Source organism: Phyllobates terribilis, unplaced genomic scaffold (genome assembly GCF_046119375.1).
Source record: "Phyllobates terribilis strain yellow unplaced genomic scaffold, ASM4611937v1 Scaffold_253__1_contigs__length_2831437, whole genome shotgun sequence".
In the NCBI taxonomy this organism is placed as follows: Eukaryota; Metazoa; Chordata; class Amphibia; order Anura; family Dendrobatidae; genus Phyllobates; species Phyllobates terribilis.
Window position 1 is genome coordinate 1,274,918 of NW_027363013.1, and position 72,089 is coordinate 1,347,006.

A 72,089-nucleotide genomic window follows, 5' to 3' on the forward strand; every position below is an offset into this window, starting at 1 on the left:
TCACACATATTATTCCCTCATTTAGTGGATATTTTCACAAAAAAGTGAAATTTTCAAAAATCCAGTAAATTGGCTGAAAACGACTAAATACCAAGGACTCATTGGGCGAATCGCTCTGGAACTGAAATCGGAACGCTCACTGACATTTCCCCTATCTGAAAGTCTGATAAATGCCGGAAAAATGACTAAGTCAAAAAAAATTTTTTTTCAATTTTACCCCAGTGGGATATATATTCTACCCAAACACATTTGGAACTCTCCTGGGGTACCCTCACACATATTATTCCCTCATTTAGTGGATATTTTCACAAAAAAGTGAAATTTTCAAAAATCCAGAAAATTGGCTGAAAACGACTTAATATCAAGGACTCATTGGGCGACTCGCTCTGGAGCTGAAATCGGAACGCTCACTGACATTTCCCCTATCTGAAAGTCTGATAAACGCCGGAAAAATGACAAAGTCCAAAAAAAAATTTTTTAAACTTTTTTCAATTTTACCCCCGTGGGACATATAGTCTACCCACACACATTTGGAACTCTCCTCGGGTACCCTCACACATATTATTCCCTCATTTAGAGGATATTTTCACAAAAAAGTGAAATTTTCAAAAATCCAAAAAGTTGGCTGAAAACGACTAAATATCAAGGACTCATTGGGCAAATCGCTCTGGAACTGAAATCGGAACGCTCACTGACATTTCCCCTATCTGAAAGTCTGATAAACAACGGAAAAATGACTAAGTCCAAAAAAAAAGAATTTTTCAACTTTTTTCAATTTTACCCCCGTGGGATATATATTCTAACCACACACATTTGGAACTCTCCTGGGGTACCCTCACACATATTATTCCCTCATTTAGTGGATATTTTCACAAAAAAGTGAAATTTTCAAAAATACAGAAAATTGGCTGAAAACGACTAAATATCAAGGACTCATTGGACGACTCGCTCTGGAACTGAAATCGGAACGCTCACTGACATTTCCCCTATCTGAAAGTCTGATAAACGCCGGAAAAATGACTAAGTCCAAAAAAAAATTTTTTCAACTTTTTTCAATTTTACCCCCGTGGGATATATATTCTACCCACACAGATTTGGAACTCTCCTGGGGTACCGTCACACATATTATTTCCTCATTTAGAGGATATTTTCACAAAAAGTGAAATTTTCAAAAATCCAGAAAATTGGCTGAAAACGACTAAATATCAACGACTCATTGGGCAAATCGCTCTGGAACTGAAATCGGAACGCTCACGGACATTTCCCCTATCTGAAAGTCTGATAAACACCGGAAAAATGACTAAGTCCAAAAAAAAAGAATTTTTCAAATTTTTTCAATTTTACCCCCGTGGGATATATATTCTAACCACACACATTTGGAACTCTCCTGGGGTACCCTCACACATATTATTCCCTCATTTAGTGGATATTTTCACAAAAAAGTGAAATTTTCAAAAAATCCAGAAAATTGGCTGAAAACGACTAAATATCAAGGACTCATTGGGCGAATCGCTCTGAAACTGAAATCGGAACGCTCACTGACATTTCCCCTATCTGAAATTCTGATAAACACCGGAAAAATGACTAAGTCCAAAAAAAAAGAATTTTTCAACTTTTTTCAATTTTACCCCCGTCGGATATATATTCTAACCACACACATTTGGAACTCTCCTGGGGTACCCTCACACATATTATTCCCTCATTTAGTGGATATTTTCACAAAAAAGTGAAATTTTCAAAAGTCAAAAATGTTGGCTGAAAATGACTAAATATCAAGGACTCATTGGGCGAATCGCTCTGGAACTGAAATTGGAACGCTCACTGACATTTCCCCTATCTGAAAGTCTGATAAACGCCGAAAAAATGACTAAGTCCAAAAAAAAATTATTTTCAACTTTTTTCAATTTTACCCCCGTGGGATATATATTCTACCCACACACATTTGGAACTCTCCTGGGTTACCGTCACACATATTATTCCCTCATTTAGAGGATATTTTCACAAAAAAGTGAAATTTTCAAAAATCCAAAATGTTGGCTGAAAACGACTAAATATCAAGGACTCATTGGGCAAATCGCTCTGGAACTGAAATCGGAACGCTCACTGACATTTCCCCTATCTGAAATTCTGATAAATGCCGGAAAAATGACAAAGTCAAAAAAAATTTTTTTTCAATTTTACCCCCGTGGGATATATATTCTACCCACACACATTTGGAACTCTCCTGGGGTACCCTCACACATATTATTCCCTCATTTAGTGGATATTTTCACAAAAAAGTGAAATTTTCAAAAATCCAGAAAATTGGCTGAAAACGACTAAATATAAAGGACACATTGGGCGAATCGCTCTGGAACTGAAATCGGAACGCTCACTGACATTTCCCCTATCTGAAAGTCTGATAAACACCGGAAAAATGACTAAGACCAAAAAAAAAGAATTTTCCAACTTTTTTCAATTTTACCCCCGTGGGATATATATTCTAACCAAACACATTTGGAACTCTCCTGGGGTACCCTCACACATATTATTCCCTCATTTAGTGGATATTTTCACAAAACAGTGAACATTTCAAAAATCCAGAAAATTGGCTGAAAAGGACTAAATATCAAGGACACATTGGGCGAATCGCTCTGGAACTGAAATTGGAACGCTCACTGACATTACCCCTATCTGAAAGTCTGATAAACGCCGGAAAAATGACTAAGCCCAAAAAAAAAATTTTTTTCAACTTTTTTCAATTTTACCCCCGTGGGATATATATTCTACCCACACACATTTGGAACTCTCCTGGGATACCCTCACACATATTATTCCCTCATTTAGTGGATATTTTCACAAAAAAGTGAAATTTTCAAAAATCCAGTAAATTGGCTGAAAACGACTAAATACCAAGGACTCATTGGGCGAATCGCTCTGGAACTGAAATCGGAACGCTCACTGACATTTCCCCTATCTGAAAGTCTGATAAATGCCGGAAAAATGACTAAGTCAAAAAAAATTTTTTTTCAATTTTACCCCAGTGGGATATATATTCTACCCAAACACATTTGGAACTCTCCTGGGGTACCCTCACACATATTATTCCCTCATTTAGTGGATATTTTCACAAAAAAGTGAAATTTTCAAAAATCCAGAAAATTGGCTGAAAACGACTTAATATCAAGGACTCATTGGGCGACTCGCTCTGGAGCTGAAATCGGAACGCTCACTGACATTTCCCCTATCTGAAAGTCTGATAAACGCCGGAAAAATGACAAAGTCCAAAAAAAAATTTTTTAAACTTTTTTCAATTTTACCCCCGTGGGACATATAGTCTACCCACACACATTTGGAACTCTCCTCGGGTACCCTCACACATATTATTCCCTCATTTAGAGGATATTTTCACAAAAAAGTGAAATTTTCAAAAATCCAAAAAGTTGGCTGAAAACGACTAAATATCAAGGACTCATTGGGCAAATCGCTCTGGAACTGAAATCGGAACGCTCACTGACATTTCCCCTATCTGAAAGTCTGATAAACAACGGAAAAATGACTAAGTCCAAAAAAAAAGAATTTTTCAACTTTTTTCAATTTTACCCCCGTGGGATATATATTCTAACCACACACATTTGGAACTCTCCTGGGGTACCCTCACACATATTATTCCCTCATTTAGTGGATATTTTCACAAAAAAGTGAAATTTTCAAAAATACAGAAAATTGGCTGAAAACGACTAAATATCAAGGACTCATTGGGCGAATAGCTCTGGAACTGAAAGCGGAATGCTCACTGACATTTGCCCTAACTGAAAGTCTGATAAACGCCGGAAAAATGAGTAAGTACAAAAAAAATTTTTTTTCAACTTTTTTCAATTTTACCCCCGTGGGATATATATTCTACCCACACACATTTGGAACTCTCCTCGGGTACCCTCACACATACTATTCCCTCATTTAGTGGATATTTTCACAAAAAAGTGAAATTTTCAAAAATCCAGAAAATTGGATGAAAACGACTTAATATCAAGGACTCATTGGGCGAATCGCTCTGGAACTGAAACTGGAACACTTACTGACATTTCCCCTATCTGAAAGTCTGATAAACGCCGGAAAAATGACTAAGTCCAAAAAAAATTTTTTTTCAACTTTTTTCAATTTTACCCATGTGGGATATATATTCTACCCACACACATTTGGAACTCTCCTGGGTTACCGTCACACATATTATTCCCTCATTTAGAGGATATTTTCACAAAAAAGTGAAATTTTCAAAAATCCAAAATGTTGGCTGAAAACGACTAAATATCAAGGACTCATTGGGCAAATCGCTCTGGAACTGAAATCGGAACGCTCACTGACATTTCCCCTATCTGAAAGTCTAATAAACACCGGAAAAATGACTAAGTCCAAAAAAAACGAATTTTTCAACTTTTTTCAATTTTACCCCCGTGGGATATATATTCTAACCACACACATTTGGAACTCTCCTGGGGTACCCTCACACATATTATTCCCTCATTTAGTGGATATTTTCACAAAAAAGTGAAATTTTCAAAAATCCAGAAAATTTGCTGAAAACGACTTGATATCAAGGACTCATTGGGCGAATCGCTCTGGAACTGAAATTGGAACGCTCACTGACATTTCCCCTATCTGAAAGTTGATAAATGCCGGAAAAATGACTAAGTCAAAAAAATTTTTTTTAAAATTTTACCCCCGTGGGATATATATTCTACCCACACACATTTGGAACTCTCCAGGGGTACCCTCACACATATTATTCCCTCATTTAGTGGATATTTTCACAAAAAAGTGAAATTTTCAAAAATCCAGAAAATTGGCTGAAAACGACTTAATATCAAGGACTCATTGGGCGACTCGCTCTGGAACTGAAATCGGAACGCTCACTGACATTTCCCCTATCTGAAAGTCTGATAAACGCCGGAAAAATGACTAAGTCCCAAAAAAAATTTTTTCAACTTTTTTCAATTTTACCCCCGTGGGATATATATTCTACCCACACAGATTTGGAACTCTCCTGGGGTACCGTCACACATATTATTTCCTCATTTAGAGGATATTTTCACAAAAAGTGAAATTTTCAAAAATCCAGAAAATTGGCTGAAAACGACTAAATATCAACGACTCATTGGACAAATCGCTCTGGAACTGAAATCGGAACGCTCACGGACATTTCCCCTATCTGAAAGTCTGATAAACACCGGAAAAATGACTAAGTCCAAAAAAAAAGAATTTTTCAAATTTTTTCAATTTTACCCCCGTGGGATATATATTCTAACCACACACATTTGGAACTCTCCTGGGGTACCCTCACACATATTATTCCCTCATTTAGTGGATATTTTCACAAAAAAGTGAAATTTTCAAAAAATCCAGAAAATTGGCTGAAAACGACTAAATATCAAGGACTCATTGGGCGAATCGCTCTGAAACTGAAATCGGAACGCTCACTGACATTTCCCCTATCTGAAAGTCTGACAAACACCGGAAAAATGACTAAGTCCAAAAAAAAAGAATTTTTCAACTTTTTTTCAATTTTACCCCCGTGGGATATATATTCTAACCAAACACATTTGGAACTCTCCTGGGGTACCCTCACACATATTATTCCCTCATTTAGTGGATATTTTCACAAAAAAGTGAAATTTTCAAAAGTCAAAAATGTTGGCTGAAAATGACTAAATATCAAGGACTCATTGGGCGAATCGCTCTGGAACTGAAATTGGAAAGCTCACTGACATTTCCCCTATCTGAAAGTCTGATAAACGCCGAAAAAATGACTAAGTCCAAAAAAAAATTATTTTCAACTTTTTTCAATTTTACCCCCGTGGGATATATATTCTACCCACACGCATTTGGAACTCTCCTGGGTTACCGTCACACATATTATTCCCTCATTTAGAGGATATTTTCACAAAAAAGTGAAATTTTCAAAAATCCAAAATGTTGGCTGAAAACGACTAAATATCAAGGACTCATTGGGCGAATCGCTTTGGAACTGAAATCGGAACGCTCACTGACATTTCCCCTATCTGAAAGTCTGATAAACACCGGAAAAATGACTAAGACCAAAAAAAAAGAATTTTTCAACTTTTTTCAATTTTACCCCCGTGGGATATATATTCTACCCACACACATTTGGAACTGTCCTGGGGTACCCTCACACATATTATTCCCTCATTTAGTGGATATTTTCACAAAACAGTGAACATTTCAAAAATCCAGAAAATTGGCTGAAAAGGACTAAATATCAAGGACACATTGGGCGAATCGCTCTGGAACTGAAATTGGAACGCTCACTGACATTACCCCTATCTGAAAGTCTGATAAACGCCGGAAAAATGACTAAGCCCAAAAAAAAAATTTTTTCAACTTTTTTCAATTTTACCCCCGTGGGATATATATTCTACCCACACACATTTGGAACTGTCCTGGGGTACTGTCACACATATTATTCCCTCATTTAGAGGATATTTTCACAAAAAAGTGAAATTTTCAAAAATCCTGAAAATTGGCTGAAAACGACTTAATATAAAGGACTCATTGGGCAAATCGCTCTGGAACTGAAATTGGAACGCTCACTGACATTTCCCCTATCTGAAAGTCTGATAAACGCCGGAAAAATGACTAAGTCCAAAAAAAATTTTTTTTCAACTTTTTTCAATTTTACCTATGTGGGATATATATTCTACCCACACACATTTGGAACTCTCCTGGGTTACCGTCACACATATTATTCCCTCATTTAGAGGATATTTTCACAAAAAAGTGAAATTTTCAAAAATCCAAAATGTTGGCTGAAAACGACTAAATATCAACGACTCATTGGGCAAATCGCTCTGGAACTGAAATCGGAACGCTCACTGACATTTCCCCTATCTGAAATTCTGATAAACGCCGGAAAAATGACTAAGCCCAAAAAAAAAATTTTTTCAACTTTTTTCAATTTTACCCCCGTGGGATATATATTCTACCCACACACATTTGGAACTCTCCTCGGGTACCCTCACACATATTATTCCCTCATTTAGAGGATATTTTCACAAAAAAGTGAAATTTTCAAAAATCCAAAATGTTGGCTGAAAACAACTAAATATCAAGGACTCATTGGGCGAATCGCTCTGGAACTGAAATCGGAATGCTCACTGACATTTGCCCTATCTGAAAGTCTGATAAACGCCGAAAAAATGAATAAGTCCAAAAAAAAAATGTTTTCAACTTTTTTCAATTTTACCCCCGTGGTATATATATTCTACCCACACACATTTGGAACTCTCCTCGGGTACCCTCACACATATTATTCCCTCATTTAGTGGATATTTTCACAAAAAAGTGAAATTTTCAAAAATCCAGAAAATTGGCTGAAAACGTCTTAATATCAAGGACTCATTGGGCGAATTGCTCTGGAACTGAAATCGGAACGCTCACTGACATTTCCCCTATCTGAAAGTCTGATAAATGCCGGAAAAATGACTAAGTCAAAAAAATTTTTTTTTCAATTTTACCCCCGTGGGATATATATTCTACCCAGACACATTTGGAACTCTCCTCTGGTACCCTCACACATATTATTCCCTTATTTAGTGGATATTTTCACAAAAAAAGTGAAATTTTCAAAAATCCAGAAAATTGGCTGAAAACGACTAAATATCAAGGACTCATTGGGCGAATCGCTCTGGAACTGAAATCGGAATGCTCACTGATATTTCCCCCATCTGAAAGTCTGATAAACGCCGAAAAAATGAATAAGTCCAAAAAAAAAGTTTTCAACTTTTTTCAATTTTACCCCCGTGGGATATATATTCTACCCACACACATTTGGAACTCTCCTCGGGTACCCTCACACATATTATTCCCTCATTTAGTGGATATTTTCACAAAAAAGTGAAATTTTCAAAAATCCAGAAAATTGGCTGAAAACGACTAAATATCAAGGACTCATTGGGCGTATCGCTCTGGAACTGAAATCGGAACGCTCACTGACATTTCCCCTATCTGAAATTCTGATAAACACCGGAAAAATGACTAAGTCCAAAAAAAAAGAATTTTTCAACTTTCTTCAATTTTACCCCCGTCGGATATATATTCTAACCACACACATTTGGAACTCTCCTGGGGTACCCTCACACATATTATTCCCTCATTTAGTGGATATTTTCACAAAAAAGTGAAATTTTCAAAAGTCAAAAATGTTGGCTGAAAATGACTAAATATCAAGGACTCATTGGGCAAATCGCTCTGGAACTGAAATCGGAACGCTCACTGACATTTCCCCTATCTGAAATTCTGATAAATGCCGGAAAAATGACTAAGTCAAAAAAATTTTTTTTTCAATTTTACCCCCGTGGGATATATATTCTACCCACACACATTTGGAACTCTCCTGGGGTACCCTCACACATATTATTCCCTCATTTAGTGGATATTTTCACAAAAAAGTGAAATTTTCAAAAATCCAGAAAATTGGCTGAAAACGACTAAATATAAAGGACACATTGGGCGAATCGCTCTGGAACTGAAATCGGAACGCTCACTGACATTTCCCCTATCTGAAAGTCTGATAAACACCGGAAAAATGACTAAGACCAAAAAAAAAGAATTTTTCAACTTTTTTCAATTTTACCCCCGTGGGATATATATTCTAACCAAACACATTTGGAACTCTCCTGGGGTACCCTCACACATATTATTCCCTCATTTAGTGGATATTTTCACAAAACAGTGAACATTTCAAAAATCCAGAAAATTGGCTGAAAAGGACTAAATATCAAGGACACATTGGGCGAATCGCTCTGGAACTGAAATTGGAACGCTCACTGACATTACCCCTATCTGAAAGTCTGATAAACGCCGGAAAAATGACTAAGCCCAAAAAAAAATTTTTTTCAACTTTTTTCAATTTTACCCCCGTGGGATATATATTCTACCCAAACACATTTGGAACTCTCCTGGGGTACCCTCACACATATTATTCCCTCATTTAGTGGATATTTTCACAAAAAAGTGAAATTTTCAAAAATCCAGAAAATTGGCTGAAAACGACTTAATATCAAGGACTCATTGGGCGACTCGCTCTGGAACTGAAATCGGAACGCTCACTGACATTTCCCCTATCTGAAAGTCTGATAAACGCCGGAAAAATGACTAAGTCCAAAAAAAAAGAATTTTTCAACTTTTTTCAATTTTACCCCCGTGGGATATATATTCTAACCACACACAATTGGAACTCTCCTGGGGTACCCTCACACATATTATTCCCTCATTTAGTGGATATTTTCACAAAAAAGTGAAATTTTCAAAAATACAGAAAATTGGCTGAAAACGACTAAATATCAAGGACTCATTGGGCAAATAGCTCTGGAACTGAAATCGGAACGCTCACTGACATTTGCCCTAACTGAAAGTCTGATAAACGCCGGAAAAATGAGTAAGTACAAAAAAAATTTTTTTTCAACTTTTTTCAATTTTACCCCCGTGGGATATATATTCTACCCACACACATTTGGAACTCTCCTCGGGTACCCTCACACATACTATTCCCTCATTTAGTGGATATTTTCACAAAAAAGTGAAATTTTCAAAAATCCAGAAAATTGGCTGAAAACGACTTAATATCAAGGACTCATTGGGCGAATCGCTCTGGAACTGAAATTGGAACGCTCACTGACATTTCCCCTATCTGAAAGTCAGATAAATGCCGGAAAAATGACTAAGTCAAAAAAACTTTTTTTAAATTTTACCCCCGTGGGATATATATTCTACCCACACATATTTGGAACTCTCCTGGGGTACCGTCACACATATTATTCCCTCATTTAGAGGATATTTTCACAAAAAGTGAAATTTTCAAAAATCCAGAAAATTGGCTGAAAACGACTAAATATCAAGGACTCATTGGGCGAATCGCTCTGGAACTGAAATCGGAATGCTCACTGATATTTCCCCCATCTGAAAGTCTGATAAACGCCGAAAAAATGACAGTCCAAAAAAAAAATGTTTTCAACTTTTTTCAATTTTACCCCCGTGGGATATTTATTCTACCCACACACATTTGGAACTCTCCTCGGGTACCCTCACACATATTATTCCCTCATTTAGTGGATATTTTCACAAAAAAGTGAAATTTTCAAAAATCCAGAAAATTGCCTGAAAACGACTAAATATCAAGGACTCATTGGGCGTATCGCTCTGGAACTGAAATCGGAACGCTCACTGACATTTCCCTTATCTGAAATTCTGATAAACACCGGAAAAATGACTAAGTCCAAAAAAAAAGAATTTTTCAACTTTTTTCAATTTTACCCCCGTCGGATATATATTCTAACCACACACATTTGGAACTCTCCTGGGGTACCCTCACACATATTATTCCCTCATTTAGTGGATATTTTCACAAAAAAGTGAAATTTTCAAAAGTCAAAAATGTTGGCTGAAAATGACTAAATATCAAGGACTCATTGGGCGAATCGCTCTGGAACTGAAATTGGAACGCTCACTGACATTTCCCCTATCTGAAAGTCTGATAAACGCCGAAAAAATGACTAAGTCCAAAAAAAAATTATTTTCAACTTTTTTCAATTTTACCCCCGTGGGATATATATTCTACCCACACACATTTGGAACTCTCCTGGGTTACCGTCACGCATATTATTCCCTCATTTAGAGGATATTTTCACAAAAAAGTGAAATTTTCAAAAATCCAAAATGTTGGCTGAAAACGACTAAATATCAAGGACTCATTGGGCAAATCGCTCTGGAACTGAAATCGGAACGCTCACTGACATTTCCCCTATCTGAAATTCTGATAAATGCCGGAAAAATGACTAAGTCAAAAAAAATTTTTTTTCAATTTTACCCCCGTGGGATATATATTCTACCCACACACATTTGGAACTCTCCTGGGGTACCCTCACACATATTATTCCCTCATTTAGTGGATATTTTCACAAAAAAGTGAAATTTTCAAAAATCCAGAAAATTGGCTGAAAACGACTAAATATAAAGGACACATTGGGCGAATCCCTCTGGAACTGAAATCGGAACGCTCACTGACATTTCCCCTATCTGAAAGTCTGATAAACACTGGAAAAATGACTAAGACCAAAGAAAAAGAATTTTTCAACTTTTTTCAATTTTACCCCCGTGGGATATATATTCTAACCAAACACATTTGGAACTCTCCTGGGGTACCCTCACACATATTATTCCCTCATTTAGTGGATATTTTCACAAAACAGTGAACATTTCAAAAATCCAGAAAATTGGCTGAAAAGGACTAAATATCAAGGACACATTGGGCGAATCGCTCTGGAACTGAAATTGGAACGCTCAATGACATTACCCCTATCTGAAAGTCTGATAAACGCCGGAAAAATGACTAAGCCCAAAAAAAAATTTTTTTCAACTTTTTTCAATTTTACCCCCGTGGGATATATATTCTACCCACACACATTTGGAACTCTCCTGGGATACCCTCACACATATTATTCCCTCATTTAGTGGATATTTTCACAAAAAAGTGAAATTTTCAAAAATCCAGTAAATTGGCTGAAAACGACTAAATATCAAGGACTCATTGGGCGAATCGCTCTGGAACTGAAATCGGAACGCTCACTGACATTTCCCCTATCTGAAAGTCTGATAAATGCCGGAAAAATGACTAAGTCAAAAAAATTTTTTTTTCAATTTTACCCCAGTGGGATATATATTCTACCCAAACACATTTGGAACTCTCCTGGGGTACCCTCACACATATTATTCCCTCATTTAGTGGATATTTTCACAAAAAAGTGAAATTTTCAAAAATCCAGAAAATTGGCTGAAAATGACTTAATATCAAGGACTCATTGGGCGACTCGCTCTGGAACTGAAATCGGAATGCTCACTGACATTTCCCCTATCTGAAAGTCTGATAAACGCCGGAAAAATGACAAAGTCGAAAAAAAAATTTTTTAAACTTTTTTCAATTTTACCCCCGTGGGACATATAGTCTACCCACACACATTTGGAACTCTCCTCGGGTACCCTCACACATATTATTCCCTCATTTAGTGGATATTTTCACAAAAAAAGTGAAATTTTCAAAAATCCAGAAAATTGGCTGAAAACGACTTAATATCAAGGACTCATTGGGCGAATCGATCTGGAACTGAAATTGAAACGCTCACTGACATTTCCCCTATCTGAAAGTCTGATAAACGCCGGAAAAATGACTAAGTCCAAAAAAAATTTTATTTAAACTTTTTTCAATTTTACCCATGTGGGATATATATTCTACCCACACACATTTGGAACTCTCCTGGGTTACCGTCACACATATTATTCCCTCATTTAGAGGATATTTTCACAAAAAAGTGAAATTTTCAAAAATCCAAAAAGTTGGCTGAAGACGACTAAATATCAAGGACTCATTGGGCAAATCGCTCTGGAACTGAAATCGGAACGCTCACTGACATTTCCCCTATCTGAAAGTCTGATAAACAACGGAAAAATGACTAAGTCCAAAAAAAAAGAATTTTTCAACTTTTTTCAATTTTACCCCCGTGGGATATATATTTTAACCACACACATTTGGAACTCTCCTGGGGTACCCTCACACATATTATTCCCTCATTTAGTGGATATTTTCACAAAAAAGTGAAATTTTCAAAAATACAGAAAATTGGCTGAAAATGACTAAATATCAAGGACTCATTGGGCGAATAGCTCTGGAACTGAAATCGGAACGCTCACTGACATTTGCCCTAACTGAAAGTCTGATAAACGCCGGAAAAATGAGTAAGTACAAAAAAAATTTTTTTTCAACTTTTTTCAATTTTACCCCCGTGGGATATATATTCTACCCACACACATTTGGAACTCTCCTCGGGTACCCTCACACATACTATTCCCTCATTTAGTGGATATTTTCACAAAAAAGTGAAATTTTCAAAAATCCAGAAAATTGGCTGAAAACGACTTAATATCAAGGACTCATTGGGCAAATCGCTCTGGAACTGAAACTGGAATGCTTACTGACATTTCCCCTATCTGAAAGTCTGATAAACGCCGGAAAAATGACTAAGTCCAAAAAAAATTTTTTTTCAACTTTTTTCAATTTTACCCATGTGGGATATATATTCTACCCACACACATTTGGAACTCTCCTGGGTTACCGTCACACATATTATTCCCTCATTTAGAGGATATTTTCACAAAAAAGTGAAATTTTCAAAAATCCAAAATGTTGGCTGAAAACGACTAAATATCAAGGACTCATTGGGCAAATCGCTCTGGAACTGAAATCGGAACGCTCACTGACATTTCCCCTATCTGAAAGTCTAATAAACACCGGAAAAATGACTAAGTCCAAAAAAAACGAATTTTTCAACTTTTTTCAATTTTACCCCCGTGGGATATATATTCTAACCACACACATTTGGAACTCTCCTGGGGTACCCTCACACATATTATTCCCTCATTTAGTGGATATTTTCACAAAAAAGTGAAATTTTCAAAAATCCAGAAAATTGGCTGAAAACGACTTGATATCAAGGACTCATTGGGCGAATCGCTCTGGAACTGAAATTGGAACGCTCACTGACATTTCCCCTATCTGAAAGTCTGATAAATGCCGGAAAAATGACTAAGTCAAAAAAATTTTTTTTAAAATTTTACCCCCGTGGGATATATATTCTACCCACAAACATTTGGAACTCTCCTGGGGTACCCTCACACATATTATTCCCTCATTTAGTGGATATTTTCACAAAAAAGTGAAATTTTCAAAAATCCAGAAAATTGGCTGAAAACGACTTAATATCAAGGACTCATTGGGCGACTCGCTCTGGAACTGAAATCGGAACGCTCACTGACATTTCCCCTATCTGAAAGTCTGATAAACGCCGGAAAAATGACTAAGTCCAAAAAAAAATTTTTTCAACTTTTTTCAATTTTACCCCCGTGGGATATATATTCTACCCACACACATTTGGAACTCTCCTGGGTTACCGTCACACATATTATTCCCTCATTTAGAGGATATTTTCACAAAAAAGTGAAATTTTCAAAAATCCAAAATGTTGGCTGAAAACGACTAAATATCAACGACTCATTGGGCAAATCGCTCTGGAACTGAAATCGGAACGCTCACGGACATTTCCCCTATCTGAAATTCTGATAAATGCCGGAAAAATGACTAAGTCAAAAAAAATTTTTTTTCAATTTTACCCCCGTGGGATATATATTCTACCCACACACATTTGGAACTGTCCTGGGGTACCCTCACACATATTATTCCCTCATTTAGTGGATATTTTCACAAAACAGTGAACATTTCAAAAATCCAGAAAATTGGCTGAAAAGGACTAAATATCAAGGACACATTGGGCGAATCGCTCTGGAACTGAAATTGGAACGCTCACTGACATTACCCCTATCTGAAAGTCTGATAAACGCCGGAAAAATGACTAAGCCCAAAAAAAAAATGTTTTCAACTTTTTTCAATTTTACCCCCGTGGGATATATATTCTACCCACACACATTTGGAACTGTCCTGGGGTACCGTCACACATATTATTCCCTCATTTAGAGGATATTTTCACAAAAAAGTGAAATTTTCAAAAAATCCAGAAAATTGGCTGAAAACGACTAAATATCAAGGACTCATTGGGCGAATCGCTCTGAAACTGAAATCGGAACGCTCACTGACATTTCCCCTATCTGAAAGTCTGACAAACACCGGAAAAATGACTAAGCCCAAAAAAAAAGAATTTTTCAACTTTTTTCAATTTTACCCCCGTGGGATATATATTCTAACCAAACACATTTGGAACTCTCCTGGGGTACCCTCACACATATTATTCCCTCATTTAGTGGATATTTTCACAAAAAAGTGAAATTTTCAAAAATCCAAAATGTTGGCTGAAAACAACTAAATATCAAGGACTCATTGGGCGAATCGCTCTGGAACTGAAATCGGAATGCTCACTGACATTTGCCCTATCTGAAAGTCTGATAAACGCCGAAAAAATGAATAAGTCCAAAAAAAAAATGTTTTCAACTTTTTTCAATTTTATCCCCGTGGTATATATATTCTACCCACACACATTTGGAACTCTCCTCGGGTACCCTCACACATATTATTCCCTCATTTAGTGGATATTTTCACAAAAAAGTGAAATTTTCAAAAATCCAGAAAATTGGCTGAAAACGTCTTAATATCAAGGACTCATTGGGCGAATTGCTCTGGAACTGAAATCGGAACGCTCACTGACATTTCCCCTATCTGAAAGTCTGATAAATGCCGGAAAAATGACTAAGTCAAAAAAATTTTTTTTTCAATTTTACCCCCGTGGGATATATATTCTACCCAGACACATTTGGAACTCTCCTCTGGTACCCTCACACATATTATTCCCTTATTTAGTGGATATTTTCACAAAAAAAGTGAAATTTTCAAAAATCCAGAAAATTGGCTGAAAACAACTTAATATCAAGGACTCATTGGGCGAATCGCTCTGAAACTGAAATCGAAACGCTCACTGACATTTCCCCTATCTGAAAGTCTGATAAACGGCGGAAAAATGACTAAGTCCAAAAAAAAAGAATTTTTCAACTTTTTTCAATTTTACCCCCGTGGGATATATATTCTAACCACACACATTTGGAACTCTCCTGGGGTACCCTCACACATGTTATTCCCTCATTTAGAGGATATTTTCACAAAAAAGTGAAATTTTCAAAAATCCAGAAAATTGGCTGAAAACGACTAAATATTAAGGACTCATTGGGCGACTCGCTCTGGAACTGAAATCGGAACGCTCACTGACATTTCCCCCATCTGAAAGTCTGATAAATGCCGGAAAAATGACTAAGTCAAAAAATTTTTTTTTCAAATTTTACCCCCGTGGGATATATATTCTACCCACACACATTTGGAACTCTCCTGGGGTACCCTCACACATATTATTCCCTCATTTAGTGGATATTTTCACAAAAAAGTGAAATTTTCAAAAATCCAGAAAATTTATCTGAAAACGACTAAATATCAAGGACTCATTGTGCAAATCGCTCTGGAACTGAAATCGGAACGCTCACTGTCATTTCCCCTATCTGCAAGTCTGATAAACACCAGAAAAATGACTAAGTCCAAAAAAAAAGAATTTTTCAACTTTTTTCAATTGTACCCCCGTGGCATATATATTCTAACCACACACATTTGGAACTCTCCTGGGGTACCCTCACACATATTATTCCCTCATTTAGTGGATATTTTCACAAAAAAGTGAAATTTTCAAAAATCCAAAATGTTGGCTGAAAACGACTAAATATCAAGGACTCATTGGGCGAATCGCTCTGGAGCTGAAATCGGAACGCTCACTGACATTTGCCCTATCTGGAAGTGTGATAAACGCCGGAAAAATGAGTAAGTCCAAAAAAAAATTTTTTTCAACTTTTTTCAATTTTACCCCCGTGGGATATATATTCTACCCACACACATTTGGAACTGTCCTGGGGAACCGTCACACATATTATTCCCTCATTTAGAGGATATTTTCACAAAAGAGTGAAATTTTCAAAAATCCTGAAAATTGGCTGAAAACGACTTAATATAAAGGACTCATTGGGCGAATCGCTCTGGAACTGAAATTGGAACGCTCACTGACATTTCCCCTATCTGAAAGTCTGATAAACGCCGGAAAAATGACTAAGTCCAAAAAACATTTTTTTTAAACTTTTTTCAATTTTACCTATGTGGGATATATATTCTACCCACACACATTTGGAACTCTCCTGGGTTACCGTCACACATATTATTCCCTCATTTAGAGGATATTTTCACAAAAAAGTGAAATTTTCAAAAATCCAGAAAATTGGCTGAAAACAACTTAATATCAAGGACTCATTGGGCGAATCGCTCTGAAACTGAAATTGGAACGCTCACTGACATTTCCCCTATCTGAAAGTCTGATAAACCCCGGAAAAATGACTAAGTCCAAAAAAAAAAATTTTTCAACTTTTTTCAATTTTTCCCTCGTGGGATCGATACTCTACCAACACACATTTGGAACTCTCCTGGGGTACCCTCACACATATTATTCCCTCATTTAGTGGATATTTTCACAAAAAAGAGAAACTTTCAAAAATCCAGAAAATTGGCTGAAAACGACTTAATATCAAGGACTCATTGGGCAAATCGCTCTGGAACTGAAATCGGAACGCTCACTGACATTTCCCTTATCTGAAAGTCTGATAAATGCCGGAAAAATGACAAAGTCCAAAAAAAAAATTTTTTTGCAATTTTCCCCCCGTGGGATATATATTCTACCCATACACATTTGCAACTCTCCTGGGGTACCGTCACACATATCATTCCCTCATTTAGAGGATATTTTCACAAAAAAGTGAAATTTTCAAAAATCCAAAATGTTTGCTGAAAACGACTAAATATCAAGGACTCATTGGGCAAATCGCTCTGGAACTGAAATCGGAACGCTCACTGACATTTCACCTATCTGAAAGTCTGATAAACGCCGGAAAAATGACTTAGTCAAAAAATTTTTTTTTTCAATTTTACCCGCGTGGGATATATATTCTACCCACACACATTTGGAACTCTCCTCGGGTACCCTCACATGCATTATTCCCTCATTTAGTGGATATTTTCACAAAAAAGTTAAATTTTCAAAAATCCAGAAAATTGGCTGAAAACGACTTAATATCAAGGACTCATGGGGCAAATCGCTCTTGAACTGAAACCTGAACGCTCACTGACATTTCCCCTCTCTGAAAGTCTGATAAACGGCGGAAAAATGACTAAGTCCAAAAAAAAAGAATTTTTCAACTTTTTTCAATTTTACCCCCTTGGGATATATAATCTACCCACACACATTTGGAATTCTCCTGGGGTACCCTCAAACATATTAGTCCCTCATTTAGTGGATATTTTCACAAAAAAGTGAAATTTTCAAAAATCCAGAAAATTGGCTGAAAACGACTAAATATCAAGGACTCATTGGGCGAATCGCTCTGGAACTGAAATCGGAACGATCACTGACATATCCCCTATCTGAAAGTCTGATAAACGCCGGAAAAATGACTAAGTCCAAAAAAAAAGAATTTTTCAACTTTTTTCTATTTTACCCCCGTGGGATATATATTCTACCCACACACATTTGGAACTCTCCTGCGGTACCCTCACACATATTATTCCCTTATTTAGTGGATACTTTCACAAAAAAGTGAAATTTTCAAAAATCTAGAAATTTGGCTGAAAATGATTAAATATCAGGGACTCATTGGGCGAATCGCTCTGGAACTGAAATTGGAACGTTCACTGACATTTCCCCTATCTGAAAGTCTGATAAACGTCAGAAAAATGACTAATTCCAAAAAAAAAAAAGTTTTCAACTTTTTTCAATTTTACCCCCGTGGGATATATATTCTACCCACAAATTTGGAACTCTCCTGGGGTACCCTCACACATATTATTCCCTCATTTATTGGATATTTTCACAAAAAAGTGAAATTTTCAAAAATCCAGAAAATTGGCTGAAAACAACTAAATATCAAAGACTCATTGGGCAAATCGCTCTGGAACTGAAATTGGAACTCTCACTGACATTTGCCATATCTGAAATTCTGGTAAACGCCAGAAAAATGACTAAGTCCAAAAAAAAAATGTTTTCAACTTTTTTCAATTTTACCCCCGTGGGATATATATTTTACCCACAAACATTTGGAACTCTCCTGGGGTACCCTCACACATATTATTCCCTCATTTAGTGGATTTTTCACAAAAAAGTGAAATTTTCAAAATTCCAGAAAATTGGCTGAAAACGACTAATTAACAATGACTAATTGGGTGAATCGCTCTGGAACTGAAAACGTAACGCTCACTGACATTTGCCATATCTGAAAGTCTGATAAAAGCCGGAAAAATGACTAAGTCCAAAAAAAAAAATGTTTTCAACTTTTTTCAATTTTACCCCCGTGGGATATATATTCTACCCACACACATTTGGAACTCTCCTGGGGTACCCTCACACATAATATTCCCTCATTTAGTGGATATTTTAACAAAAAAGTGAAATTTTCAAAAATCCAGAAAATTGGCTGAAAACGACTAAATAACAAAGACTCATTGGTTGAATCACTCTGGAACTGAAATTGGAACGCTCACTGACATTTTCCCTGTCTGAAAGTCTGATAAACGCCGGAAAAATGACTAAGTCCAAAAGAAAAATGTTTTCATCTTTTTTCAATTTTACCCACATGGGATATATATTCTATACACACACATTTGGAACTCTCCTGGGGTACCCTCACACATATTATTCTCTCATTAGTGGATATTTTCACAAAAAAGTGAAATTTTCAAAAATCCAGAAAATTGGCTGAAAATGACTAAATATCAAGGACTCATTGGGAGAATCACTCTGGAACTGACATCGGAAAGCTCACTGACATTTCCCCTATCTGAAAGTCTGATAAACGCCGGAAAAATGACTAAGTCCAAAAAAAAAAATTTTTCAACTTTTTTCAATTTTACCCCCGTGGGTTATATATTCTACCCACACACATTTGGAACTCTCCTGGGGTACCCTCACATATATTATTCCCTCATTTAGTGGATATTTTCACAAAAAAGCGAAATTTTCAAAAATTCAGAAAATTGGCTGAAAACGACTAAATATCAAAGACTCATTGGGCGAATCGCTCTGGAACTGAAATTGGAACGCTCACTGACAATTGCCCTATCTGAAAGTCTGATAAACGCCGGAAAAATGACTAAGTCCTAAAGAAAAATGCTTTCATCTTTTTTCAATTTTACCCACATGGGATATATATTCTACCCACACACATTTGGAACTCTCCTGGGGTACCCTCACACATATTATTCCCTCATTTAGTGGATATTTTCACAAAAAAGTGAAATTTTCAAAAATTCAGAAAATTGGCTGAAAACGACTAAATATCAAAGACTCATTGGGCGAATCGCTCTGGAACTGAAATTGAAACGCTCACTGACAATTGCCCTATCTGAAAGTCTGATAAACGCCGGAAAAATGACTAATTACAAAAGAAAAATGTTTTCATCTTTTTTCAATTTTACCCACATGGGATATATATTCTACCCACACACATTTGGAACTCTCCTGGGGTACCCTCATACATATTATTCTCTCATTTAGTGGATATTTTCACAAAAAAGTGAAATTTTCAAAAATCCACAAAATTGGCTGAAAACGACTAAATAAAAAGGACTCATTGGGCGAATCGCTCTGGAACTGAAATTGGAACGCTCACTGACAATTGCCCTATCTGAAAGTATGACAAACGCCGGAAAAATGACTAAGTCCAAAAGAAAAATGTTTTCATCTTTTTTCAATTTTACCCACATGGGATATATATTCTATTCACACACATTTGGAACTCTCCTGGGGTACCCTCACACATATTATTCTCTCATTTAGTGGATATTTTCACAAAAAAGTGAAATTTTCAAAAATTCAGAAAATTGGCTGAAAACGACTAAATATCAAAGACTCATTGGGCGAATCGCTCTGGAACTGAAATTGAAACGCTCACTGACAATTGCCCTATCTGAAAGTCTGATAAACGCCGGAAAAATGACTAATTACAAAAGAAAAATGTTTTCATCTTTTTTCAATTTTACCCACATGGGATATATATTCTACCCACACACATTTGGAACTCTCCTGGGGTACCCTCATACATATTATTCTCTCATTTAGTGGATATTTTCACAAAAAAGTGAAATTTTCAAAAATCCACAAAATTGGCTGAAAACGACTAAATAAAAAGGACTCATTGGGCGAATCGCTCTGGAACTGAAATTGGAACGCTCACTGACAATTGCCCTATCTGAAAGTATGACAAACGCCGGAAAAATGACTAAGTCCAAAAGAAAAATGTTTTCATCTTTTTTCAATTTTACCCACATGGGATATATATTCTATTCACACACATTTGGAACTCTCCTGGGGTACCCTCACACATATTATTCTCTCATTTAGTGGATATTTTCACAAAAAAGTGAAATTTTCAAAAATTCAGAAAATTGGCTTAAAACTACTAAATATCAAAGACTCATTGGGCGAATCGCTCTGGAACTGAAATTGAAACGCTCACTGACAATTGCCCTATCTGAAAGTCTGATAAACGGCGGAAAAATGACTAAGTCCAAAAAAAAATTTTTTTCAACTTTTTTCAATTTTACCCCCGTGGGATATATATTCTACCCTCGCACATTTGGAACTCTCCTGGGGTACCCTCACACATATTATTCCCTCATTTAGTGGATATTTTCAAAAAAAAGTGAAATTTTCAAAAATCCAGAAAATTGGCTGAAAACGACTAAATATCAAAGACTCATTGGGAGAATCACTCTGGAACTGAAATCGGAACGCTCACTGACATTTCCCCTATCTGAAAGTCTGATAAACGCCGGAAAAATGACTAAGTCCAAAAGAAAAATGTTTTCATCTTTTTTCAATTTTACCCCCGTGGGATATATATTCTACCCACACACATTTGGAACTCTCCTGGGGTACCCTCACATATATTATTCCCTCATTTAGTGGATATTTTCACAAAAAAGTGAAATTTTCAAAAATTCAGAAAATTGGCTGAAAACGACTAAATATCAAAGACTCATTGGGCGAATCGCTCTGGAACTGAAATTGGAATGCTCACTGACAATTGCCCTATCTGAAAGTCTGATAAACGCCGGAAAAATGACTAAGTCCAAAAGAAAAATGTTTTCATCTTTTTTCAATTTTACCCACATGGGATATATATTCTACCCACACACATTTGGAACTCTCCTGGGGTACCCTCACACATAATATTCCCTCATTTAGTGGATATTTTCACAAAAAAGCAAAATTTTCAAAAATTCAGAAAATTGGCTGAAAACGACTAAATATCAAAGACTCATTGGGCGAATCGCTCTGGAACTGAAATCGGAACGCTCACTGACATTAGCCCTATCTGAAAGTCTGATAAAAGGAGTAAGTCCCAAAAAAAATTTTTTCCAACTTTTTTCAATTTTACCCACATGGGATATATATTCTACCCACACACATTTGGAACTCTCCTGGGGTACCCTCACACATATTATTCCCTCATTTAGTGGATATTTTCACAAAAAAGTGAAATTTTCAAAAATCCAGAAAATTGGCTGAAAACGACTTCATGTCCAAGACTCATTGGGAGAATCGCTTTGGAACTGAAATCGGAACGCTCACTGACATTTCCCCTATCTGAAAGTCTGATAAACGGCGGAAAAATGACTAAGTCCAAAAAAAAATGTTTTTCAACTTTTTTCAATTTTACCCCCGTGGGATATATATTATACCCACACACATTTGGAACTCTCTTGGGGTACCCTCACACATGTTATTCCCTCATTTAGTGGATATTTTCGCAAAAAAGTGAAAATTTCAAAAATCCAGAAAATTGTTTGAAAACAACTAAATATAAAGGACTCATTGGGCGAATCGCTCTTGAACTGAAATCGGAACGCTCACTTACATTTCCCCTATCTGAAAGTCTGATAAACGACGGAAAAATGACTAAGTCCCCAAAAAAAATTTTTTTCAACTTTTTTCAATTTTACCCCCGTGGGATGTATATTCTACCCACACACATTTCGAACTCTCCTGTGGTACCCTCACACATATTATTCCCTCATTTAGTGGATATTTTCACAAAAAAGTGAAATTTTCAAAAATCCAAAATATTGGCTGAAAACGACTAAATATCAAGGACTCATTGGGCGAATCGCTCTGGAACTGAAATCGTAACGCTCACTGACATTTACCCTATCTGAAAGACTGATAAACTCCGGAAAAATGACTAAGTAAAAAAAAATAATTTTTTCACCTTTTTTCAATTTTACCCCCGTGGGATATATATTCTACCCACACACATTTCGAACTCTCCTGTGGTACCCTCACACATATTATTCCCTCATTTAGTGGATATTTTCACAAAAAAGTGAAATTTTCAAAAATCCAAAATATTTGCTGAAAACGACTAAATATCAAGGACTCATTGGGCGAATCGCTCTGGAACTGAAATCGGAACACTCAATTACATTTCCCCTATCTGAAAGTCTGATAAATGCAGGAAAAATGACTAAGTCCAAAAAAAAAATGTTTTCAACTTTTTTCAATATTACCCCCGTGGGATATATATTCTACCCACACACATTTGGAACTCTCCTGGGGTACCCTCACACATATTATTCCCTCATTTAGTGGATATTTTCACAAAAAAGTGAAATTTTCAAAAATCCAAAATATTTGCTGAAAACGACTAAATATCAAGGACTCATTGGGCGAATCGCTCTGGAACTGAAATTGGAACGCTCACTGACATTTCCCCTCTCTGAAATTTCTGATAAACGCCGGAAAAATGACTAAGTCCAAAAAAAAAAATTTTCCAACTTTTTTCAATTTTACCCCCGTGGGATATATATTCTACCCACACACATTTGGAACTCTCCTGGGGTAGCCTCACACATATTATTCCCTCATTTAGTGGATATTTTCACAAAAAAGTGAAATTTTCAAAAATGCAGAAAATTGGCTGAAAACGACTAAATATCAAGGACTCATTGGATGAATCGCTCTTGAACTGAAATCGGAACGCTCACTGACATTTCCCCTATCTGAAAGTCTGATAAACGCCGGAAAAATGATAAGTCCAAAAAAAAATTTTTTTCAATTTTACCCCCGTGGGATATATATTCTACCCACACACATTTGTAACTATCCTGGGGTAACCTCACACATATTATTAAATAATTTAGTGGATATTCTCACAAAAAAGTGAAATTTTCAAAAATTCTGAAAATTGGCCTGAAAATGACTAAATATCAAGGACTCATTGGGCGAATCGCTCTGGTACTGAAATCGTAACGCTCACTGACATTTACCCTATCTGAAAGACTGATAAACTCCGGAAAAATGACTAAGTAAAAAAAAATAATTTTTTCAACTTTTTTCAATTTTACCCCCGTGGGATATATATTCTACCCACACACATTTCGAACTCTCCTGTGGTACCCTCACACATATTATTCCCTTATTTAGTGGATATTTTCACAAAAAAGTGAAATTTTCAAAAATCCAAAATATTAGCTGAAAACGACTAAATATCAAGGACTCATTTGGCGAATCGCTCTGGAACTGAAATTGGAACGCTCACTGACATTTCCCCTATCTGAAAGTCTGATAAACGCAGGAAAAATGACTAAGTAAAAAAAAAAATGTTTTCAACTTTTTCAATTTTACCCCCGTGGGATATATATTCTACCCACACACATTTGGAACTCTCCTCGGGTACCCTCACACATATTATTCCCTCATTTAGTGGATATTTTCACAAAAAAGTGAAATTTTTAAAAATCCAAAATATTTGCTGAAAACGAGTAAATATCAAGGACTAATTGCGCGAATCGCTCTGGAACTGAAATCGGAACACTCAATGACATTTGTCCTAACTGAAAGTCTGATAAAATGACTAAGTCCAAAAAAAAATTTTTTTCAACCTTTTTCAGTTTTACCCCCATGGGATATATATTCTACCCACACACATTTGGAACTCTCCTGGGGTACCCTCACACATATTATTCCCTCATTTAGTGGATATTTTCACAAAATTGAAATTTTCAAAAATCCAAAATATTGTCTGAAAACGACTAAATATCAAGGACTCATTGGGCGAAAAACTCTGGAACAGAAATCGGAAAGCTCACTGACATTTCCCCTATCTGAAATTTCTGATAAACGCCGGAAAAATGACTAAGTCCAAAGAAAAAATGTTTCAACTTTTTTCAATTTTACCCCCGTGGGATATATATTCTACCCACACACATTTGGAACTCTCCTGGGGTACCCTCACAGATATTATTCCCTCATTTAGTGGATATATTCACAAAAAAGTGAAATTTTTAAAAATCCAGAAAATTGGCTGAAAACGACTAAATATCAAGGACTCATTGGGCGAATCGCTCTGGAACTGAAATCGTAACGCTCACTGACATTTACCCTATCTGAAAGACTGATAAACTCCGGAAAAATGACTAAGTAAAAAAAAATAATTTTTTCCACCTTTTTTCAATTTTACCCCCGTGGGATATATATTCTACCCACACACATTTCGAACTCTCCTGTGGTACCCTCACACATATTATTCCCTCATTTAGTGGATATTTTCACAAAAAAGTGAAATTTTCAAAAATCCAAAATATTGGCTGAAAACGACTAAATATCAAGGACTAATTGGGCGAATCGCTCTGGAACTGAAATCAGAACACTCAATGACATTTGCCCTATCTGAAAGTCTGATAAACGCCGGAAAAATGACTAAGTCCAAAAAAAAATTTTTTCAACTTTTTTCAATTTTACCCCCGTGGGATATATATTCTACCCACACACATTTGGAAATCTCCTGGGGTACCCTCACAGATATTATTCCCTCATTTAGTGGATATATTCACAAAAAAGTGAAATTTTTAAAAATCAAATCCAGAAAATTGGCTGAAAACGACTAAATATCAAGGACTCATTGGGCGAAAAACTCTGGAACTGAAATCGGAAAGCTCACTGACATTTCCCCTATCTGAAAGTCAGATAAATGCAGGAAAAATGACTAAGTTCAAAAAAAAAAATTTTTCAACTTTTTTCAATTTTACCCCCGTGGGATATATATTCTACCCACACACATTTGAAACTCTAATGGGGTACCCTCACACATATTATTCCCTCATTTAGTGGATATTTTCACAAAAAAGTAAAATTTTCAAAAATCCCGAAAATTGGCTGAAAACGACTTCATGTCCAAGACTCATTGGGCGAATCGCTCTGGAACTGAAATCGGAACGCTCACTGACATTTCCCCTATCTGAAAGTCTGAAAAACGACGGAAAAATGACTAAGTCCCAAAAAAAAAAATTTTTTCAACTTTTTTCAATTTTACCCCCGTGGGATATATATTCTACCCACACACATTTGGAACGCTCCTGGGGTACCCTCACACATATTATTCCCTCATTTAGTGGATATTTTCGCAAAAAAGTGAAAATTTCAAAAATTCTGAAAATTGGCTGAAAACGACTTAATATCCAGGACTCATTGGGCGAATCACTCTGGAACTGAAATCGGAACGCTCACTGACATTTGTCCTATCTGAAAGTCTCATAAAATGACTAAGTCCAAAAAAAAAATTTTTTCAACTTTTTTAATTTTACCCCCATGGGATATATATTCTACCCACACATATTTGGAACTCTTCTGGGGTACCCTCACACATATTATTCCCTCATTTAGTGGATATTTTCACAAAAAAGTAAAATTTTCAAAAATCCTGAAAATTGCCTGAAAACGACTGAATATCAAGGACTCATTGGGTGAATCGCTCTGGAACTGAACTCTGAACGCTCACTGACATTTCACCTATCTGAAATTTCTGATAAACGCCGGAAAAATGACTAAGTCCAAAAAAAAAATGTTTCAACTTTTTTCAATTTTACCCCCGTGGGATATATATTCTACCCACACACATTTGGAACTCTCCTGGGGTACCCTCACAGATATTATTCCCTCATTTAGTGGACATATTCACAAAAAAATGAAATTTTCAAAAATCCAGAAAATTGGCTGAAAACGACTAAATATCAAGCACTCATTGGGCGAATCGCTCTGGAACTGAAATCAGAACAATCAATGACATTTGTCCTATCTGAAAGTCTGATAAAATGACTAAGTCCAAATAAAATTTTTTTCAACTTTTTTCAATTTTACCCCCATGGGATATATATTCTACCCACACACATTTGGAACTCTCCTGGGGTACCCTCACACATATTATTCCCTCATTTAGTGGATATTTTCACAAAAAAGTAAAATTTTCAAAAATCCAGAAAATTGGCTGAAAATGACTAAATATCAAGGACTCATTGGGTGAATCGCTCTGGAACTGAAATTGGAATGCTCACTGACATTTACCCTATCTGAAAGCCTGATAAACGCCGGAAAAATGACTAAGTCCAAAAAAAATGTTTTTCAACTTTTTTCAATTTTACCCCCTTGGGATATATATTCTACCCACACACATTTGGAACTCTCCTGGGGTACCCTCACACATGTTATTCCCTCATTTAGTGGATATTTTCACAAAAAAGTGAAAATTTCAAAAATCCAGAAAATTGTTTGAAAACAACTAAATATAAAGGACTCATTGGGCGAATCGCTCTTGAACTGAAATCGGAACGCTCATTGACATTTCCCCTATCTGAAAGTCTGATAAACGACGGAAAAAGGACTAAGTCCAAAAAAAATATTTTTTTCAACTTTTTTCAATTTTACCCCCATGGGATATATATTCTACCCACACCCATTTGGAACTCTCCTGGGGTACCCTCACACATATTATACCCTCATTTACTGGATATTTTCACAAAAAAGTGAAATTTTCAAAAATTCAGAAAATTGCCTGAAAACGATGAAATATCAAGGACTCATTGGATGAATCGCTCTGGAACTGTACTCGGAACGCTCACTGACATTTCACCTATCTGAAATTTCTGATAAACGCCGGAAAAATGACTAAGTCCAAAAAAAAAAATGTTTCAACTTTTTTCAATTTTACCCCCGTGGGATATATATTCTACCCACACACATTTGGAACTCTCCTGGGGTACCTCACAGATATTATTCCCTCATTTTGTTGATATAATCACAAAAAAGTGAAATTTTCAAAAATCCAGAAAATTGGCTGAAAACGACTAAATATCAAGTACTCAATGGGCGAATCGCTCTGGAACTGAAATCGGAACACTCAATGACATTTGTCCTATCTGAAAGTCTGATAAAATGATTAAGTCCCAAAAAAAATTTTTTTCAACTTTTTTCAATTTTACCCCCATGGGATATATATTCCACCCACACACATTTGGAACTCTCCTGGGGTACCCTCACACATATTATTCCCTCATTTAGTGGATATTTTTACAAAAAAAGTGAAATTTTCAAAAATCCAAAATATTGGCTGAAAACGACTTAATATCCAGGACTCATTGGGCGAATCACTCTGGAACTGAAATCGGAACGCTCACTGACATTTCCCCTATCTGAAAGTCTGATAAACGACGGAAAAATGACTAAGTCCCAAAAAAAAATTTTTTTCAACTTTTTTCAATTTTACCCCCGTGGGATATATAATCTACCCACACACATTTGGAACGCTCCTGGGGTACCCTCAAACATATTATTCCCTCATTTAGTGGATATTTTCGCAAAAAAGTGAAAATTTCTAAAATTCAGAAAATTGGCTGAAAACGACTTAATATCCAGGACTCATTGGGCGAATCACTCTGGAACTGAATTCGGAATGCTCACTGACATTTCCCCTATCTGAAAGTCTGATAAACGCAGTAAAAATGACTAAGTCAAAAAAAAATTTTTTTTTCAACTTTTTTCAATTTTACCCCCATGGCATATATATTCTACCCACACCCATTTGGAACTCTCCTGGGGTACCCTCACACATATTATACCCTCATTTACTGGATATTTTCACAAAAAAGTGAAATTTTCAAAAATTCAGAAAATTGCCTGAAAACGATGAAATATCAAGGACTCATTGGATGAATCGCTCTGGAACTGAACTCGGAACGCTCACTGACATTTCACCTATCTGAAATTTCTGATAAACGCCGGAAAAATGACTAAGTCCAAAAAAAAAAATGTTTCAACTTTTTTCAATTTTACCCCCGTGGGATATATATTCTACCCACACACATTTGGAACTCTCCTGGGGTACCCTCACAGATATTATTCCCTCATTTAGTGGATATAATCACAAAAAAGTGACATTTTCATAAATCCAGAAAATTGGCTGAAAACGACTAAATATCAAGTACTCATTGGGCGAATCGCTCTGGAACTGAAATCGGAACACTCAATGACATTTGTCCGATCTGAAAGTCTGATAAAATAACTAAGTCCAAAAAAAAATTTTTTTCAACTTTTTTCAATTTTACCCCCGTGGGATATATATTCTACCCACACACATTTGGAACTCTCCTGGGGTACCCTCACACATATTATTCCCTCATTTAGTGGATATTTTCACAAAAAAGTGAAATTTTTAAAAATCCACAAAATTGGCTGAAAACGACTAAATATCAAGGACTCAATGGGCGAATCGCTCTGGAACTGAAATCGGAACGCTCACTGACATTTCCCCTATCTGAAAGTCTGATAAACGCCGGAAAAATGACTAAGTCCAAAAAAAAAAATGTTTCAACTTTTTTCAATTTTACCCCGTGGGATATATATTCTACCCACACACATTTGGAACTCTCCTGGGGTACCCTCACACATATTATTCCCTCATTTAGTGGATATTTTCACAAAAAAGTGAAATTTTCAAAAATCAAGAAAATTGGCTGAAAACAACTAAATATCAAGGACTGATTGGGTGAATCGCTCTGGAACTGAAATCGGAACGCTCACTCACATTTCCCCTATCTGAAAGTCTGATAAACGCCGGAAAAATGACTAAGTCCAAAAAAAAAATTTTTCAACTTTTTTCAATTTTACCCCCGTGGGATATATATTCTACCAACACACATTTGGAACTCTTCTGGGGTACCCTCACACATATTATTCCCTCATTTAGTGGATATTTTCACAAAAAAGTTAAATTTTCAAAAATCCTGAAAATTGGCTCATAACGACTAAATATCAAGGACTCATTGGGCGAATCGCTCTGGAACTGAAATCGGAACGCTCACTCACATTTCCCCTATCTGAAAGTCTGATAAACGCCGGAAAAATGACTAAGTCCAAAGAAAAAATTTTTACAACTGTTTTCAATTTTGCCCCCGTGGGATATATATTCTACCCACACACATTTGGAACTCTCCTGGGGTACCCTCACACATATTATTCCCTCATTTAGTGGATATTTTCACAAAAAAGTGAAATTTTTAAAAATCCACAAAATTGGCTGAAAACGACTAAATATCAAGGACTCATTGGGCGAATCGCTCTGGAACTGAAATCGGAATGCTCACTGACATTTCCCCTATCTGAAAGTCTGATAAACGCCGGAAAAATGACTAAGTCCAAAAAAAAATTTTTTTCAACTATTTTCAATTTTACCCCCGTGGGATATATATTCTACCCACACACATTTGGAACTCTCCTGGGGTACCCTCACACATATTATTCCCTCATTTAGTGGATATTTTCACAAAAAAGTGAAATTTTTAAAAATCCACAAAATTGGCTAAAAACGACTAAATATCAAGGACTCAATGGGCGAATCGCTCTGGAACTGAAATCGGAACGCTCACTGACATTTCCCCTATCTGAAAGTCTGATAAACGCCGGAAAAATGACTAAGTCCAAAAAAAAAAATGTTTCAACTTTTTTCAATTTTACCCCGTGGGATATATATTCTACCCACACACATTTGGAACTCTCCTGGGGTACCCTCACACATATTATTCCCTCATTTAGTGGATATTTTCACAAAAAAGTGAAATTTTCAAAAATCCACAAAATTGGCTGAAAACGACTAAATATCAAGGACTCATTGGGCGAATCGCTCTGGAACTGAAATCGGAACGCTCACTGACATTTCCCCTATCTGAAAGTCTGATAAACGCCGGAAAAATGCTAAGTCCAAAAAAAAATTTTTTAAACTTTTTTAAATTTTACCACCGAGGGATATATATTCTACCCACACACATTTGGAACTCTCCTGGGGTACCCTCACACATATTATTCCCTCATTTAGTGGATATTTTCACAAAAAAGTGAAATTTTTAAAAATCCAGAAAATTGGCTGAAAATGACTAAATATCAAGGACTCATTGGGCAAATCGCTCTGGAACTGAAATCGTAACGCTCACTGACATTTCCCCTATCTGAAAGTCTGATAAACGCGGAAAAATGAATAAGTCCAAAAAAAAAATTTTTTTTAACTTTTTTCAATTTTACCCCCGTGGGATATATATTCTACCCACACACATTTGGAACTCTCCTGGGGTACCCTCACACATATTATTCCCTCATTTAGTGGATATTTTCACAAAAAAGTGAAATTTTCAAAAATCCAGAAAATTGGCTGAAAATGACTAAATATCAAGGACTCATTGGGCGAATCGCTCTGGAACTGAAATCGGAACGCTCACTCACATTTTCCCCTATCTGAAAGTCTGATAAACGCTGGAAAAATGACTAAGTCCCCAAAAATTTTTTTTTCAACTTTTTTCAATTTTAACCCCGTGGGATATATATTCTACCCACACACATTTGGAACTCTCCTGGGGTACCCTCACACATATTATTCCCTCATTTAGTGGATATTTTCACAAAAAAGTGAAATTTTAAAAAATCCAGAAAATTGGCAGAAAACGACTAAATATCAAGGACTCATTGGGCGAATCGCTCTGGAACTGAAATTGGAACGCTCACTGACATTTCCCCTATCTGAAAGTCTGATAAACACCGGAAAAATGCTAAGTCCAAAAAAAAATTTTTTAAACTTTTTTAAATTTTACCACCCATGTGATATATATTCTACCAACACACATTTGGAACTCTCCTGGGGTACCCTCACACATATTATTCCCTCATTTAGTGGATATTTTCACAAAAAAGTGAAATTTTCAAAAATCCAGAAAATTGGCTGAAAACGACTAAATATCAAGGACTCATTGGGCAAATCGCTCTGGAACTGAAATCGGAACGCTCACTGACATTTCCCCTATCTGAAAGTCTGATAAACGCCGGAAAAATGACTAAGTCCAAAAAAAAATTTTTTTTAACTTTTTTCAATTTTACCCCCGTGGGATATATATTCTACCCACACACATTTGGAACTCTCCTGGGGTACCCTCACACATATTATTCCCTCATTTAGTGGATATTTTCACAAAAAAGTGAAATTTTCAAAAATCCAGAAAATTGGCTGAAAACTACTAAATATCAAGGACTCATTGGGCAAATCGCTCTGGAACTGAAATCGGAATGCTCACTCACATTTTCCCCTATCTGAAAGTCTGATAAACGCCGGAAAAATGACTAAGTCCAAAAAAAATTTTTTTTCATCTTTTTTAAATTTTACCCCCGTGGGTTATATATTCTACCCACACACATTTTGAACTTTCCTGGGGTACCCTCACACATATTATTCCCTCATTTAGTGGATATTTTCACAAAAAAGTGAAATTTTTAAAAATCCACAAAATTGGCTGAAAACGACTAAATATCAAGGACTCATTGGGCGAATCGCTCTGGAACTGAAATCGGAACGCTCACTGACATTTCCCCTATCTGAAAGTCTGATAAACGCCTTAAAAATGACTAAGTCCAAAAAAAAAAAATGTTTCAACTTTTTTCAATTTTACCCCCGTGGGATATATATTCTACCCACACACATTTGGAACTCTCCTGGGGTACCCTCACATATTATTCCCTCATTTAGTGGATATTTTCACAAAAAAGTGAAATTTTCAAAAATCCAGAAAATTGGCTGAAAACGACTAAATATCAAGGACTCATTGTGCGAATCGCTCTGGAACTGAAATTGGAACGCTCACTCACATTTTCCCCTATCTGAAAGTCTGATAAACGCTGGAAAAATGACTAAGTCCCCAAAAAATTTTTTTTCAACTTTTTTCAATTTTAACCCCGTGGGATATATATTCTACCCACACACATTTGGAACTCTCCTGGGGTACCCTCACACATATTATTCCCTCATTTAGTGGATATTTTCACAAAAAAGTGAAATTTTCAAAGATCCAGAAAATTGGCTGAAAACGACTAAATATCAAGGACTCATTGGGCGAATCGCTCTGGAACTGAAATCGGAACGCTCACTGACATTTCCCCTATCTGAAAGTCTGATAAACGCCGGAAAAATGACTAAGTCCAAAAAAAAATGTTTTTCAACTGTTTTCAATTTTACCCCCGTGGGATATATATTCTACCCACACACATTTGGAACTCTCCTGGGGTACCCTCACACATATTATTCCCTCATTTAGTGAATATTTTCACAAAAAAGTGAAATTTTCAAAAATCCAGAAAATTGGCTGAAAATGTCTAAATATCAAGGACTCATTGGGCGAATCGCTCAGGAACTGAAATCGGAACGCTCACTGACATTTGCCCTATCTGAAAGTCTGATAAACGCCGGAAAAATGACTAAGTCCAAAAAAAAAAATTGTTTCAACTTTATTCAATTTTACCACCCATGTGATATATATTCTACCAACACACATTTGGAACTCTCCTGGGGTACCCTCACACATATTATTCCCTCATTTAGTGGATATTTTCACAAAAAAGTGAAATTTTCAAAAATCCAGATAATTGGCTGAAAACGACTAAATATCAAGGACTCATTGGGCGAATCGCTCTGGAACTGAAATCGGAACGCTCACTCACATTTTCCCCTATCTGAAAGTCTGATAAACGCCGGAAAAATGACTAAGTCCAAAAAAAAATGTTTTTCAACTGTTTTCAATTTTACCCCCGTGGGATATATATTCTACCCACACACATTTGGAACTCTCCTGGGGTACCCTCACACATATTATTCCCTCATTTAGTGGATATTTTCACAAAAAAGTGAAATTTTCAAAAATCCAGATAATTGGCTGAAAACGACTAAATATCAAGGACTCATTGGGCGAATCCCTCTGGAACTGAAATCGGAACGCTCACTCACATTTTCCCCTATCTGAAAGTCTGATAAACGCCGGAAAAATGACTAAGTCCAAAAAAAATTTTTTTTCAACTTTTTTAAATTTTACCCCCGTGGGTTATATATTCTACCCACACACATTTGGAACTTTCCTGGGGTACCCTCACACATATTATTCCCTCATTTAGTGGATATTTTCACAAAAAAGTGAAATTTTTAAAAATCCACAAAATTGGCTGAAAACGACTAAATATCAAGGACTCATTGGGCGAATCGCTCTGGATCTGAAATTGGAACGCTCACTGACATTTCCCCTATCTGAAAGTCTGATAAACGCCGGAAAAATGACTAAGTCCAAAAAAAAAAATGTTTCAACTTTTTTCAATTTTACCCCCGTGGGATATATATTCTACCCACACACATTTGGAACTCTCCTGGGGTACCCTCACACATATTATTCCCTCATTTAGTGGATATTTTCACAAAAAAGTGAAATTTTCAAAGATCCAGAAAATTGGCTGAAAACGACTAAATATCAAGGACTCATTGAGCGAATCGCTCTGGAACTGAAATCGGAACGCTCACTGACATTTCCCCTATCTGAAAGTCTGATAAACGCCGGAAAAATGACTAAGTCCAAAAAAAAATGTTTTTCAACTGTTTTCAATTTTACCCCCGTGGGATATATATTCTACCCACACACATTTGGAACTCTCCTGGGGTACCCTCACACATATTATTCCCTCATTTAGTGAATATTTTCACAAAAAAGTGAAATTTTCAAAAATCCAGAAAATTGGCTGAAAATGTCTAAATATCAAGGACTCATTGGGCGAATCGCTCAGGAACTGAAATCGGAACGCTCACTGACATTTGCCCTATCTGAAAGTCTGATAAACGCCGGAAAAATGACTAAGTCCAAAAAAAAAAATTGTTTCAACTTTATTCAATTTTACCACCCATGTGATATATATTCTACCAACACACATTTAGAACTCTCCTGGGGTACCCTCACACATATTATTCCCTCATTTAGTGGATATTTTCACAAAAAAGTGAAATTTTCAAAAATCCAGATAATTGGCTGAAAACGACTAAATATCAAGGACTCATTGGGCGAATCGCTCTGGAACTGAAATCGGAACGCTCACTCACATTTTCCCCTATCTGAAAGTCTGATAAACGCCGGAAAAATGACTAAGTCCAAAAAAAATTTTTTTTCAACTTTTTTAAATTTTACCCCCGTGGGTTATATATTCTACCCACACACATTTGGAGCTTTCCTGGGGTACCCTCACACATATTATTCCCTCATTTAGTGGATATTTTCACAAAAAAGTGAAATTTTTAAAAATCCACAAAATTGGCTGAAAACGACTAAATATCAAGGACTCATTGGGCGAATCGCTCTGGATCTGAAATTGGAACGCTCACTGACATTTCCCCTATCTGAAAGTCTGATAAACGCCGGAAAAATGACTAAGTCCAAAAAAAAAAATGTTTCAACTTTTTTCAATTTTACCCCCGTGGGATATATATTCTACCCACACACATTTGGAACTCTCCTGGGGTACCCTCACACATATTATTCCCTCATTTAGTGGATATTTTCACAAAAAAGTGAAATTTTCAAAAATCCAGATAATTGGCTGAAAACGACTAAATATCAAGGACTCATTGGGCGAATCCCTCTGGAACTGAAATCGGAACGCTCACTCACATTTTCCCCTATCTGAAAGTCTGATAAACGCCGGAAAAATGACTAAGTCCAAAAAAAATTTTTTTTCAACTTTTTTAAATTTTACCCCCGTGGGTTATATATTCTACCCACACACATTTGGAACTTTCCTGGGGTACCCTCACACATATTATTCCCTCATTTAGTGGATATTTTCACAAAAAAGTGAAATTTTTAAAAATCCACAAAATTGGCTGAAAACGACTAAATATCAAGGACTCATTGGGCGAATCGCTCTGGATCTGAAATTGGAACGCTCACTGACATTTCCCCTATCTGAAAGTCTGATAAACGCCGGAAAAATGACTAAGTCCAAAAAAAAAAATGTTTCAACTTTTTTCAATTTTACCCCCGTGGGATATATATTCTACCCACACACATTTGGAACTCTCCTGGGGTACCCTCACACATATTATTCCCTCATTTAGTGGATATATTCACAAAAAAGTGAAATTTTCAAAGATCCAGAAAATTGGCTGAAAACGACTAAATATCAAGGACTCATTGAGCGAATCGCTCTGGAACTGAAATCGGAACGCTCACTGACATTTCCCCTATCTGAAAGTCTGATAAACGCCGGAAAAATGACTAAGTCCAAAAAAAAATGTTTTTCAACTGTTTTCAATTTTACCCCCGTGGGATATATATTCTACCCACACACATTTGGAACTCTCCTGGGGTACCCTCACACATATTATTCCCTCATTTAGTGAATATTTTCACAAAAAAGTGAAATTTTCAAAAATCCAGAAAATTGGCTGAAAATGTCTAAATATCAAGGACTCATTGGGCGAATCGCTCAGGAACTGAAATCGGAACGCTCACTGACATTTGCCCTATCTGAAAGTCTGATAAACGCCGGAAAAATGACTAAGTCCAAAAAAAAAAATTGTTTCAACTTTATTCAATTTTACCACCCATGTGATATATATTCTACCCACACACATTTGGAACTCTCCTGGGGTACCCTCACACATATTATTCCCTCATTTAGTGGATATTTTCACAAAAAAGTGAAATTGTCAAAAATCCAGAAAATTGGCTGAAAACGACTAAATATCAAGGACTCATTGGGCACATCGCTCTGGAACTGAAATCGGAACGCTCACTGACATTTCCCCTATCTGAAAGTCTGATAAACGCCGGAAAAATGACTAAGTCCAAAAAAAAAAAATTTTTTACCTTTTTTCAATTTTACCCCCGTGGGATATATATTCTACCCACACACATTTGGAACTCTCCTGGGGTACCCTCACACATATTATTCCCTCATTTAGTGGATATTTTCACAAAAAAGTGACATTTTCAAAAATCCAGAAAATTGGCTGAAAACGACTAAATATCAAGGACTCATTGGGCGAATCGCTCTGGAACTGAAATCGGAACGCTCACTCACATTTTCCCCTATCTGAAAGTCTGATAAACGCTGGAAAAATGACTAAGTCCCCCAAAAATTTTTTTTCAACTTTTTTCAATTTTACCCCCGTGGAATATATATTCTACCCACACACATTTGGAACTCTCCTGGGGTACCCTCACACATATTATTCCCTCATTTAGTGAATATTTTCACAAAAAAGTGAAATTTTCAAAAATCCAGAAAATTGGCTGAAAACGACTAAATATCAAGGACTCATTGGGCGAATCGCTCTGGAACTGAAATCGGAACGCTCACTGACATTTCCCCTATCTGAAAGTCTGATAAACGCCGGAAAAATGCTAAGTCCAAAAAAAAATTTTTTCAACTTTTTTCAATTTTACCACCGAGGGATATATATTCTACCCACACACATTTGGAACTCTCCTGGGGTACCCACACACATATTATTCCCTCATTTAGTGGATATTTTCACAAAAAAGTGAAATTTTCAAAAATCCAGAAAATTGGCTGAAAACGACTGAATATCAAGGACTCATTGGGCGAATCGCTCTGGAACTGAAATCGGAACGCTCACTGACATTTCCCCTATCTGAAAGTCTGATAAACGCCGGAAAAATGCTAAGTCCAAAAAAAAATTTTTTCAACTTTTTTCAATTTTACCACCGAGGGATATATATTCTACCCACACACATTTGGAACTCTCCTGGGGTACCCTCACACATATTATTCCCTCACTTAGTGGATATTTTCACAAAAAAGTGAAATATTCAAAAATCCAGAAAATTGGCTGAAAACGACTAAATATCAAGGACTCATTGGGCGAATCGCTCTGGAACTGAAATCGGAACGCTCACTCACATTTTCCCCTATCTGAAAGTCTGATAAACTCCGGAAAAATGACTAAGTCCCCCAAAAAATTTTTTTCAACTTTTTTCAATTTTACCCCCGTGGGATATATATTCTACACACACACATTTGGAACTCTCCTGGGGTACCCTCACACATATTATTCCCTCATTTAGTGGATATTTTAACAAAAAAGTGAAATTTTCAAAGATCCAGAAAATTGGCTGAAAACGACTAAATATCAAGGACTCATTGAGCGAATCGCTCTGGAACTGAAATCGGAATGCTCACTGACATTTCCCCTATCTGAAAGTCTGATAAACGCCGGAAAAATGACTAAGTCCAAAAAAAAATTTTTTTCAATTGTTTTCAATTTTACCCCCGTGGGATATATATTCTACCCACACACATTTGGAACTCTCCTGGGGTACCCTCACACATATTATTCCCTCATTTAGTGGATATTTTCACAAAAAAGTGAAATTTTCAAAAATCCAGAAAATTGGCTGAAAATGTCTAAATATCAAGGACTCATTGGGCGAATCGCTCAGGAACTGAAATCGGAACGCTCACTGACATTTGCCCTATCTGAAAGTCTGATAAACGCCGGAAAAATGACTAAGTCCAAAAAAAAAAATTGTTTCAACTTTATTCAATTTTACCACCCATGTGATATATATTCTACCCACACACATTTGGAACTCTCCTGGGGTACCCTCACACATATTATTCCCTCATTTAGTGGATATTTTCACAAAAAAGTGAAATTTTCAAAAATCCAAAATATTGGCTGAAAACGACTAAATATCACGGACTCATTGGGCGAATCGCCCTGGAACTGAAATCGGAACGCTTACTGACATTTCCCCTATCTGAAAGTCTGATAAATGACGGAAAAATGACTAAGTCCCAAAAAAAAATTTTTTAAACTTTTTTCAATTTTACCCACGTGGGATATATATTCTACCCACACACATTTGGAACTCTCCTGGGGTACCCTCACACATATTATTCCCTCATTTAGTGGATATTTTCACAAAAAAGTGAAATTTTTAAAAATCCACAAAATTGGCTGAAAACGACTAAATATCAAGGACTCATTGGGCGAATCGCTCTGGAACTGAAATCGGAACGCTCACTGACATTTCCCCTATCTGAAAGTCTGATAAACGCCGGAAAAATGACTAAGTCCAAAAAAAAAAATGTTTCAACTTTTTTCAATTTTACCCCCTTGGGATATATATTCTACCCACACACATTTGGAACTCTCCTGGGGTACCCTCACACATATTATTCCCTCATTTAGTGGATATTTTCACAAAAAAGTGAAATTTTCAAAAATCCAGAAAATTGGCTGAAAACGACTAAATATTAAGGACTCATTGGGAGAATCGCTCTGGATCTGAAATCGGAACGCTCACTCACATTTTCCCCTATCTGAAAGTCTGATAAACGCCGGAAAAATGACTAAGTCCAAAAAAAAAAATGTTTCAACTTTTTTCAATTTTACCCCCTTGGGATATATATTCTACCCACACACATTTGGAACTCTCCTGGGGAACCCTCACACATATTATTCTGTCATTTAGTGGATATTTTCACAAAAAAGTGAAATTTTCAAAAATCCAGAAAATTGGCTGAAAATGACTAAATATCTAGGACTCAATGGGCGAATCGCTCTGGAACTGAAATCGGAACGCTCACTGACAATTCCACTATCTGAAAGTCTGATAAACGACGGAAAAATGACTAAGTCCAAAGAAAATTTTTTTTTAACTTTTTTCAATTTTACCCACGTGGGATATACAGTACAGACCAAAAGTTTGGACACACCTTCTCATTTAAAGATTTTTCTGTACTTTCATGACTTTGAAAATTGTACATTCACACTGAAGGCATCAAAACTATGAATTAACACATGTGGAATTATATACTTAACAAAAAAGTGTGAAACAACTGAAAATATGTCTTATATTCTAGGTTCTTCAAAGTAGCCACCTTTTGCTTTGATGACTGCTTTGCACACTCTTGGCATTCTCTTGTTGAGCTTCAAGAGGTAGTCACCGGAAATGGTCTTCTAACAATCTTGAAGGAGTTCTCAGAGATGCTTAGCACTTGTTGGCCCTTTTGCCTTCACTCTGCGGTCCAGCTCACCCCAAACCATCTCGATTGGGTTCAGTTCTGGTGACTGTGGAGGCAAGGTCATCTGGCGTAGCACCCCATCACTCTTCTTCTTGGTCAAATAGCCCTTACACAGCCTGGAGGTGTGTTTGGGGTCATTGGCCTGTTGAAAAATAAATGATGGTCCAACTAAGCGCAAACCGGATGGAATAGCATGCTGCTGCAAGATGCTGTGGTAGGCATGCTGGTTCAGTATGCCTTCAATTTTGAATAAATCCCCAACAGTGTCACCAGCAAAGCACCCCCACAACATCACACCTCCTCCTCCATGCTTCACGGTGGGAACCAGGCATATAGAGTCCATCCGTTTACCTTTTCTGCGTCGCACAAAGACACGCTGGTTGGAACCAAAGATCTCAAATTTGGACTCATCAGACCAAAGCATAGATTTCCACTGGTCTAATGTCCAATCCTTGTGTTCTTTAGCCCAAACTTGTCTCTTCTGCTTGTTGCCTGTCCTTAGCAGTGGTTTCTTATCAGCTATTTTACCATGAAGGCCTGCTGCACAAAGTCTCCTCTTAACAGTTGTTGAAGAGATGTGTCTGCTGCTAGAACTCTGTGTGGCATTGACCTGGTGTCTAATCTGAGCTGCTGTTAACTTGCGATTTCTGAGGCTGGTGACTCGGATAAACTTATCCTCAGAGGCAGAGGTGACTCTTTGTCTTCCTTTCCTGGGGCGGTCCTCATGTGAGCCAATTTCTTTGTAGTGCTTGATGGTGTTTGCAAATGCACTTGGGGACACTTTCAAAGTTTGCCCAATTTTTCGGACTGACTGACCTTCATTTCTTAAAGTAATGATGGCCACTCGTTTTTCTTTACTTAGCTGCTTTTTTCTTGCCATAATACAAATTCTAACAGTCTATTCAGTAGGACTATCAGCTGTGTATCCACCTGACATCTGCACAACACAACTGATGGTCCCAACCCCATTTTTAGGGCAAGAAATCCCACTTATTAAACCTGACAGGGCACACCGTGAGGTGAAAACCATTTCCGGTGACTACCTCTTGAAGCTCATCAAGAGAATGCCAAGAGTGTGCAAAGCAGTCATCAAAGCAAAAGGTGGCTACTTTGAAGAACCTAGAATATAAGACATATTTTCAGTTGTTTCACACTTTTTTGTTAAATATATAATTCCACATGTGTTAATTCATAGTTTTGATGCCTTCAGTGTGAATGTACAATTTTCAAAGTCATGAAAATACAGAAAAATCTTTAAATGAGAAGGTGTGTCCAAACTTTTGGTCTGTACTGTATATTGTACCCACATACATTTGGAACTCTCCTTGGGTTCCCTCACACATATTATTCCCTCATTTAGTGGATATTTTCACAAAAAAGTGAAATTTTCAAAAATCCAGAAAATTGGCTGAAAACGACTAAATATCAAGGACTCATTGGGCGAATCGCTCTGGAACTGAAATCGGAACGCTCACTGACAATTCCCCTATCTGAAAGTCTGATAAACGACGGAAAAATGACTAAGTCCAAAAAAAAATTTTTTTTTTACTTTTTTCAATTTTACCCCGTGGGATATATATTCTACCCACCCACATTTGGAACTCTCCTTGGGTATCCTCACACATATTATTCTCTCTTTTAGTGGATATTTTCACAAAAAAGTGAAATTTTCAAAAATCCAGAAAATTGGCTGAAAATGACTAAACATCAAGGACTCACTGAGTGAATCGCTCTGGAACTGAAATCGGAACGCTCACTGACATTTCCCCTATCTGAAAGTCTGATAAACGCCGGAAAAATTACTAAGTCCCAAAAAAAATTTTTTCAACTTTTTTCAATTTTATCCCCGTGGGATATATATTCTACCCACACACATTTGGAACTCTCCTGGGGAACCCTCACACATATTATTCTGTCATTTAGTGGATATTTTCACAAAAAAGTGAAATTCTCAAAAATCCAGAAAATTGGCTGAAAATGACTAAATATCAAGGACTCAATGGGCGAATCGCTCTGGAACTGAAATCGGAATGCTCACTGACAATTCTACTATCTGAAAGTCTGATAAACGACGGAAAAATGACTAAGTCCAAAGAAAATTTTTTTTCAACTTTTTTCAATTTTACCCACGTGGGATATATATTGTACCCACACACATTTGGAACTCTCCTTGGGTACCCTCACACATATTATTCCCTCATTTAGTGGATATTTTCACAAAAAAGTGAAATTTTCAAAAATCCAGAAAATTGGCTGAAAACGACTAAATATCAAGGACTCATTGGGCGAATCGCTCTGGAACTGAAATATGAACGCTCACTGACATTTCCCTATCTGAAAGTCTGATAAACGCCGGAAAAATGACTAAGTCCAAAAAAAAATTTTTTTAAACTTTTTTCAATTTTACCCTGGTGGGATATATATTCTACCCACACACATTTGGAACTCTCCTGGGGTACCCTCACACATATTATTCCCTCATTTAGTGGATATTTTCACAAAAAAGTGAAATTTTCAAAAATCCAGAAAATTGGCTGAAAACGACTAAATATCAAGGACTCATTGGGCGAATCGCTCTGGAACTGAAATCAGAAGGCTCACTGACATTTCCCCTATCTGAAAGTCTGATAAATGCCGGAAAAATGACTAAGTCCAAAAAAAAATTTTTTTCAACTTTTTTCAATTTTACCCCCGAGGGATATATATTCTACCCACACACATTTGGACCTCTCCTGGGGTACCCTCACACATATTATTCCCTCATTTAGTGGATATTTTCACAAAAAAAGTGAAATTTTCAAAAATCCAGAAAATTGGCTGAAAACGAATAAATATCAAGGACTCATTGAGCGAATCGCTCTGGAACTGAAATCGGAACGCTCACTGACATTTCCCCTATCTGAAAGTCTGATGAACGCCGGAAAAATTACTAAGTCCCAAAAAAAAAATTTTTCAACTTTTTTCAATTTTATCCCCGTGGGATATATATTCTACCCAAACACATTTGGAACTCTCCTGGGGAACCCTCACACATATTATTCCCTCATTTAGTGGATATTTTCACAAAAAAGTGAAATTTTCAAAAATCCAGAAAATTGGCTGAAAATGACTAAATATCAAGGACTCAATGGGCGAATCGCTCTGGAACTGAAATTGGAACGCTCACTGACAATTCCACTATCTGAAAGTCTGATAAACGACGGAAAAATGATTAAGTCAAAGAAATTTTTTTTTTAAACTTTTTTCAATTTTCCCCGTGGGATATATATTCTACCCACACACATTTGGAACTCTCCTGGGGTACACTCACACATATTATTCTCTCATTTAGTGGATATTTTCACAAAAAAGTGAAATTTTCGAAAATCCAGAAAATTGACTGAAAACGACTAACTATCAAGGACTCATTGTTCGAATCACTCTGGAACTGAAATCGGAATGCTCACTCACATTTCCCCTGTCTGAAAGTCTGATAAACGCCGGAAAAATGACTAAGTCCAAGAAATTTTTTCTTTAAACTTTTTTCAATTTTACTCCGTGGGATATATATATTACCCACACACATTTGGAACTCTCCTGGGGTACCCTCACAGATATTATTCTCTCATTTAGTGGATATTTTCACAAAAAAGTGAAATTTTCAAAAATCCAGAAAATTGGCTGAAAACGACTAAATATCAAGGAATCATTGGGCGAATCGCTCTGGAACTGAAATCGGTATGCTCACTGACATTTCCACTATCTGAAAGTCTGATAAACGCCGGAAAAATTACTAATTCCCCCCAAAAAAAATTTTCAACTTTTTTCAATTTTACCCCCGTGGGATATATATTCTACCCACACACATTTGGAACTCTCCTGGGGTACCCACACACATATTATTCTGTCATTTAGTGGATATTTTCACAAAAAAGAGAAATTTTCAAAAATCCAGAAAATTGGCTGAAAACGACGAAATATCAAGGACTCAATGGGCGAATCGCTCTGGAACTGAAATCGGAACGCTCACTGACAATTCCCCTATCTGAAAGTCTGATAAACGCCGGAAAAATTACTAAGTCAAAGAAATTTTTTTTTTTACTTTTTTCAATTTTACCCCGTGGGATATACATTCTACCCACACACATTTGGAACTCTCCTTGGGTACCCTCACACATATTATTCCCTCATTTAGTGGATATTTTCACAAAAAAGTGAAATTTTCAAAAATCCAGAAAATGGGCTGAAAACTAATAAATATCAAGGACTCATTGGGCGAATCGCTCTGGAACTGAAATCGGAACGCTCACTCACCTTTCCCCTATCTGAAAGTCTGATAAACGCCGGAAAAATGATTAAGTCCAAGAAAAATTTTTTTTCAACTTTTTTCAATTTTACCCCCGTGGGATATATATTCTACCCACACACATTTGGAATTCTCCTAGGGTACCCTCACACATATTATTCCCTCATTTAGTGGATATTTTCACAAAAAAGTAAAAATTTTCAAAAATCCAGAAAATTGGCTGAAAACGACTAAATATCAAGGACTCATTGGGCGAATCACTCTGGAACTGAAGTCGGAACGCTCACTCACATTTCGCCTATCTGAAAGTCTGATAACGCCGGAAAAATGACTAAGTCCCCAAAAAAATTTTTTTCAACTTTTTTCAATTTTACCGCCGTGGGATATATATTCTGCCCACACACATTTGGAACTCTCCTGGGGTACCCTCACACATATTATTCTCTCATTTAGTGGATATTTTCAGAAAAAAGTGGAATTTTCAAAATTCCAGAAAATTGGCTGAAAACGACTAAATATCAACGACTCATTGGGCGAATCGCTCTGGAACTGAAATCGGAACTCTCACACACATTTCCCCTATCTGAAAGTCTGATAAACGCAGGAAAAATGACTATGTCAAAGAATTTTTTTTTTTAAACTTTTTTCAATTTTAACCCGTGGGATATATATTCTACCCACACACATTTGGAACTCTCCTTGGGTACACTCACACTTATTATTCTCTCATTTAGTGGATATTTTCACAAAAAAGTGAAATTTTCAAAAATCCACAAAATTGGCTGAAAACGACTAAATATCTAGGACTCATTGGGCGAATCGCTCTGGAACTGAAATCGGAACGCTCACTCACATTTCCCCTATCTGAAAGTCTGATAACGACGGAAAAATGACTAAGTCCCCAAAAAAATTTTTTTCAACTTTTTTCAATTTTACCCCCGTGGGATATATATTCTACCCACACACATTTGGAACTCTCCTGGGGTACCCTCACACATATTATTCTCTCATTTAGTGGATATTTTCATAAAAAAGTGAAATTTTCAAAATTCCAGAAAATTGGCTGAAAACGAATAAATATCAAGTACTCATTGGGCGAATCGCTCTGGAACTGAAATTGGAATGCTCACTGACATTTCCCCTATCTGAAAGTCTGATAAACGCCGGAAAAATGACTAAGTCCAAAAACAAATTTTTTTCGACTTTTCTCAATTTTACCCCGGTGGGATATATATTCTACCTACACACATTTGGAACTCTGCTGGGGTACCCTCACACATAGTATTCCCTCATTTAGTGGATATTTTCACAAAAAAAGTGAAATTTTCAAAAATCCAGAAAATTGGCTGAAAACGTCTAAATATCAAGGACTCATTGGGCGAATCACTCTGGAACTGAAATCGGAACGCTCACTCACATTTCCCCTATCTGAAAGTCTGATAAACGCCGGAAAAATGACTAAGTCAAAGAAATTTTTTTTTTAACTTTTTTCAATTTTACCCCGGTGGGATATACATTCTACCCACACACATTTGGAACTCTCCTTGGGTACCCTCACACATATTATTCCCTCATTTAGTGGATATTTTCACAAAAAAGTGAAATTTTCAAAAATCCAGAAAATGGGCTGAAAACTACTAAATATCAAGGACTCATTGGGCGAATCGCTCTGGAACTGAAATCGGAACGCTCACTCACCTTTCCCCTATCTGAAAGTCTGATAAACGCCGGAAAAATGATTAAGTCCTAAAAAAATTTTTTTTCAACTTTTTTCAATTTTACCCCCGTGGGATATATATTCTACCCACACACATTTGGAACTCTCCTGGGGTACCCTCACACATATTATTCCCTCATTTAGTGGATATTTTCACAAAAAAGTAAAATTTTCAAAAATCCAGAAAATTGGCAGAAAACGAATAAATATCAAGGAGTCATTGGGCGAATCGCTCTGGAACTGAAATCGGAACGCTCACTCACATTTCCCCTATCTGAAAGTCTGATAAACGCGGGAAAAATGACTAAGTCAAAGAAATTTTTTTTTTGAACTTTTTTCAATTTTACCCCTTGGGATATATATTCTACCCACACACATTTGGAACTCTCCTGGGGTACCCTCACACATATTAGTCTCTCATTTAGTGGATATTTTCACAAAAAAGTGAAATTTTCAAAAATCCACAAAATTGGCTGAAAACGACTAAATATCAAGGACTCATTGGGCGAATCGCTCTGGAACTGAAATCGGAACGCTCACTGACATTTCCCGTATCTGAAAGTCTGATAAACGCCGTAAAAATGACTAAGTCCAAAAAAAATTTTTTTTCAACTTTTTTCAATTTTACCCCGGTGGGATATATATTCTACCCACACACATTTGGAATTCTCCTGGGGTACCCTCACACATATTATTCCCTCATTTAGTGGATATTTTCACAAAAAAGTGAAATTTTCAAAAATCCACAAAATTGGCTGAAAACGACTAAATATCAAGGACTCATTGGGCGAATCGCTCTGGAACTGAAATCGGAACGCTCACTGACATTTCCCCTATCTAAAAGTCTGATAAAAGGCGGAAAAATGACTAAGTCGAAAAAAAAAATTTTTTTCAACTTTTTTCAATTTTACCCCCGTGGGATATATATTCTACCCACACACATTTGGAACTCTCCTGGGGTACCCTCACACATATTATTCTCTCATTTAGTGGATATTTTCACAAAAAAGTAAAATTTTCAAAAATCCAGAAAATTGTCTGAAAACGACTAAATATCAAGGACTCAATGGGCGAATCGCTCTGGAACTGAAATCGGAACGCTCACTGACATATCCCCCTATCTGAAAGTCTGATAAACGCAGGAAAAATGACTAAGTCCAAAAAAAAAATTTTTCAACTTTTTTCAATTTTACCCCCGTGGGATATATATTCTACCCACACACATTTGGAATTCTCCTGGGGTACCCTCACACATATTATTCCCTCATTTAGTGGATATTTTCACAAAAAAGTGAAATTTTCAAAAATCCAGAAAATTGGCTGAAAACGACTAAATATCAAGGACTCATTGGGAGAATCGCTCTGGAACTGAAATCGGAATGCTCACTGACATTTCCCCTATCTGAAAGTCTGATAAACGCCGGCAAAATGACTAAGTCCAAAAAAAAAATTTTTCCAACTTTTTTCAATTTTACCCCCGTGGGATATATATTCTACCCACACACATTTGGAACTCTCCTGGGGTGCCCTCACACATATTATTCTCTCATTTAGTGGATATTTTCACAAAAAAGTAAAATTTTCAAAAATCCAGAAAATTGGCTGAAAACGTCTAAATATCAAGGACTCATTGGGCGAATCACTCTGGAACTGAAATCGGAACGCTCACTCACATTTCCCCTATCTGAAAGTCTGATAAACGCCGGAAAAATGACTAAGTCAAAGAATTTTTTTTTTTTCCTTTTTTCAATTTTACCCCGTGGGATATACATTCTACCCACACACATTTGGAACTCTCCTGGGGTAACCTCACACATATTATTCCCTCATTTAGTGGATATTTTCACAAAAAAGTGAAATTTTCAAAAATCCAGAAAATTGGCTGAAAACGACTAAATATCAAGGACTCTTTGGGCGAATCGCTCTGGAACTGAAATCGGAACGCTCACTCACATTTCCCCTATCTGAAAGTCTGATAAGCGCCGGAAAAATGACTAAGTCCAAAAAAATTTTTTTTCAAACTTTTTTCAATTTTACCCCCGTGGGATATATATTCTACCCACACACATTTGGAACTCTCTTGGGTTACCCTCACACATATTATTCTCTCATTTAGTGGATATTTTCACAAAAAAGGGAAATTTTCAAAAATCCACAAAATTGGCAGAAAACGACTAAATATCAAGGACTCATTGGGCGAATCGCTCTGGAACTGAAATCGGAACGCTCACTGACATTTACCGTATCTGAAAGTCTGATAAACGCCGGAAAAATGACTAAGTCGAAAAAAAAATTTTTTTTCAACTTTTTTCAATTTTACCCCGGTGGGATATATATTCTACCCACACACATTTGGAACTATCCTGGGGTACCCTCACTCATATTATTCCCTCATTTAGTGGATATTTTCACAAAAAAGTTACATTTTCAAAAATCTAGAAAATTGGCTGAAAACGACTAAATATCAAGGACTCATTGGGCGAATCACTCTGGAACTGAAATCGGAAGGCTCACTCACATTTCCCCTTTCTGAAGGTCTGATAACGCCGGAAAAATGACTAAGTCCAAAAAAAATTTTTTTTCAACTTTTTTCAATTTTACCCCCGTGGGATATATATTCTACCCACACACATTTGGAACTATCCTGGGGTACCCTCTCTCATATTATTCCCTCATTTAGTGGATATTTTCACAAAAAAGTGAAATTTTCAAAAATCCAGAAAATTGGCTGAAAACGACTAAATATCAAGGACTCATTGGGCGAATCACTCTGGAACTGAAATCGGAAGGCGCACTCACATTTCCCCTTTCTGAAGGTCTGATAACGCCGTAAAAATGATTAAGTCCAAAAAAAATTTTTTTTCAACTTTTTTCAATTTTACCCCGGTGGGATATATATTCTACCCACACACATTTGGAATTCTCCTGGGGTACCCTCACACATATTATTCCCTCATTTAGTGGATATTTTCACAAAAAAGTGAAATTTTCAAAAATCCACAAAATTGGCTGAAAACGACTAAATATCAAGGACTCATTGGGCGAATCGCTCTGGAACTGAAATCGGAACGCTCACTGACATTTCCCCTATCTGAAAGTCTGATAAACGGCGGAAAAATGACTAAGTCGAAAAAAAAAAAATTTTTCAACTTTTTTCAATTTTACCCCGGTGGGATATATTATTCTACCCACACACATTTGGAATTCTCCTGGGGTACCCTCACACATATTATTCCCTCATTTAGTGGATATTTTCACAAAAAAGTGAAATTTTCAAAAATCCAGAAAATTGTCTGAAAATGACTAAATATCAAGGGCTCATTGGGCGAATCGCTCTGGAACTGAAATCGGAACGCTCCCTCACATTTCACCTATCTGAAAGTCTGATAAACGCCGGAAAAATGACTAAGTCCCAAAAAAAATTTTTTTCAACTTTTTTCAATTTTATCCCCGTGGGATATATATTTTACCCACACACATTTGGAACTCTCCTGGGGTACCCTCACACATATTATTCCCTCATTTAGTGGATATTTTCACAAAAAAGTGAAATTTTCAAAAATCCAGAAAATTGGCTGAAAACGACTAAATATCAAGGACTCATTGGGCGAATCGCTCTGAAACTGAAATCGGAACTCTCCCTCACATTTCCCCTATCTGAAATTCTGATAACGCCGGAAAAATGACTAAGTCAAAGAAATTTTTTTTTAAAACTTTTTTCAATTTTACCCCGTGGGATATATATTCTACCCACACACATTTGGAAATCTCCTGGGGTACACACACATATTAGTCTCTCATTTAGTGGATATTTTCACAAAAAAGTGAAATTTTCAAAAATCCACAAAATTGGCTGAAAACGACTAAATATCAAGGACTCATTGGGCGAATCACTCTGGAACTGAAATCGGAACGCTCACTGACATTTCCCGTATCTGAAAGTCTGATAAACGCCGGAAAAATGACTAAGTCGAAAAAAAAAATTTTTTTCAATTTTACCCCGGTGGGATATATATTCTACCCACACATATTTGGAACTCTCCTGGGGTACCCTCACACATATTATTCTCTCATTTAGTGGATATTTTCACAAAAAAGTAAAATTTTCAAAAATCCAGAAAATTGGCTGAAAACGACTAAATATCAAGGACTCAATGGGCGAATCGCTCTGGAACTGAAATCGGAACGCTCACTGACATATCCCCCTATCTGAAAGTCTGATAAACGCCGGAAAATTTACTAAGTCCAAAAAAAATGTTTTTCAACTTTTTTCAATTTTACCCCCGTGTGATATATATTCTACCCACACACATTTGGAACTCTCCTGGGGTACCCTCACACATATTATTCCCTCATTTAGTTTATATTTTCACAAAAAAAGTGAAATTTTCAAAAATCCAGAAAATTGGCTGAAAACGTCTAAATATCAAGGACTCATTGGGCGAATCACTCTGGAACTGAAATCGGAACGCTCACTCACATTTCCCCTATCTGAAAGTCTGATAAACGCCGGAAAAATGACTAAGTCAAAGAAATTTTTTTTTTTCCTTTTTTCAATTTTACCCCGTGGGATATACATTCTACCCACACACATTTGGAACTCTCCTGGGGTAACCTCACACATATTATTCCCTAATTTAGTGGATATTTTCACAAAAAAGTGAAATTTTCAAAAATCCAGAAAATTGGCTGAAAACGACTAAATATCAAGGACTCATTGGGCGAATCGCTCTGGAACTGAAATCGGAACGCTCACTCACATTTCCCCTATCTGAAAGTCTGATAAACGCCGGAAAAATGACTAAGTCCCAAAAAAATTTTTTTTCAACTTTTTTCAATTTTACCCCCGTGGGATATATATTCTACCCATACACATTTGGAACTATCCTGGGGTACCCTCTCTCATATTATTCCCTCATTTAGTGGATATTTTCACAAAAAAAGTTAAATTTTCAAAAATAAAGAAAATTGGCTGAAAACGACTAAATATCAAGGACTCATTGGGCGAATCGGTCTGGAACTGAAATCAGAACGCTCACTCACATTTCCCCTATCTGAAAGTTTGATAAACGCCGGAAAAATGACTAAGTCAAAGAAATTTTTTTTTAAAACTTTTTTCAATTTTACCCCGTGGGATATATATTCTACCCACACACATTTGGAACTCTCCTGGGGTACACTCACACATATTAGTCTCTCATTTAGTGGATATTTTCACAAAAAAGTGAAATTTTCAAAAATCCACAAAATTGGCTGAAAACGACTAAATATCAAGGACTCATTGGGCGAATCGCTCTGGAACTGAAATCGGAACGCTCCCTCACATTTCCCCTATCTGAAAGTCTGATAACGCCGGAAAAATGACTAAGTCCAAAAAAAAATTTTTTTCAACTTTTTTCAATTTTACCCCCGTGGGATATATATTCTACCCACACTCATTTGGAACTCTCCTTGGGTACCCTTACACATATTATTCTCTCATTTAGTGGATATTTTCACAAAAAAGTGAAATTTTCAAAAATCCAGAAAATTGGCTGAAAACGACTAAATATCAAGGACTCATTGGGCGAATCACTCTGGAACTGAAATCGGAACGCTCACTCACATTTCCCCATTCTGAAAGTCTGATAACGCTGGAAAAATGACTAAGTCCCAAAAAAAATTTTTTTCAACTTTTTTCAATTTTACCCCCGTGGGATATATATTCTACCCACACTCATTTGGAACTCTCCTTGGGTACCCTTACACATATTATTCTCTCATTTAGTGCATATTTTCACAAAAAAAGTGAAATTTTCAAAAATAAAGAAAATTGGCTGAAAACGACTAAATATCAAGGACTCATTGGGCGAATCGGTCTGGAACTGAAATCAGAACGCTCACTCACATTTCCCCTATCTGAAAGTTTGATAAACGCCGGAAAAATGACTAAGTCAAAGAAATTTTTTTTTAAAACTTTTTTCAATTTTACCCCGTGGGATATATATTCTACCCACACACATTTGGAACTCTCCTGGGGTACACTCACACATATTATTCCCTCATTTAGTGGATATTTTCACAAAAAAGTGAAATTTTCAAAAATCCAGAAAATTGGCTGAAAACGACTAAATATCAAGGACTCATTGGGCGAATCACTCTGGAACTGAAATCGGAAGGCTCACTCACATTTCCCCTTTCTGAAGGTCTGATAACGCCGTAAAAATGACTAAGTCCAAAAAAAATTTTTTTTCAACTTTTTTCACTTTTACCCCGGTGGGATATATATTCTACCCACACACATTTGGAATTCTCCTGGGGTACCCTCACACATATTATTCCCTCATTTAGTGGATATTTTCACAAAAAAGTGAAATTTTCAAAAATCCACAAAATTGGCTGAAAACGACTAAATATCAAGGACTCATTGGGCGAATCGCTCTGGAACTGAAATCGGAATGCTCACTGACATTTCCCCTATCTGAAAGTCTGATAAACGGCGGAAAAATGACTAAGTCGAAAAAAAAAATTTTTTTCAACTTTTTTCAATTTTACCCCGGTGGGATATATATTCTACCCACACACATTTGGAACTCTCCTGGGGTACCCTCACACATATTATTCCCTCATTTAGTGGATATTTTCACAAAAAAGTGAAATTTTCAAAAATCCAGAAAATTGGCTGAAAACGACTAAATATCAAGGACTCATTGGGCGAATCGCTCTGGAACTGAAATCGGAACGCTCCCTCACATTTCCCCTATCTGAAAGTCTGATAACGCCGGAAAAATGACTAAGTCCAAAAAAAAATTTTTTTCAACTTTTTTCAATTTTACCCCTGTGGGATATATATTCTACCCACACACATTTGGAACTATCCTGGGGTACCCTCACTCATATTATTCCCTCATTTAGTGGATATTTTCACAAAAAAATGAAATTTTCAAAAATCCAGAAAATTGGCTGAAAACGACTAAATATCAAGGACTCATTGGGCGAATCACTCTGGAACTGAAATCGGAACGCTCACTCACATTTCCCCTTTCTGAAAGTCTGATAACGCCGGAAAAATGACTAAGTCCCAAAAAAAATTTTTTTCAACTTTTTTCAATTTTACCCCCGTGGGATATATATTCTACCCACACTCATTTGGAACTCTCCTTGGGTACCCTTACACATATTATTCTCTCATTTAGTGGATATTTTCACAAAAAAGTAAAATTTTCAAAAATCCAGAAAATTGTCTGAAAACGACTAAATATCAAGGACTCAATGGGCGAATCGCCCTGGAACTGAAATCGGAACGCTCACTGACATATCCCCCTATCTGAAAGTCTGATAAACGCAGGAAAAATGACTAAGTCCAAAAAAAAAATTTTTCAACTTTTTTCAATTTTACCCCCGTGGGATATATATTCTACCCACACACATTTGGAATTCTCCTGGGGTACCCTCACACATATTATTCCCTCATTTAGTGGATATTTTCACAAAAAAGTGAAATTTTCAAAAATCCAGAAAATTGGCTGAAAACGACTAAATATCAAGGACTCATTGGGAGAATCGCTCTGGAACTGAAATCGGAATGCTCACTGACATTTCCCCTATCTGAAAGTCTGATAAACGCCGGAAAAATGACTAAGTCCAAAAAAAAAATTTTTCCAACTTTTTTCAATTTTACCCCCGTGGGATATATATTCTACCCACACACATTTGGAACTCTCCTGGGGTACCCTCACACATATTATTCTCTCATTTAGTGGATATTTTCACAAAAAAGTAAAATTTTCAAAAATCCAGAAAATTGGCTGAAAACGACTAAATATCAAGGACTCAATGGGCGAATCGCTCTGGAACTGAAATCGGAACGCTCACTGACATATCCCCCTATCTGAAAGTCTGATAAACGCCGGAAAATTTACGAAGTCCAAAAAAAATGTTTTTCAACTTTTTTCAATTTTACCCCCGTGTGATATATATTCTACCCACACACATTTGGAACTCTCCTGGGGTACCCTCACACATATTATTCCCTCATTTAGTGGATATTTTCACAAAAAAAGTGAAATTTTCAAAAATCCAGAAAATTGGCTGAAAACGTCTAAATATCAAGGACTCATTGGGCGAATCACTCTGGAACTGAAATCGGAACGCTCACTCACATTTCCCCTATCTGAAAGTCTGATAAACGCCGGAAAAATGACTAAGTCAAAGAATTTTTTTTTTTTCCTTTTTTCAATTTTACCCCGTGGGATATACATTCTACCCACACACATTTGGAACTCTCCTGGGGTAACCTCACACATATTATTCCCTCATTTAGTGGATATTTTCACAAAAAAGTGAAATTTTCAAAAATACAGAAAATTGGCTGAAAACGACTAAATATCAAGGACTCTTTGGGCGAATCGCTCTGGAACTGAAATCGGAACGCTCACTCACATTTCCCCTATCTGAAAGTCTGATAAGCGCCGGAAAAATGACTAAGTCCAAAAAAATTTTTTTTCAAACTTTTTTCAATTTTACCCCCGTGGGATATATATTCTACCCACACACATTTGGAACTCTCTTGGGTTACCCTCACACATATTATTCTCTCATTTAGTGGATATTTTCCCAAAAAAGGGAAATTTTCAAAAATCCACAAAATTGGCAGAAAACGACTAAATATCAAGGACTCATTGGGCGAATCGCTCTGGAACTGAAATCGGAACGCTCACTGACATTTACCGTATCTGAAAGTCTGATAAACGCCGGAAAAATGACTAAGTCGAAAAAAAAATTTTTTTTCAACTTTTTTCAATTTTACCCCGGTGGGATATATATTCTACCCACACACATTTGGAACTATCCTGGGGTACCCTCACTCATATTATTCCCTCATTTAGTGGATATTTTCACAAAAAAGTTACATTTTCAAAAATCTAGAAAATTGGCTGAAAACGACTAAATATCAAGGACTCATTGGGCGAATCACTCTGGAACTGAAATCGGAAGGCTCACTCACATTTCCCCTTTCTGAAGGTCTGATAACGCCGGAAAAATGACTAAGTCCAAAAAAAATTTTTTTTCAACTTTTTTCAATTTTACCCCGGTGGGATATATATTCTACCCACACACATTTGGAATTCTCCTGGGGTACCCTCACACATATTATTCCCTCATTTATTGGATATTTTCACAAAAAAGTGAAATTTTCAAAAATCCACAAAATTGGCTGAAAACGTCTAAATATCAAGGACTCATTGGGCGAATCACTCTGGAACTGAAATCGGAACGATCACTCACATTTCCCCTATCTGAAAGTCTGATAAACGCCGGAAAAATGACTAAGTCAAAGAAATTTTTTTTTTTCCTTTTTTCAATTTTACCCCGTGGGATATATATTCTACCCACACACATTTGGAACTCTCCTGGGGTACCCTCACACATATTATTCCCTCATGTAGTGGATATTTTCACAAAAAAGTGAAATTTTCAAAAATCCAGAAAATTGGCTGAAAATGACTAAATATCAAGGACTTATTGAGCGAATCGCTCTGGAACTGAAATCGGAATGCTCACTGACATTTCCCGTATCTGAAAGTCTGATAAACGCAGGAAAAATGACTAAGTCCAAAAAAAATTTTTTTTCAACTTTTTTCAATTTTACCCTGTGGGATATATATTCTACCCACACACATTTGGAACTCTCCTGGGGTACACGCACACATATTATTCCCTCATTTAGTGGATATTTTCACAAAAAAGTGAAATTTTCAAAAATCCAGAAAATTGGCTGAAAACGACTAAATATCAAGGAGTCATTGGGCGAATCGCTCTGGAACTGAAATTGGAACGCTCACTCACATTTCCCCTATCTGAAAGTCTGATAAACGCCGGAAAAATGACTAAGTCAAAGAAATTTTTTTTTTTTACTTTTTTCAATTTTACCCCGTGGGATATATATTCTACCCACACACATTTGGAACTCTCCTGGGGTACCCTCACACATATTATTCCCTCATTTAGTGGATATTTTCACAAAAAAAGTGAAATTTTCAAAAATCCAGAAAATTGGCTGAAAACGTCTAAATATCAAGGACTCATTGGGCGAATCACTCTGGAACTGAAATCGGAACGCTCACTCACATTTCCCCTATCTGAAAGTCTGATAAACGCCGGAAAAATGACTAAGTCCAAAAAAAAAATTTTTCCAACTTTTTTCAATTTTACCCCCGTGGGATATATATTCTACCCACACACATTTGGAACTCTCTTGGGTTACCCTCACACATATTATTCCCTCATTTAGTGGATATTTTCACAAAAAAGTGAAATTTTCAAAAATCCACAAAATTGGCTGAAAACGACTATATATCAAGGAATCATTGGGCGAATAGCTCTGGAACTGAAATCGGAACGCTCACTGACATTTCCCCTATCTGAAAGTCTGATAAACGGCGGAAAAATGACTAAGTCGAAAAAAAAATTTTTTTTCAACTTTTTTCAATTTTACCCCGGTGGGATATATATTCTACCCACACACATTTGGAATTCTCCTGGGTTACCCTCACACATATTATTCCCTCATTTAGTGGATATTTTCACAAAAAAGTGAAATTTTCAAAAATCCAGAAAATTGTCTGAAAATGACTAAATATCAAGGGCTCATTGGGCGAATCGCTCTGGAACTGAAATCGGAACGCTCCCTCACATTTCCCCTATCTGAAAGTCTGATAAACGCCGGAAAAATGACTAAGTCCCAAAAAAAAATTTTTTCAACTTTTTTCAATTTTATCCCCGTGGGATATATATTCTACCCACACACATTTGGAACTCTCCTGGGGTACCCTCACACATATTATTCCCTCATTTAGTGGATATTTTCACAAAAAAAGTGAAATTTTCAAAAATCCAGAAAATTGGCTGAAAACGACTAAATATCAAGGACTTATTGAGCGAATCGCTCTGGAACTGAAATCGGAATGCTCACTGACATTTCCCGTATCTGAAAGTCTGATAAACGCAGGAAAAATGACTAAGTCCAAAAAAAATTTTTTTTCAACTTTTTTCAATTTTACCCTGTGGGATATATATTCTACCCACACACATTTGGAACTCTCCTGGGGTACACGCACACATATTATTCCCTCATTTAGTGGATATTTTCACAAAAAAGTGAAATTTTCAAAAATCCAGAAAATTGGCTGAAAACGACTAAATATCAAGGAGTCATTGGGCGAATCGCTCTGGAACTGAAATTGGAACGCTCACTCACATTTCCCCTATCTGAAAGTCTGATAAACGCCGGAAAAATGACTAAGTCAAAGAAATTTTTTTTTTTTACTTTTTTCAATTTTACCCCGTGGGATATACATTCTACCCACACACATTTGGAACTCTCCTGGGGTACACTCACACATATTATTCTCTCATTTAGTGGATATTTTCACAAAAAAGTGAAATTTTCAAAAATCCACAAAATTGGCTGAAAACGACTAAATATCAAGGAGTCATTGGGCGAATCGCTCTGGAACTGAAATCGGAACGCTCACTGACACTTCCCGTATCTGAAAGTCTGATAAACGCCGGAAAAATGACTGAGTCGAAAAAAAAAATTTTTTTCAACTTTTTTCAATTTTACCCCGGTGGGATATATATTCTACCCACACACATTTGGAATTCTCCTGGGGTACCCTCACACATATTATTCCCTCATTTAGTGAATATTTTCACAAAAAAGTGAAATTTTCAAAAATCCAGAAAATTGGCTGAAAACGACTAAATATCAAGGACTCAATGGGCGAATCGCTCTGGAACTGAAATCGGAACGCTCACTGACATATCCCCCTATCTGAAAGTCTGATAAACGCCGGAAAATTTACTAAGTCCAAAAAAAATGTTTTTCAACTTTTTTCAATTTTACCCCCGTGTGATATATATTCTACCCACACACATTTGGAACTCTCCTGGGGTACCCTCACACATATTATTCCCTCATTTAGTGGATATTTTCACAAAAAAAGTGAAATTTTCAAAAATCCAGAAAATTACCTGAAAACGTCTAAATATCAAGGACTCATTGGGCGAATCACTCTGGAACTGAAATCGGAACGCTCACTCACATTTCCCCTATCTGAAAGTCTGATAAACGCCGGAAAAATGACTAAGTCAAAGAAATTTTTTTTTTTCCTTTTTTCAATTTTACCCCGTGGGATATACATTCTACCCACACACATTTGGAACTCTCCTGGGGTAACCTCACACATATTATTCCCTCATTTAGTGGATATTTTCACAAAAAAGTGAAATTTTCAAAAATCCAGAAAATTGACTGAAAACGACTAAATATCAAGGACTCATTGGGCGAATCGCTCTGGAACTGAAATCGGAACGCTCACTCACATTTCCCCTATCTGAAAGTCTGATAAGCGCCGGAAAAATGACTAAGTCCAAAAAAATTTTTTTTCAAACTTTTTTCAATTTTACCCCCGTGGGATATATATTCTACCCACACACATTTGGAACTCTCTTGGGGTACCCTCACACATATTATTCTCTCATTTAGTGGATATTTTCACAAAAAAGGGAAATTTTCAAAAATCCACAAAATTGGCTGAAAACGACTAAATATCAAGGACTCATTGGGCGAATCGCTCTGGAACTGAATTTGGAACGCTCACTGACATTTCCCCTATCTAAAAGTCTGATAAACGCCGGAAAAATGACTAAGTCGAAAAAAAAAATTTTTTTCAACTTTTTTCAATTTTACCCCGGTGGGATATATATTCTACCCACACACATTTGGAACTATCCTGGGGTACCCTCACTCATATTATTCCCTCATTTAGTGGATATTTTCACAAAAAAGTAAAATTTTCAAAAATCTAGAAAATTGGCTGAAAACGACTAAATATCAAGGACTCATTGGGCGAATCACTCTGGAACTGAAATCGGAAGGCTCACTCACATTTCCCCTTTCTGAAGGTCTGATAACGCCGGAAAAATGACTAAGTCCAAAAAAAATTTTTTTTCAACTTTTTTCAATTTTACCCCGGTGGGATATATATTCTACCCACACACATTTGGAATTCTCCTGGGGTACCCTCACACATATTATTCCCTCATTTAGTGGATATTTTCACAAAAAAGTGAAATTTTCAAAAATCCAGAAAATTGTCTGAAAATGACTAAATATCAAGGGCTCATTGGGCGAATCGCTCTGGAACTGAAATCGGAACGTTCCCTCACATTTCCCCTATCTGAAAGTCTGATAAACGCCGGAAAAATGACTAAGTCCCAAAAAAAATTTTTTTCAACTTTTTTCAATTTTATTCCCGTGGGATATATATTTTACCCACACCCATTTGGAACTCTCCTGGGGTACCCTCACACATATTATTCCCTCATTTAGTGGATATTTTCACAAAAAAGTGAAATTTTCAAAAATCCAGAAAATTGGCTGAAAACGACTAAATATCAAGGACTTATTGGGCGAATCGCTCTGGAACTGAAATCGGAATGCTCACTGACATTTCCCGTATCTGAAAGTCTGATAAACGCAGGAAAAATGACTAAGTCCAAAAAAAATTTTTTTTCAACTTTTTTCAATTTTACCCCGTGGGATATATATTCTACCCACACACATTTGGAACTCTCCTGGGGTACACTCACACATATTATTCCCTCATTTAGTGGATATTTTCACAAAAAAGTGAAATTTTCAAAAATCCAGAAAATTGGCTGAAAACGACTAAATATTAGAGATGAGCGTTGTTCTACTCGAACTGTTCGCCCATCTCAAATTCGAGCTGTTTTGGGCGGTGTTCGAGCCGGTCGGCGAACACGAGCAATTTGAGAAAAATTCGGCTGTTCGAGGTTATGTTCGATAACTGTTCGTGCACCAAAATCATAACTGGATTTTTTCTCAGTAATGATGAAAATTAATGTTAATACGCAGTTTGAGTGTACAGCGGGGCGGGGGGAGGGGCAGGGGATGGATCTCTGCAGGAACAATGAAGATCTCCATTTTTTTTTCTCATTCCCGCATTTGCAGTGGGGAGGTGCAATCTGTCAGCCTATCAGCAGCGCACACACGGAGCGAAGTGCTTTTTTTCACACAAGCAAGGGCATGTGTGATTGGCAGTGTATGTCACATGTCCTTGCCCTATAAGACCAAGCCATTTTCCCCGTCGCCACCATTTTCTCACTGCTGCAGCTGCGTGTTAGACGGCACCGCTGTTGCTGTGTGCGCTATACCTTGTTAATTTCAAGCCAATTTTCGCACAAATATACAGATAGCTTGGGAGTAGGGAATAGTTGTGATTGCAGTCCTTTTAAGGACTAGGTTACAGCATTTCCTACGACTTTTATCAGGCAGGTCTGTGCTCTTAAATAGATAGATTGTGGGAGTAAAGACTAATTGTAATTGGAGTCCTTTTCAGGACTAGGTTACATCAGTTCCTATCAGTTTTTGCCAGGCAGGTCTGTGCCAGTGCTGTGCAAGTTTTTTTCACAGCATTTGGCTGAATCTAGCAAAGCTAATCCTTTTTGGCCTATTGCAGAGTGTGTTAGTCAGTGGAGTAGCCTATCTGTGTTGCAAGATATACCACCTGTGTATAGAATACCAATTTTTTTACTGCACCTTGTGAAGTAAAATCTTTTGGGCATAGCATCATTCTATTAGTCCATCTATTCTGACCTCCATCAGGTTGCAAACTGAATATAATTTTTTTCTGCATCTAGCTCTGAAAAAATATTTGGGCTTCTAGCGGTGTGTGGGACTTGGTCTATTAGTCCATCTATACTGACCTCCATCAGGTTGCAAATTAAAAATAATTTTTTTCTGCATCTAGCTCTGAAAAAATATTTGGGCTTCTAGCAGTGTGTGGGACTTGGTCTATTAGTCCATCTATACTGACCTCCATCAGGTTGCAAATTAAAAATAATTTTTTTCTGCATCTAGCTCTGAAAAAATATTTGGGCTTCTAGCAGTGTGTGGGACTTGGTCTATTAGTCCATCTATACTGACCTCCATCAGGTTGCAAATTAAAAATAATTTTTTTCTTCATTTATCTCTGAAAAAATATTTGGGCTTCTAGCAGCGTGTGGGACTTGTTCTATTAGTCCATCTATACTGACCTCCATCAGGTTGCAAATTAAAAATAATTTTTTTCTGCATCTAGCTCTGAAAAAATATTTGGGCTTCTAGCAGTGTGTGGGACTTGGTCTATTAGTCCATCTATACTGACCTCCATCAGGTTGCAAATTAAAAATATTTTTTTTCTGCATCTAGCTCTGAAAAAATATTTGGGCTTCTAGCAGTGTGTGGGACTTGGTCTATTAGTCCATCTATACTGACCTCCATCAGGTTGCAAATTGAATAAAAAAATTTTCTGCATCTAGCTCTGAAAAAATATTTGGGCTTCTAGCGGTGTGTGGGACTTGGTCTATTAGTCCATCTATACTGACCTCCATCAGGTTGCAAATTAAAAATAATTTTTTTCTGCATCTAGCTCTGAAAAAATATTTGGGCTTCTAGCAGTGTGTGGGACTTGGTCTATTAGTCCATCTATACTGACCTCCATCAGGTTGCAAATTAAAAATAATTTTTTTCTGCATCTAGCTCTGAAAAAATATTTGGGCTTCTAGCAGTGTGTGGGACTTGGTCTATTAGTCCATCTATACTGACCTCCATCAGGTTGCAAATTAAAAATAATTTTTTTCTTCATTTATCTCTGAAAAAATATTTGGGCTTCTAGCAGCGTGTGGGACTTGTTCTATTAGTCCATCTATACTGACCTCCATCAGGTTGCAAATTAAAAATAATTTTTTTCTGCATCTAGCTCTGAAAAAATATTTGGGCTTCTAGCAGTGTGTGGGACTTGGTCTATTAGTCCATCTATACTGACCTCCATCAGGTTGCAAATTAAAAATAATTTTTTTCTGCATCTAGCTCTGAAAAAATATTTGGGCTTCTAGCAGTGTGTGGGACTTGGTCTATTAGTCCATCTATACTGACCTCCATCAGGTTGCAAATTGAATAAAAAAAATTTCTGCATCTAGCTCTGAAAAAATATTTGGGCTTCTAGCAGTGTGTGGGACTTGGTCTATTAGTCCATCTATACTGACCTCCATCAGGTTGCAAATTGAATAAAAAAAATTTCTGCATCTAGCTCTGAAAAAATATTTGGGCTTCTAGCGGTGTGTGGGACTTGGTCTATTAGTCCATCTATACTGACCTCCATCAGGTTGCAAATTAAAAATAATTTTTTTCTGCATCTAGCTCTGAAAAAATATTTGGGCTTCTAGCAGTGTGTGGGACTTGGTCTATTAGTCCATCTATACTGACCTCCATCAGGTTGCAAATTAAAAATAATTTTTTTCTGCATCTAGCTCTGAAAAAATATTTGGGCTTCTAGCAGTGTGTGGGACTTGGTCTATTAGTCCATCTATACTGACCTCCATCAGGTTGCAAATTAAAAATAATTTTTTTCTTCATTTATCTCTGAAAAAATATTTGGGCTTCTAGCAGCGTGTGGGACTTGTTCTATTAGTCCATCTATACTGACCTCCATCAGGTTGCAAATTAAAAATAATTTTTTTCTGCATCTAGCTCTGAAAAAATATTTGGGCTTCTAGCAGTGTGTGGGACTTGGTCTATTAGTCCATCTATACTGACCTCCATCAGGTTGCAAATTAAAAATAATTTTTTTCTGCATCTAGCTCTGAAAAAATATTTGGGCTTCTAGCAGTGTATGGGACTTGGTCTATTAGTCCATCTATACTGACCTCCATCAGGTTGCAAATTGAATAAAAAAAATTTCTGCATCTAGCTCTGAAAAAATATTTGGGCTTCTAGCAGTGTGTGGGACTTGGTCTATTAGTCCATCTATACTGACCTCCATCAGGTTGCAAAGTGAATAAAAAAATTTTCTGCATCTAGCTCTGAAAAAATATTTGGGCTTCCAGCGGTGTGTGGGACTTTGTCTATTAGTCCATCTATACTGACCTCCATCAGGTTGCAAATTAAAAATAATTTTTTTCTGCATCTAGCTCTGAAAAAATATTTGGGCTTCTAGCAGTGTGTGGGACTTGGTCTATTAGTCTATCTATACTGACCTCCATCAGGTTGCAAATTAAAAATAATTTTTTTCTGCATCTAGCTCTGAAAAAATATTTGGGCTTCTAGCAGTGTGTGGGACTTGGTCTATTAGTCCATCTATACTGACCTCCATCAGGTTGCAAATTAAAAATAATTTTTTTCTTCATTTATCTCTGAAAAAATATTTGGGCTTCTAGCAGCGTGTGGGACTTGGTCTATTAGTCCATCTATACTGACCTCCATCAGGTTGCAAATTAAAAATAATTTTTTTCTGCATCTAGCTCTGAAAAAATATTTGGGCTTCTAGCAGTGTGTGGGACTTGGTCTATTAGTCCATCTATACTGACCTCCATCAGGTTGCAAATTAAAAATAATTTTTTTCTGCATCTAGCTCTGAAAAAATATTTGGGCTTCTAGCAGTGTGTGGGACTTGGTCTATTAGTCCATCTATACTGACCTCCATCAGGTTGCAAATTAAAAATAATTTTTTTCTGCATCTAGCTCTGAAAAAATATTTGGGCTTCTAGCAGTGTGCGGGACTTGGTCTATTAGTCCATCTATACTGACCTCCATCAGGTTGCAAATTAAAAATAATTTTTTTCTTCATTTATCTCTGAAAAAATATTTGGGCTTCTAGCAGCGTGTGGGACTTGTTCTATTAGTCCATCTATACTGACCTCCATCAGGTTGCAAATTAAAAATAATTTTTTTCTGCATCTAGCTCTGAAAAAATATTTGGGCTTCTAGCAGTGTGTGGGACTTGGTCTATTAGTCCATCTATACTGACCTCCATCAGGTTGCAAATTAAAAATAATTTTTTTCTGCATCTAGCCCAGCCAATAGTTTTGGCCTAATACCACAGTTTGGCCACTCAGCTCTGCTCGGTTACCATCCATTGTTTTTTTGTGCAAACAACTCCAGAGTTGTGAATTAGTTAACCACCAAAATGAGTGGAAAAAGGCCTGCTGCTGGTGGAAAGGGGAATAGGCGTGTTGGGAAGGGGAAAAAAGGTTGTGTCCGTGGGGTAGGTGCAGAAGAAAGACCATCTTCCAGCCAAACTAAAATGTCTACTTCTTTTAGCGGACAATGTGATAAGATCCCTTTCTTACGGCCACGCCAATCGCTACAAATTCCAGATGAGGCACAAAAACAGCAGGTGCTTCAACGGATATCAAGTGCTCCTTTAAGTGGGCTCTCCTCCACATCAACTTCAACATCACAAATACTCCAGTCCTCAAAGGTGTCACCCAAATCGCACTTGCTTCCTCACAGCTCCCAAATCTCCAGCTGCCCGTCTGAGTATGAGGTAGAACAGATGGTTGAGTCTGCAGAGCTGTTTACTCATACTATAGCCTGGGAATCAGAGGTCGACTCCAGCGCTTCTGTGAATCCAGACGAGGAAATGATCTGCACTGATGCCCAGAATCTTTATGAGTCGGATCCAGGACCAGACGCAGAAGGTTCTGACCATAATGTAGACCCTCATTCCCAAACTGTAACTCCTGTTGGTGGAGACAATGAGGAAGACGATGATAAGACTCAAATACCTGATTGGAGCGACAACTTTAGTTTTTTGTCAGGGCAGGAACAGGTTGGCTCTGAGGACGACGGGTGTGATAACGCACAGGGTGATGATGATGAGGTCGGAGATCCCACTTACTGTCAACCCACAGTCAGCCAAGAGATGAGGTCAGCAGAGGAGGTGGAGGAAGATGCTAGTGACGACGAGGTCAGGTTGCGCCTTCCTGGACAGAGACGTAGTACTGGAAGCACGTCAACAACTGCATCCTCAAACACAACTCTGCCTCTCACCACAAGTCGTGGTGGCTCTTCAGGTCGCATGGGTGCTAAGCCTTGCATAGCCTGGGCATTTTTTCAGATCGATAAAGATGACCCAACTCGTGTTATCTGTAACATTTGTCAGCAAAAGCTAAGTAGAGGCCAAAAAATACATAGTTTGAGTACTTCATGCATGAACCGGCACATGGACATGAAGCATAAGTTGCAGTGGGAAGCTCAGTGTGCTACAATGCGGCTGTTAGAACCTTGCTGTTAGGTTTTTTTTCCTTTGCTGGTCACATGACCTTGTTGGCCTATTTAATCCTGCTCCGCCCTTCTGGCTTTGCTGGACTTCATTGTATATCTACTTTCTAGCTAGCCTGTGCTCTGTATCTAACTCTGTTAGTTTGCTGGGTCTACGGACCTCTATGTTCTATCTATTTTGTTTGTTCGTCTGTCTGCTACTATTTCTGTTAGGAGGTGTCCCATATTCCTCCCAGTCCTTAGTACTTGTAGGGATTCCCTCCCCACATCTATAGGTCTCCGTACAGACTAGATTAGGACTTTAGCAGATCTGATCGCAGGATCAGGTTCCCTGTTACATCGTAGGGATTCAGCTGAGTCTTATAGTAGGGACAGATCTCCTCTCTTTCCTTAGCTTTGGTAGCAGAACATAACAGTAAGTCCAGCCAGCAAATTCTCTAAGGAAAGATTTTTTTTTTTTTGTTCCATCATGGTGTCGGTTCAGGATTTGGCTAAACACCTGCAGGGACTCTCTCTGGAAGTGGCCGAGCTCCGTCAGCATGTGAGTAACTGTCCTGGAGCATATTTCTTGGAGCCTAAGGTATGTTTGCCGGATTTATTTTTTGGTGAACATCGAGAATTTTTTTCATTTAAAAATGCTTGCTTATTGTATTTTCGTTTGAGACCCAAGTCCTCTGGGGATGAATCCCAGCGCGTAGGGTTCATAATGTCACTTTTGCGCAAAGAGCCTCAGGAGTGGGCCTTTTCTTTGCAACCTAGTGATAAATGCTTCAGATCAGTGGATAGTTTTTTTTCTGCTTTAGGACTATTATATGATGATCCTGACCGTGTGGCATCAGCTGAGACTGAGTTGAGACGTTTAAACAAGGATCAGGTAATGTCGAAAAATATTGTACTCATTTTCGTCGTTGGTCCACTCAAACAGGGTGGAACGATTCTGCTCTGAAAAGTCTATTTCTTGCTGGGCACAGTGAAAGGGTTAAAGACCTGCTAATTGCTTATCCTACACCTGAGGATTTGCAACAGGCTATGCAATTAGCTATACGGGTGGATAGAAGACTGCGTGCTAGGGTTAATGAGAGCAAATCCTCTGCTATGCCAGTTTCTGGTTATGATAATGTGTGTACTAACAGTGGTGAACCGATGGAGATTGGATCGGTGGCACCTCGCTCTCAAGAAAAAGACCGTCGTTTTTCGGAAGGCTTGTGTTTCTATTGCGGAAAATCTGGTCATTTGATTAAAGGCTGTGAGCTTCGTATGAAGAAAGAAAAAAAAATGGTCAGTCACGCCCGTAATGCCTGTTTAAATTCCAAGGGTATATTTTTAGCTGCTTCCACGATTGCTCAGGAAAAATTAATGGAATTTCGGGTGTTTGTTGATTGCGGGTCTACACTGAATGTAATTGATGGGGGATTCGTGGAAAAACTCAATTTAAAACCTGAACCTTTATCATCCCCCATTGCTGTGGTTTCTGTGGATGGCTCCCCTTTGAAGAATATTACTCTCAAGGTCAGTGAATTTCCTCTCACTATTAATGGTGTTCACCATGAGAAATTGGATTTGGTAGTGTTGAATAACTTGCCTTCTCCAGTAATATTGGGTTTGCCCTGGTTAAAATTTCACAATCCTGTACTGGATTGGTCTACCAGTGAAATTAAATCCTGGAGCCATAAATGTTATGACAAGTGTAGTAACGGGCGTATTGCAGCTTTGGATAGGGGAGAATTGCCTGTTCCTATTCAGGATTTTTGGAGAGTTTTTTCTGAGAAGGAATCGCAGGTTTTGCCTCCCCATAGAGACTATGATTGTTCTATTGAATTTGTCCCTGGAGCGACTCTTCCTAAAAGTCGTTTATTTAACCTTACTATTCCTGAGAGGAAGGCTTTGGAGGAATACATACAGACAAGTTTGGCCGCCGGTCACATTAGGCCCTCTAAGTCTCCTGTGGCGGTTGGATTTTTTTTTGTAAAAAAAAAGGACGGCGGTTTACGTCCTTGTCTGGATTTTCGTGAGATTAACAAAATTACGGTACGCAATCCTTACCCACTGCCATTGATTCCTGATCTGTTTAACCAGTTATTGGGGGCCAAGTGGTTCTCTAAAATTGACCTTAAGGGGGCATACAATCTGTTGCGCATGAAGGAGGGTGATGAATGGAAGACTGCTTTTAACACTCCTGTGGGTCATTTTGAGAATCTGGTTATGCCTTTTGGTCTTACTAATGCTCCTGCATTTTTTCAGAATCTGATTAATGACATCCTTAGACCTTTGATCGGTAAAAATGTGGTTGTGTATTTGGATGACATTTTGATTTATTCGCCAGATCTGGAGTCTCATTGGCGGAGCGTGCGTGAGGTATTACAGTTATTAATGGACAATTCGCTTTTTACTAAGCTGGAGAAATGTGAGTTCGCTGTACAGAGAATTAGTTTTTTGGGCTACATTATCTCCAGCAAAGGTTTTGAGATGGATCCGGTTAAGGTTCAGGCTGTGCAGGAATGGCCTAGGCCTATTGGTTTGAAATCGATACAGAGGTTTATGGGTTTCGCCAATTACTACAGAAAATTCATAAAAATTTTTTCTAGTATTGTCAAACCTCTGACTGATCTCACCAGGAAAGGTGCTGATGCGGTTCAGTGGTCTTCTGAGGCCATTGAAGCTTTTGTGTATCTCAAGGAGAGGTTCACCTCTGCTCCCATCCTTATGCAGCCTGATGTTACTAGGCCGTTTTTGGTTGAGGTTGATGCTTCCTCTGTGGGGGTTGGCGCAGTATTGTCTCAGGATAACGGGGATGGATTACATCCCTGTGCCTTTTTTTCAAAAAAATTTTCGGAGACTGAACTGAATTACGATATTGGTAATCGGGAATTATTGGCTATTAAACTCGCATTTGAACACTGGCGCCACTTCTTGGAAGGTGCGGAATTTCCCGTTCAGGTTCTTACGGATCATAAAAATCTGATATATCTTGATGCTGCCAAGCGCCTGAATGCCCGTCAGGCTAGGTGGGCACTGTTTTTCTCGCGGTTTAATTTCTCCGTTACTTACATCCCTGGTACTAAGAATGTTAAGGCGGATGTCTTGTCTCGCAGTTTTTCTCCCATAGTCGGTGCTGAGAAAGAGGAAAACATTTTACAAGAAGGTGTTGTGATAGCTGCTTTAGACTCCGTTTTGGAAGATGAGATTCTTAAAGCTCAGGAGAATGCCCCATCTAACACTCCTCATGGGAGGTTGTTTGTGCCTGGGACCTTTAGGAGAGATTTGTTTGTTGAGTGTCATGAATCTCGGTTGGCAGGTCATCCCGGAATCTCTGAGACCAAGAGACTGGTGGGTCGCAGTTTTTGGTGGCCTGGATGGCAGAAGGAAGTCATTAAGTGGGTGCGCCAATGTACTATATGTGCTAGATCTAAGTCCTCACATACTCCTGCTGCGGGGTTGCTTTGTCCTTTGGAGGTCCCCAGTGCTCCTTGGACACATTTGGCTATGGACTTTATAACTGACCTTCCCCCCTCTGAGGGTTTTACTGTCATCTGGGTGGTCGTGGACCGTTTTAGCAAGATGTGTCACTTGGTTCCCTTCGTCAAACTGCCCTGCGCTAAAACTCTCGCTAAGGCCTTTGTCAAGGAAATTGTCAGACTTCATGGCGTTCCTACTGACATTGTTTCTGATAGGGGTCCTCAGTTCGTGGCTCGTTTTTGGCGTCCTTTTGTGACAGGTTGGGAATTCATTTGTCGTTTTCGTCCGGATATCATCCTGAATCTAATGGCCAGACAGAAAGGAAAAAACAGGATGTTGAGCAGTTCTTGCGTTGTTTTGTGGCAGACAATCAAGAGGGGTGGTCTGAGTTTCTGCCACTTGCCGAATTTGCTCTGAACAATCATACATCTTCTTCTGCTGGTTGTTCGCCTTTTTTTTGTTGTTCTGGGAGACATCCTTCGTTTGGGTCGTTCTCCAAGTTGGGATCTGCCGTGCCTGAGGAGGAGAATTTTTCCGGTGATTTGGAAAGAGTTTGGACGGATGTGCGTGGTAATCTTCAGGAGGCCAACAGAAAATCTAAAGACTACTTTGATAGGAAACGACAGGAGGTTTTGTTCGCTGTTGGTGACATGGTTTGGTTGTCCTCTAGGAATCTGCGGTTGAGGATTCCTTCTAAGAAATTGGGTCCCAAGTTTGTAGGGCCCTTTAAGGTGCTTCAGGTTGTCAACCAATCTGCTGTTAGGTTGGAGGTTCCTACCTCCTGGAGAATTAATCCGGTCTTTCATGTCTCTCTGTTAAAAAAAGCTGTTGTGTCAGATGGTGACGCCTCTGCCTCTGTTCCTCCGGTGGTGGAGGACGGGGAATATGAAATTTCTCGCATCCTTGACTCTAGACGGTATAGAGGTAGTTTGCAGTATCTTGTTGCCTGGAAAGGTTTCGGACCCGAGGATAACTCTTGGGTGAGGTCAGATGATGTTTCCGCGTCCAGACTTATCAGAGCGTTTCACAGGAGATTTCCTGATAAGCCTGGTCCTAGGGGATCCGGAGGATCCTCTTAGAAGGGGGGGTACTGTTAGAACCTTGCTGTTAGGTTTTTTTTCCTTTGCTGGTCACATGACCTTGTTGGCCTATTTAATCCTGCTCCGCCCTTCTGGCTTTGCTGGACTTCATTGTATATCTACTTTCTAGCTAGCCTGTGCTCTGTATCTAACTCTGTTAGTTTGCTGGGTCTACGGACCTCTATGTTCTATCTATTTTGTTTGTTCGTCTGTCTGCTACTATTTCTGTTAGGAGGTGTCCCATATTCCTCCCAGTCCTTAGTACTTGTAGGGATTCCCTCCCCACATCTATAGGTCTCCGTACAGACTAGATTAGGACTTTAGCAGATCTGATCGCAGGATCAGGTTCCCTGTTACATCGTAGGGATTCAGCTGAGTCTTATAGTAGGGACAGATCTCCTCTCTTTCCTTAGCTTTGGTAGCAGAACATAACAGCGGCCTAGCTGGCCGGGCCAATCACCGTCTGCCATATCTTGTGCATCCGCGGCCTCTTCATCCTCTGTGACTGGGGGGACAGCAGTCACACCTGTTTTGGGGCGCAGACCTGCCACCTCTTTACCCGCAACAGCCAGCGTGATTGGCAGGTCATCATTTTCTTTGGAGGTGGTAACACCAGCTGGTGTTGAGCGCTGTCCGACATCGATAGCACCACCTTTGGATCAAGGCAACCTAACATGTCCGCCTGCATCTTCCTCACAGACCGGCAGTTTGCCGGGGACACCCTTATCAACCCCGTCTAAGCACAATAGCCAGCCCTCGGTCCCTCAGATGTGGACAAGTAAAAGACCATTTCCTCCTAGCCATGAGAAAGCTAAGAGGTTGAATTTCACCATCTGCAAGCTCTTGGCTACAGAAATGCTGCCTTTCCGCCTGGTGGACACAGAGGATTTTCGAGACCTTATGTCCGTTGCAGTGCCCCAGTACCAGATGCCCAGTCGGCACTACTTCTCAAAGAAAGGTGTGCCTGCGCTCCACCAGCATGTCGCACACAACATCACCGCTTCTTTGATAAACTCTGTGTGTGACAGGGTGCATTTCACCACAGACACTTGGACGAGTAGGCATGGACAGGGGCGTTACATGTCGCTGACTGGGCACTGGGTAACTATGGTGACAGCAGGACAAGGGGCTGCTGTCCAAGTCTTGCCGTCCCCACGAGTTGTGCGTCAATCCTCTTTATGTCAAAGTTCCTCCACTGCTTCTGCCTCCTCAACCTCCTCTCGGTCTTCCACCTGCACCCAAAGCCTGTCTGGTCATGCCACAAGCTTTCTAACTGCGCAGAAGGGATCCTGCACACCTCCTTACTATGCTGGCAGTAGGGCTCAACGTCATCAGGCGGTTTTTACATTGAAATGTCTGGGAAATGTGAGTCACACAGCTGAGGAGTTGTGGTCAGCTCTGGAGAACCAATTTCATGAATGGTTGTCTCCACTGGACCTGAAACCAGGGAAGGCCGTGTGCGACAATGCTGCAAACCTGGGTGCGGCCCTTCGCCGGGGCAATGTCACACACGTGCCTTGTATGGCACACGTGTTGAACCTGGTTGTCCAGCAATTTTTAGCCCACTATCCCAGACTAGATGGCCTTCTGCAGAGGGCACGGTCGCTGTGTGCTCACTTCCGCCGTTCGCATCCCGCAGCTCAGCGACTTACATCTCTACAGAAGTCGTTGGGCCTGCCACTTCACCGGCTAAAATGCGATGTGCCTACCCGGTGGAATTCAACTCTGCACATGTTGCAGCGACTGTGGCAGCACCGACAAGCCCTGGTGCAATACGTTCTGACGTATAGCCTGGGCCAACGAGATTCAGAGGTGGGGCAAATCACGCTGGAGGAGTGGTCTCAGATCAGGAACCTATGCACCCTTCTGCACAGTTTTGAAATGGCGACGAAGATGTTTAGTGCTGACGATGCCATTATCAGCATGACTATTCCGGTGACTTACATGCTGGAGCACATGTTAAACAGAATTCGGAGTCAGGTGGTGGCACAAGAGGAGGTGGAGGAAGTAGAGGAGGAGGAGTTGTATGCGGAAGGGCTAACATCTGCAAGGTCTAGACGGTCGGCAGCACCAAGGCGGCAGGCATGTGAGGGTGGGGGAGATGGTTTTACCAGGGCGCATGGTAGCAGCCAAACTAGTGAGGAAGGTGCAGGAGCCCAGGAAGAAGTGGAGGACGAACTGATGGAAGACTCATCAGATGAGGGAGACCTTGATCACATTTCTGTTGTGCGAGGTTGGGGGGAGAGGACAGAGGAAGGAAGCATGATTGTTACCTCGCCACCAACACAACAGGGACTTGGTGCTCCTGGATGCGCAACACACATGAGTGCCTTCTTGCTGCACTACCTGCAACATGACCCTCGAATTGTGAGAATTAGAAATAATCCTGACTACTGGGTTGCCACACTGTTAGATCCCCGGTACAAAAGTAAATTTGCAGAAATTATTCCTGCCATAGAAAGGGATGCACGCATGCAGGAGTATCAGCAGAGACTGTTGCAGAATCTTACATGTGCTTTTCCACAAAATACCAGTGGTGCACGTAGTGAATCTCACAGTTCCAACTTGCCAACCGTGGGACCGTCAAGTG